Here is a 56,666-nt window from a genome sequence, read left to right as displayed (position 1 = left end):
GTATATTAGCTCATACTGACTACCAATGTTCCCTCTAAGATGCGCGAGAGACCAGGACTGCCATGCAGAAGAAATATCAGCCCGCAAAGAGAAGCAAACTTTCTAGAGTTTTCCCCATTAGTTAACACGATCAACATTTCCCTTTACTGTGGGAATTGTGATCCAATCAATGCAATATTAGCCACTTTCAATGCAACATACCGAAACAAAACCATGCAAGAGATTTGTTGTAGGAAGAACGCATCGGAGTAGAATTGTATTGCATTGACAAGCACAACATAGGCCGTACTCTACACAGACCGGTGGACCATAACCAATCAGAGCTGCAGTAGGCCTATATGCAAATAGACCATTGCCATATATGGATCTGTGCCATTCACTTTGAACTGTTTATACAGCATGAGTGGTGGTGAGTAGATGAGTTTGTTTTGGGATCAAAGCCAGAGCTACATGTAGCGACATGTGTACCTGTGTTCATATCCTTCGCTAGTTAGTCAGTTATTAGCCCAGTTATAGATCATTTGTAGTCAGCAATGGGGGAGTAATTGCTTCCTACAAGAGCACAAAACGTGTGCATTTCTAGACATCTTTGAAAAGCAAGTCAGGTAAATTGTATATTTATCTTAAAGGGGCAGTGTAGCCAATAGGCAGAGGGTAGAATATTTTGCCTGATTCTCTGTAATAATGGTATGTGAATAATGATGCTTTTCATTTTATAAAGTGGATTCTTGCATCAAACACAACATTTTCAATCACCTCCTTGTCTGAAGGACAAGTGGATAAACAGGTTATTGTCAAGCCCTGCATGTACTTTTCAAAAGTCTCATAGAGAATGTAGGCCTACATTGAACACCACACATTGTCTGCTACTGTAGGCTGAACGATAGAACAGCTATTCCATGTTAACATATTATGGCATGAATTGTCTCCATTGTTTTTGATGGTTGGCCAGTCAAGAAGGCCTACATTATTATCAAATAGCCACAGTAGCCTACTTGACCACTGTTAAAGGTGTACCCTAGCGGGTACAGCCTCAGTGTTCACATTAAACGCACTTCGTAAGTTGCACCGAATTTTCACAATGTTCAAGTTTGCACTCAGCAGACCTGAAATTTGCTCAGTGATGAAAAAAAATAGAGGGAACATTGCTGATTACAGTATTATCCTCTTTACCCTGACCAGATGATACTCGGTCAGGAGCTCCTGGACCCAGATGCAGGCATACCGTAGTGAACTGTCCTAAACAGTGGTGGTTGTAAGGGCTCTGATGGTTCACCTAGGGTGGGAGAAGATCTGAGAGGTCCTGTGTGGTTGGAGCTGCCTGCCCGACAGCAGGCCTTCAGCAGGGTGAGTTATGGTCCTGGTGGAGCCTGCGGGCAGGGCCTGGTGTCACCTAGCACCAGAGGAATGAGACAGACAGCTGAGAGCCTCCACCCCGGGTCCAGCCAGCGTCATAAAGAGAAGCCTTGTTGCCTGAGTGCTGGGGACACATGGCGGCCTGGTGAAACAGGTGCTGACAGCTGGGGACAGGGGGATGCCTCATGAGGGGACAGCGGTTAGGGTCATGTGTTATGATCAGACCTGGAGGATCATGGGACTGCTGTGGATTGTCAACCACCACATACTTATTGAGAAAGAGCCTTACTGTGAACTGCTAACCACAACGATTAGACAGACACTGTTCAGAAGGCAGAGATGTACTTGAGAAGGTGTACACTGACCATTTGTGTGAAAGAACTGTGTGTGGTGATATTAGGTGGTGATATTAGAGGGAGTCAGAGTTGTATCTTTGATGGTCTAAATTGTATACATAGTGGTCTTTCAAGAGGGTACATCGGGAAAATGGGGTTGAGTGAGAAATAAATGTAGATTGTTGATACAAACGTTACATTATAAATAAAGCGTATAATGTTGATAATATATGTACATACAATATGTAGGTAAAACATGTAGGAACGTTTCAACACTATATTACTGCAGATTGTATCATCCTTAAAAAATAGAACAAAATGTAACTGAAAAATAGCATCTGATTAATAACAATAATAATAACACCAACAACTCCATTAATAACACTAGAGGTAGCAGCTGATTACAGTCTTCTATTCTCACTGAACATTTCAACATCGTTCTCTCAGGGAGGGTACTGTATTGCATGTGAGATTCAGGAGCTGGATGATCTTGTCTTCATCATATCCAGCCGATTCCTGTCAGTCCTCTGTTCTGACAGCCCAAAGTGTCTCCAATGCAACTGCACCCACAAGTGCTTTTCAAGTGGTTTTCAGTGGCGACAGGGGTGTCACAGCAGACAGGTAACACATGCTCTCACACACACTGTATATTCATACACACAAATCTCTCTCGCTCTCCAAACCAGACCCTCACCTCTCATTCCCCAAAACGTAGAGGTATGTGAGGATGGCAGTGCCAGTATGGCTTCGTGAAGTCAGCTAGTCCATCAGAGTAGAGGGTTTCAGAGAACCAGACAGACAGAGAGGGATGAGAGGATGGCAGTGCCAGTATGGCTTCGTAAAGTCACCTAGTCCATCAGAGTAGAGGGTTTCAGAGAACCAGACAGACAGAGAGGGATGAGAGGATGGCAGTGCCAGTATGGCTTCGTGAAGTCAGCTAGTCCATCAGAGTAAAGGGTTTCAGAGAACCAGACAGACAGAGAGGGATGAGAGGATGGCAGTGCCAGTATGGCTTCGTAAAGTCACCTAGTCCATCAGAGTAGAGGGTTTCAGAGAACCAGACAGACAGAGAGGGATGAGAGGAGTCCTCTGAAGGATTACAGCCAAGTCTCTTATCTCCTTCTGTTCCTCTCAGGCTCCCCTGTTACATCCCTCTGCCCTGTCCTGCTCCTGGTTCCTGGCACACCTGAAGACCAAGACACTGTCCCGCTGCCTCACAGGGACTCTTCATGCCTCGACAACCCCATAATAACCCTCTCACCCTGCACCTCTCCCTGTCTGTCCAACTCCTCTTGATGTCCTGTCCTCTTAGCCCACAGGGCCATGCAAGACCCAACTCCCCCAAACAGTGACACAGTTCTGGCTGTGCTGTTGCTGTGCTGTGTGGGAGGGGCCTGTCTGTCTGTAGAGTCTACTGGCCTGGCAGTGGAGCCAGGTTGAGGTGGGGCTGTGAGAAGGTGCTCTGGGGCCGGGGGCAGCAGGGCAGGGAGCTGGCTGCCTCAGGACTGGTAGAAGTGGTGGTAGTGGTGGTGGTGTTCATGGTGGTGATGATGCTCGTGCCTTTGAACCATCTGGGCCAGCCCTCCTTCATAGAGCAGCACACTGGGTAGGACCCTCACCTGCTCCTTCTCCACCACAGGCCCCACTGGAGCCCCCTGGGCTTGGTACTGCTGCTGGCCCTCCTTGGCCCTCTGCTTGTGCCTGCGGTAGGGGGCTGAGGACTGGTGGGGGGGGGCCTGGCTGGGTAGGGCCGGGGGAGGTGGGGCCCCTCTGCTCCTCATCACCCTGCCCGTGGTGGTCTGTGTGGGGTGCGTCCGGCTGTGGGTCTTGGGGGAGCGCAGGGCGTGTTTACCTGAGTCTTTACTCGGTCGTGGGGGACAAAGGGTGTCAGGGCCTGGGGCGGCACAGCTCTCCATGGCCACCTGTGAGCGACGGTGGTGGGAGTAGGTGTGGCCGTTCTCTGGTTCATGAGAGCGAGACCTGGTCTGGTTCGATGGTCGGGTCTGTGGCTCTGCTTTCACAGGCTCTGTGGTGGGGGCTGGAGAGGGGAGAAATACAGGTCAGGATAAATAACCCATGATGGGTCAATTGATACATCACTAACTTCATTGAAAGACTGAGAACTCATAAACGTTAATATTACTAGTTCCAATACTATTTTAATGCCTTTTTCCATTTTTTCTGCTTTATTTTTTTCACGGGACAAAGAGTCTTTTTCTGCTTTGAACTAGAGGGTGTCACACTACAAAAATCCTCCCGTCAACACAGACATTTAAACAAAAGCAGACCCATATTAAACAGAATTTAATTCACTTCATGATGAGACCTGGCCCCTGAAGACATATCGTATTGTGCCCTGGTGGGTCCAGATGTTTTACTGGCCAGACCTGCCTGCCTGTATCCCTCCAAGCAGGTGCTGGGGTAATGAAGGCCTCTCTTTATCTGGACACAGCTTCAAAGTACCCGGGTGCTGTGATCGGTCAGTGCCTCTAGTCTCCAATCTCTCCATCATCACCCCCGGCCCTAGCCCCCCCATCCCTCTGGCTTTCTACCCCCCCCGGACCAGCCCACCTGGGCCAGCTCACCTGCTCCAAAGCGGGATGTGTAATTCTCGATGCCGGCCAGGTCTAGGTAGTGGTTCCTGCGCTCCAGGTTCTCATCCACACAGTGGCGCTGGCAGCCCCGACTCTGACCCTGCTGGGTCAGAACCTGGTGCTGGATAGTGTGGTGGTCACTGTGATGGCGCCTGGAGGGGAGAGAGATGGGACTTTACAACAGCTTGAAGCAGTAGTTTAGCTCTCTAAGATGCATTGCAAAACATACATTCTGTTGGTGTCAAAATAAATGTTATTAGTGTCAAAAATGCACAGATATACATTATTGTCTTGTAAAACATTGATGCAGGCTATACAACATATGTTACCTGAGGAGGGATCGAGACTTCTTCTCCACACTTTTAAGGTCTTCAATGCACTTGTCAGTCTTGGTTCTGGGGTGGGGCATGTCTGTGAGAGAGTGAGCAGGACATTATCAAAAAGAGCAGCCACACACACACACGCATGCATGCATGTCTATTTCTCTCAGAAGAAAGAAACCTTTGTTCACAGTCTTTTACTTTGAAGATCTATAAAAGAGAGAAAACAACAATGTATCATTTATTTACTCCAGGCCTCATATAAGACAAAGAATATATACAGTACCAGTCAAAAGTTAGGACACATCTACTCATTAAAGGGTTTTTCTTTATTTGTACTATTTTCTACATTGTAGAATAATAGTGAAGACATCAAAACTATGAAATAACACATATGGAATCATGTAGTAACCAAAAAAGTGTTAAACAAATCAAAATATATTTGAGATTCTTCAAAGTAGCAACCCTTTTCCTTGATGACAGCTTTGCACATCCCTGGCATTCTCTCAACCAGCTTCACCTGGAATGCTTTTCCAACAGTCTTGAAGGAGTTCCTGCATATGCTGAGCACTTGTTGGCTGCTTTTCCTTCACTCTGCACTCCAACTCATCCCAAACCATCTCAATTGGGTTAGGTCGGGTGGTTGTGGAGGCCAGGTCATCTGATGCAGCACTCCATCACTCTCCTTGGTCAAATAGCCCTTACACAGCCAGGAGGTGTATTTTGGGTCATGGTCCTGTTGAAAAACAAATGATATCCCCTCTGGTTTGCGCTCAGTGGGACTGGTGTAATGCTGCAGAATGATGTGGTAGCCATGCTGTTTAAGTCTGCCTTGAATTCAAAATAAATCACAGACTGTGTCACCAGCATAGCACCCCTACACCACCTCCTCCATGCTTCACGGTGGGAACCACACACGCAGAGAACATCCGTTCACCTACTCTGCGTCTCACAAACAGACGGCGGTTGGAATCAAATCTCAAATTTGGACAGGTTTCCACCAGTCTAATGTCCATTGCTCGTGTTTCTTGGCCCAAGCAAGTCTCTTCTTCTTATTGGTGTCCTTTAGTAGTGGTTTCTTTGCAGCAATTCAACCATGAAGGCCTGATTCACACAGTCTCCTCTGAACAGTTGATGTTTCAATGTGTCTGTTACTTGAACTCTGTGAAGCAATTTCTGAGGCTGGTAACTCTAATGAACTTATCCTCTGCAGCAGAGGTAACTCTGGGTCTTCCTTTCTCGTTGCGGTCCTCATGAGAGCTAGTTTCATCATAGCGCTTGATGTTTTTTTGCGACTGCACTTAAAGCAACTTTCAAAGTTCTTCAAATTTTCCCGGATTGACTGCCCTTCATTTCTTAAAGTAATGATGGACTGTCGTTTCTCTTTGCTTATGTGAGCTGTTCTTTTAACAAATAGGGCTATCTTCTGCATACTACCCCAAACTTGTCACAACACAACTGATTGGCTCAAACACATTAAGGAAAGAAACTCCACAAATTAACTTTTAACAAGGCACACCTGTTAACTGAAAAGCATTCCAGGTGACTACCTCATGATGCTGGTTGAGAGAATGTGCAAAGCTGTCATCAAGGCAAAGGGTGGCTACTTTGAAGAATCTCAAATATAAAATATATTTTGATTTGTTTAACACTTTTTTGGTTACTACATGATTCCATATGTGTTATTTCATAGTTTTGATTTCTTCACTATTAAATAGTAAAAATAAAGAAAAACCCTGGAATGAGTAGTTGTGTCCAAACTTTTGACTGGTACTGTATATATAACCCAGAGTTTATTAATGAAGTGAGATATGTTGTGGTTTGAAATTATCATGAAGACAGCTGAAATTAGCATGAAGACAGCCAGCTAATGTTTCGTTTTCAAAGCCTGCTTCTTTTGAATCGCTTGACGTTATAGACACAACAACAGGAAGTAAACAAACAGGGCGTCATATTTCGTAGCAATTAAATAAATAAAAATCTCAATACTTGTTTACCAAGTCGTCAGTTAGAAAAGTTACATTGAATGTAGCTATATTTTACCGACAGCTCTGAGAAGTTGGGGGTGAGGGAGAAGAAGAAACACTTTGGAGAAAAATAAAATGGTTGTGGATATCAAAAGGAGTTGGTGCATCTCTTAAGGTTTCTTTCAGAGTATTTGAAGGCACTGGGGGGTTCTCAGCTCTGTCACTACTCCCATCATTAAAAATTAACCCCATTGTGCCGGAGAGATGGAGCAATGGAAGAAATGGAGACAGAGGCAGAGAGAGAGAGAGGAGTCTGACATGCCTGAAGCAGGTGCCTTTCCGCATGACAACAAACAAGACTCTGGATGTGCTGACAGCAGAACAGTCAAGTAGGGGAGCCCAAAGAGCACCGTTCTCTCTCCTCCCTCTCTCCCCCTTCTGGTCCCCTGTCTCCCCATCCTCCCTCCCTCCCAGCCCTGTGATCCTCTCCCAGCCCTGTGGTTACCTGCGGGGCCCTGAGTGCAGCTCCGCCAGCGCTGGCTGGAGTCGGGGGCCACGGAGAGCTTGACCCGCAGTGTCTTGCTGCTGCTGGGGGAATGGTTGACCGACGTGTCCACCACCTCATAGATGGTGTGGAGCAGGCTGGTGATGTCCTGAGGGGGGAGGGAGAGAGAAAGCGCGAGATGGTCTGAGTTAGTGCACAGCCAACAACTCAGTTACTGTAGTCTGTCTAGCATGTTACAGGCAAACAGGAGAGATGAAGAGAAGAACATGCTGAGTTGTCAGTTGTTTTATTTCAGTGTTCTCCATGTAAAGTGATCAGGCAGGGAGTACAAAGAGGGAGTACAAAGATGGGATAAATGCATGACAAGATATGTCTGGGAGATGGGAGGAGAAGTGCTAAAAGATTAACTAATGCACAACCCACTCTATAGCAGCTCTGCTCTTAATAGATAGAGCCTTCATTACCCTTTCTCTCTGTAGGCTTCTTATGGTGGTTAGTGTAACTTTGGAAGTAGTTCAATTAAGAGCTTTTAAAAGTATTCTTCCTCTCAATATCTCTCTCTTTCTCACTCTTTGAATGAGTCGAGTAGCTGAGGGCCATAGCACAGACCTTTGCCTCAGAGCTAAGAGTCAGACATAGACAGAATAAGAAAGAGAGAACATAAGAGGGAAAATCCTGTAGGATGGGATTCCTGTAGAAAGGCCGAATAACAGCCACACAAAGTCAGTGAGCACAGAGCAGACATCTGAAATCTGTACTCGCTTAAGTCTTTAAAAGCCTGTTCAGGAAGAGAGCAACATGAACATCCACAGATGGATCAATAGCATAGTATGTTTAATTATACATATTTCAAGTCTTGTTAGCATTTTCCCTCTGAAGGTAATTACTGCATTTCTACTAATGTTCCCTGGACCGCCACTGCCAAGAAAAGGGGCTTACAAAACCACTCAGAAATTGGGACCTTTTGGGCCTGTTAGCCTAGCTTCTGCTCTCACTCCTCTAAAACGTCCAAATGCCTGCATTCCTATTGCCTTGCCTCTCTCTGAATGCAACATAAAGGCCTATTATGAGCTCTTTGGGGACTGGTACCAGATACCGTTTCAAACACTAAGACGCAAAAAAGCCTCCTGTCATTTTTAGTTTCCATTTTTTCATACGTCTGAAGAAATAAAGAAAGGGAGCTGGAGAAGAAAGCTATTTCCTTCTTCTTCTTCTTTTTGTGTGAGCTGCCGCCTGATGTGCCGCTGGAGATCCAACCATCCCACCACACAGAGGACAGCTTCAGTCTCTTCACACCGTTTCAACTCAGCTCTCCAAAAATACAGGCCTCTCTGACTGCACTGCTCAGATCTTTACAAGGCAGCAGCCCGCCACTAGGTATCTATCGCTGGAAAGGAAAAAGTCTCTTTGGTTCCTAGTGGCTGTATTATTGAAATGGATGAATGTAACTTCATCTGATTGTGTCTCACTTAGTCTATGTATGTGTATGTGTGTATTAGATTGAAAGAGGAAAAGATCATGAGCGGGTAAAGAAAAGGAAAGTGCCCTGTTATGCGTTAGAGTATGTTTGAATATAAAATATGTTTGAACCCTTACCTCTCTGGTGACCTTGCCATTGTTGTCAAAATCATACAGCGTGAACGTCCACTCCTGTCTGTTGTCTTCCTCTACAGAGACGGCACACTCAAGCTCCTGAAACGAATCGCATTGCAATATAAGTATCAATACATTCTTGACTGTGTGCAAGATGTGCCTTCATTCCATCCCTGAAAGAGTATTATATTGTCGCTCTAGTTTTTCCCAGAAGCACTAATAAATGGTCCATGTTGGTGGTTCACAGTTCAACTTCACACTCACTTCAAACTGAAGCTGTTTCTGTGTGCCTGTGGGCGCCTGGCTCGCTCTCCCCTGCATCTTCTCCTCCACACAGCAACTGTCCACCGTCTTCTCCGGGGGCAGAGCCACTGTAAGAACACACACGCAACCAAATGATCAAATACAAGTTTACTGGTCGCGTACACAGTTTAGCAGATGTTGTAGCAGGTGCAGCGAAATGCTAATGTTACTAGCTCCTAACAATGCAGTAAAATGTCAAATAAAATGTAAGGAAAGAAAATACAAAAAAAGACAAGAAATCAACAACGGCGGGACGGATCTGATTAACAACCCAAATAGCACTGTAGCAGTAATCAAATGCAAACTATATGTATGTACACCGGGAGAATGTACACAAGATCAACTAAGAATGATATGTATAGCAGTAGATATATTACAGTAAGCTACGTCAAGAATCCAGTGTATAAATAAGCATAAGGCACAGACACAAAATACTTCGGGGCTTGGATGCAAATCATTGCCATGGGAAAGTGCTAGCATAGCCCCAGGAATGGGAGAGGAGGTGGATGAATAGAACATGGAACTGAACAGACATAACATGCCCTACATGCCAAGAACAGGACATGATGCTACTGTATAATGTGGCTTAAGATACTACATTCTAAAGTGGGAACATCATCTGATCTGAACATCAAAGAACCCCATGGGAGCCCTGCCTCGGTCTCTGTGCCCACTGTAGCTGAGCTCATAATGCTGGATGTTTCACTGAGTATTATAGCTTCCAGACATATAGCTCAGACACACAGCGCCCATAGGGAGGCCTCACCTCGTCTGTCACACACACATCCTATTCCACCGCTACGCACATCCTCATCAACAGTAGGCCCCAACTACAGTATCAAACCCTTATAGTGTGTCAGCCCACAAACATCTCCTACTGTAACATGTCACAGTCCTTTCATATCCTCTCATCACATCCTAATCCAACTAAAACCTCTGAGATGTTTCAGACCTGGGTACTACAAATGAAAGAGAGACTGATAGGCCACGGGCAGAGGCCATGAATACACAGTCGCTCCATGGGTCCAAGTAGTGCACTATTTACAGAATAGGGTGGCATTTCATTGGGACGCAGTTGGTGGCCATTTGGTTTTGCTCCTGCCCGACCAATCAGGAGATGGCTGGGTTACTGCGCATGCACACACACACACACACACACACACACACACACACACACACACACACACCTCCCCCCCAACCCCATGTTGCACTTTGAAGTTCCATTCTCAAACCTTTTGGCCGAGGATCAGACCAGCCGGCTGTAAAACAGAATCACTAATTAATTAAGCCAAGTCAAATCTGAAACAGCGTTTGTTGTGGTCGCCAAAGGAGCAGACAGACACAACAGCCTCGTTCTCTTTCCTCCGTATCCAAGCAGATCAAAGAGAGAGGAACATGTCTGTCCCGTCTCCCGTCCCCTCGGCTGCAGGCACAATGAAAGGCAGCGTCCTGGGGAGCAAAAACTTTTTGAAGGTGGAAAATTGAACCCTGTCTTTTGATCATCACAGATGCTCAAAGGTACCATTGTACCATGCGAGGGGGCAAATCTGTTGGGTAACAAGCCCAATGTGGAGATGGTGATGCTCATCTCCAGGCTAATGAAAAGACCCAGAGGAATACTGTAGGCTATGTCCCAGAGGGCACCCTATTCCCTATGTAGACATAATCTGCTATCTCCCTCTCAGACTGACCCCCTCATCACTGAAATACAGTCGGCCTGCTCTTTATGAGTGGAACTAAATGCTGCCAGAGGATTGGCTGGTGATCTGATGGGAGTGGAGGAGGGACTGGGCTGGGACTCTCACAATGCCATCATGCCTGATCCAACAGCCCTGCCATTACACACACAAGACCGCTGTCACACACTCTCAGACCATCCACACAGAAGTGAAAGCTGAGAGTCAAGCAAGTGTGACCAGACACAGAGATACAGGTTTATACAGCTGTTTGGGATTTCTAAGCCTCAGTTAATGGCCTTGTGAAAACTACATTTGAAAAGGCACAGAGGATGTAATTGCAAGATCCAAAGAGTCAAAACACACTACCATCTTGGATCCCTTTTGCTTCATCCCTCTTTGCAATTTTGCCAGCAAGTTCTTTTTTAATCCTCACAAACTTTCTTTGAAAATGCTTACTGAAGACCTGAGGAAAGACAAGCTTTCATATGTGCTTTGGCCTAACGATCATCTGTAACCTCTCTCTAGCTCTCTATGTCTGTCCACTTTCATTCCTGGGATATAAAGAATCAAAAAGCCGGAATGCTCCATAACGGCTTTCATTCAAGTTTAAATGTGATTTAAGAAATCTGTTAGTGAACCCCCAGGTCTAAAGAAGAACTACTTTGATAATAAGATGTCTCTCATAAGTTCTGACTGAAATGTACCTCAAATAGTACTTACAGAGTCTGTAAGAGAACCATGGTGTGTCTACTCCTCTTAGAATGAGGGGAAGAGAAAGGGACCAAGATGGCTCCTAAGCTGACACGGAGGGATTTTGACATGAACAAGGTCTGGTGTGTGGTCATCTAACATGATCATAATTACATGTTCTATAATAGGTTGTATTTATAGTGCTTTTCACCAGGTCTTTAGGCACTTTTATGAGGAGAGGACAGTGATGAGGACCAAAGCATACCTGGCCCACCCCTTAAAATAAACAAGCCTGAGCTAGCTCAACTCAACGACAAAACTAGCCAGCCGAGACACCCTGACCCACATATCTGGGCTGGTCCCATCCCAGTCTCCCCTGCTGCCAGTTAGGTAGCACAACAGAGCTCTGGGCTGGTCCCATCCCAGTCTCCCCTGCTGCCAGTTAGGTAGCACAACAGAGCTCTGGGCTGGTCCCATCCCAGTCTCCCCTGCTGCCAGTTAGGTAGCACAACAGAGCTCTGGGCTGGTCCCATCCCAGTCTCCCCTGCTGCCAGTTAGGTAGCACAGAGGTCTGGTGCTCTTTTCAGATGAAGGGGGAGGCCTTCCACCCTGATTCCTTAATCCAAGATCACACCACACAGGGGAAAACAGAATAGATGGAGGTGGGTTGCAAAGCACAGAGGGGGAGGGGAGGGCCGGGTGAGAGAAAGGGAGGAGGAAAGGAGAAGGTAGGTAAAGGGGGAGGGGTTCCATACATCCACCTCATCAGCACATTTCAGGAGCTTAGTGGGGGGGGGGTCATACCTTCTAAACGGTAATGTTCATCACCGATCCCCTCTGCACACGCCTTGTCCAACACATCCTGGAGAAAGAGAAACAGAGACACATTTATTGTAGTGTATTTGTCACGGACCATGCACAACAAATATATATTCCACCAGATTTAGCTACAGTTTATTTCCATGTTTGTTGTCATACATACAGTAAAGAGGAAGAGTATAGTCAGCATATAAACAAACTATTCTAGATGGACACTGGAGATCTACATTAGAGCCGCCAATACATACTGACATGGCTAAATCCAAATGACAGTATTCAGCTCTATATATTTGTTTGACAACTGTGAGTTGAAGCTGAGCAGAACCAGAAAGTTAGAGAAGACAGTACTGTAATTGAAGAATCTAAACAGAGTGAGCATACGACTGACTGCCACTGACACACGTACTGTGTGTCAGTGGCAGTCAGTCGTACGCTCACTCTGGAGTTGGTCAAAGAACGGCCTCAATCACTGGTCACAATTACACTCCTCCTGTGGGGAATTGTGGGTTGTCTGAGGTTATTTCCGTGACGGGGTCTATCGACATTGGGGGTAGCGATACGCTGGTGAGATTGTTTTTTCAGTCCACCCGACCCGAGCCCCTCTCCTCTCCTGGCAGCCGTGTCTGAGTGCATACCAATGGGACTGCGTGATATGTGAGCACAGTTCTTCACCATGGAAAATGCCAACTCAGGTGTCTCCGTGGTATTAAAGTCATCTGGCCCAATAACCATTACACACACACACCCTTGATCCGAGAGTTCTCTTTCACACACACCCCTGATTTACACATACACCCTCTTTTACACACAGATCAGAAAAAGCTCTCTCTCTCGCTCTGGCATAGACATACACAATACTGAAAACACTCTCACACCTTAAACCTACAGAGATATAAACCCAGAGACATACTAACTACATTATAAACACAGTGCACTCTATCCCTTGTGTGAAGTACCTACTCCAGCAATCAAATGAAAAACCACTAAAACAACACCTGAGCTGCTTGATCTAGTCTATGTGGAGCTACTAGCTCTCTCTCTCCTCTGTGTTAAAGAGGGGGATTTATGAGAGTGAGAAGGTGTGGGAGGGATTTGGGTTTAATCCAGTAGAGAGGTAGAGTTCAGCTGGTGTGATCCTAGCCCAGTCAGCCTAGTAGAGCAGCTCTGCAGTGTACCCAGTGGGGTGGCCCCTCAGGAGGAGTGTACACCACATCACTGACTGACTGACTAACTATAGTGCACTAAATATGGAGTAGGGTGCCATTTGGGACACTGCTTGAGTGAGGCTGTCTGAATCATTAAAACCTCCTCAGGATGTAGCCAGGTTCCTCTCTCTCCCTCTGAGCTGAAACCTTACCAGCCTGCTATTTAAACTAGGCCTGACCCAGGCGAATTTGGTCAGGCCCAAAAGAAGCCAGCCCAAGAGATAAAAATCAGACACTGACTGTGTGGAAAGATTGAGAGTGGAGATCGAGAGAAGAGGGGAGTGGGTGGTGGGGAGGTGGGACGGTGGGGAGAGAGTTATATGAAGCGGTGTTGTGTTGCTGCTTAGGCGCTCAGCCCCTGCCTACTTTGCGAGGCAGCCAGCAGAGCAGTCTGCAGCAGACAGGGTAAGTAACAGGAGAGGCTCTCCATGTGTACGCTGCTTTAAAAGATATCCCTGTCCAACAAGAACACACTCAGAGACCTGAATGTCTCAACACTGCTGAAATCCTGCTGCCAACACACATCTGTAAAGCATTTCTGAATGCCTTGTATTTACAGATCCTCAGCGGGGGGCTCTGAATGTAGTACAGATTAAGCTGTAGTGTGTGTGTGTGTGTGTGTGTGTGTGTGTGTGTGTGTGTGTGTGTGTGTGTGTGTGTGTGTGTGTGTGTGTGTGTGTGTGTGTGTGTGTGTGTGTGTGTGAGAGAGAGAGAGAGAGAGAGTGAGAGAGTGAGAGAGTGAGAGAGTGAGAGAGTGAGAGAGTGAGAGACGGAGCTGCAGTCAGATGGTTGTCCCTGAGTGGCGTCAGGACTATCTCTGCAGGTCAGGCAGAGTTCTTCAGGTCAGAGGAGGAGGGCTCTGGAGCGCCAGCTGACAACTTAATTGTCAGTAGTACTGCAGCCAGCATTGGCGCCACAGAGCTCCAGGTCTACAGTACTCTTCACAATTAAGGTCCAGGCCTGTACAGTAACTCCAGCCCAGCCCCCAGCCTCCTTCCATAAACCCCCAGAAAAATCCCCCCTCAATCAACATTCCTCCAGCCTCTTACACTCAGTATTGAGTCGAGAACATTTTCTGTTTTTGATGAATGACACAAAATGGAGGGATTAGCCAAGAACATGAGAACAGGAGAAAGAGGAATGTGCTAATTGGTTGTTGTCTGTGATGATGGATGGCAACAGTATTATTAGTATGCTGGGGTTACTCCGGGATCTGCTCTTGGCATCTCTGCTTAATGTTGAAAATGTTCTTATACATTCAGTAAAAAAAAACGTATTGTTTCTCTCTCTCACTCCCTTTGCCCCTCTATCACCACCTCACCCCCTTTCTCGCCCCCTTCTCGTTTCTCTCACTTCCTCTCCCCTGCCCCTCTCCCCTCTCGTTCCTCTCTCACCCCCTTCTCGTTTCTCACTCACTCCCCATCACTCACTCCCCCTCTCCATCACTCACTCCCCCTCTCCTCTCACTCACTCCCCCTCTCTCCCCCTCACTCCCTCTCTCCTCCCCTCTCACTCACTCACTCCTCCCCTCTCACTCACTCACTCCTCCCCTCTCACTCACTCCTCCCCTCTCCTCACCCCCCCTCCTCACTCACTCACTCCCCCTCTCCTCACTCACTCACCCACTCCTCTCCTCACTCACCCACTCCCTCCCTCTCCTCACTCACTCACCCACTCCCTCTCCTCACTCACTCCCTCTCCTCACTCACTCCCTCTCCTCTCCCTCTCCTCTCCCTCTTCTCACTCCCTCTCCTCTCACTCTGCTCACTCCCATTTTTCCTCCCTCACTCTCTCTCCCCCTCTCTTCACTCACTCACTCCCCCTCTCTTCACTCACTCACTACCCCTCTCCACTCACTCACTCAATCCCCCTCTCCACTCACTCACTCACTCAATCCCCCTCTCCACTCACTCACTCACCTCAATCCCCCTCTCCACTCACTCACTCACCTCAATCCCCCTCTCCACTCACTCACTCAATCCCCCTCTCCACTCACTCACTCACTCAATCCCCCTCTCCACTCACTCACTCACTCACTCAATCCCCCTCTCCACTCACTCACTCACTCAATCCCCCTCTCCACTCACTCACTCACTCAATCCCCCTCTCCACTCACTCACTCACTCAATCCCCCTCTCCACTCACTCACTCAATCCCCCTCTCCACTCACTCACTCAATCCCCCTCTCCACTCACTCACTCACTCAATCCCCCTCTCCACTCACTCACTCACTCAATCCCCCTCTCCACTCACTCACTCACTCAATCCCCCTCTCCACTCACTCACTCACTCAATCCCCCTCTCCACTCACTCACTCACTCACTCAATCCCCCTCTCCACTCACTCACTCACTCAATCCCCCTCTCCACTCACTCACTCACTCAATCCCCCTCTCCACTCACTCACTCACTCAATCCCCCTCTCCACTCACTCACTCACTCAATCCCCCTCTCCACTCACTCACTCACTCAATCCCCCTCTCCACTCACTCACTCACTCATCCCCCTCTCCTCTCACTCACTCAATCCCCCTCTCCACTCACTCACTCACTCAATCCCCCTCTCCACTCACTCAATCCCCCTCTCCACTCACTCACTCACTCAATCCCCCTCTCCACTCACTCAATCCCCCTCTCCACTCACTCACTCACTCAATCCCCCTCTCCACTCACTCACTCACTCAATCCCCCTCTCCACTCACTCACTCACTCAATCCCCCTCTCCACTCACTCACTCACTCAATCCCCCTCTCCACTCACTCACTCAATCCCCCTCTCCACTCACTCACTCACTCAATCCCCCTCTCCACTCACTCACTCACTCAATCCCCCTCTCCACTCACTCACTCACTCAATCCCCCTCTCCACTCACTCACTCACTCAATCCCCCTCTCCACTCACTCACTCACTCAATCCCCCTCTCCACTCACTCACTCACTCAATCCCCCTCTCCACTCACTCACTCACTCAATCCCCCTCTCCACTCACTCACTCACTCAATCCCCCTCTCCACTCACTCACTCACTCAATCCCCCTCTCCACTCACTCACTCACTCAATCCCCCTCTCCTCTCACTCACTCAATCCCCCGCTCCTCTCACTCACTCAATCCCCCTCTCCTCTCACTCACTCAATCCCCCTCTCCTCTCACTCACTCAATCCCCCTCTCCTCTCACTCACTCAATCCCCCTCTCCTCTCACTCACTCAATCCCCCTCTCCTCTCACTCACTCAATCCCCCTCTCCTGTCACTCACTCAATCCCCCTCCCCTCTCCTCTCACTCCCCCTCTCCTCTCCTCCATCACTCCCTCTCTCCTCCATCACTCCCTCTCTTCTCCATCACTCCCTCTCTTCTCCATCACTCCCTCTCTCCTCCATCACTCCCTCTCTTCTCCATCACTCCCTCTCTCTCCATCATTCCCTCTCTTCTCCATCACTGCCTCTCTCCTCCATCACTGCCTCTCTCCTCCATCACTGCCTCTCTCCTCCATCACTGCCTCTCTCCTCCATCACTGCCTCATCACCACTCCCTCCCTCCTCCATCACTCCCTCTCATTTCTCTCATCCCCTCATCAAAAGACCTGGCCGCTAAATGGCAGGAGGAATATGATAAGAGAAACAACAGAACTAGGCAGAAAAAATCATTTGAAGTATATTTTTTCTCTTCTACTTTCTAGAATGTGCTGTTCAGAGAACTGGGCAATTCGACACACACTCAAAGTTTGAACTCAGACCAGAACTACCCTAAATTCCCCATCTTAAAATTCCTCTGGTCCTAGCAGTGAAGTGACAATGTATCTCGTTCTTTCTTTCAGGGCCATGTCCCAAAGGAACAATAAGGCCACTCTCTTTGTCCAGCAGCTCCAGGGCCTGTTGTGGCCCCGTCAGCAGGCATTAATGGAGCTACAATAACACTTTCAGTGAGGCTCAGGTCCTCACCAGGCAGGCAGAGGGCTGGATCAGCTTTATTCAGCGCTATGAGAATGAAGTTTAATCCCCTGAACCTCACGTCTGACTCTGGTGGTGACACTCTGAGCACTCCATTGTCTTCAGCGCCTCCCTGCCACCTCAGCATCTTCATTTAGATCAATGGAGGACCTGGCCCAGGCCCGCACCCCTCAGGCCCTCACCCTTCTCTACTGTGGGACTGACTGCTCTTTTCTTCCTGGGGACCTCACAGGGACCCCACAGCTCCCAGGTTTGAGGATTTGGGAATACTGACTAGTGACCTATGTCCTCTTTTAGGGGGTTCTAAAAAAGGTTTAGGACTTGTTTTAGTTCATTGATGGATTCTTGGCTGGCTCAATAGATGAAAGATTTCACACAGGATGCTTACTGATTTTTTAAAATTCACACTTCAAAGTTGTTTCATCCTCTGCTTCAGGGCCAATGTGGGATTCAATACACAAGTGACGATATCAAAGAATAATTTATACTATTCTTAAAATGTTCTTCAGTGATAGCATCTTTTGTTCAGCCAACCTTTATTCTTTATCTTCAATGACCGTGTTTTCCACTGGCTATAAGCATGGTAATCAGCTGACCTTAAAAGAGCCATCCATCTTGACCTGTCGTGTCAGGCCAATGAGCCAATCACAGGCCTGTCTGGTGACCTTTGTCTTATGTGGGGTCAAGGGTCACAATAGGAGTGCAGCTTAAGGCAAACAGAGTCAGGGACAAGGCCAAGAGCTGCACCACTTTGATCATCTCAAGTAGACCTCAATGAACACTGCATCTTCCTGTATCTTTCATACCTTCAGTAACCGTCTTCCATACTATATATGCTAATCAAATGTGCTTCCCTGGTCTAACTCTATACACAAAAAAAAGTGACGGCCCAGCTGCTCATTTAAGCAATAGTCGAGGAGAATGAATTGCTCAGATGATGAACATTGCGTGATACTGTACGTGTAAAGGTCTTTTGGCTTTTTTCCCCTGTGTGTTCACGACTGGTGTTATGGAGTGTTTATGAAGGTTTTACGAAGACTACAGTGAAGTGTCACTTTCCCAGCGCTGCAGAACGTATTTGGGCGCTACGCCAGAGCTTCAGAGTATCATGAAAGGCTGTAAGCACATGAACAAGCCTCTTTCCTCCAACGATTGGGACCACCAAAAACAATTTTCCAGACATGATGTTTAATGTTCTGTGGAAACCAAAGTTTAAAGCATTTTGCTTTCAACAGGAGCCAGACCCTTCAGAGCGTCTTCTCTTCTGGGCTTGGAGGATGGAGGATTGTATGGCCCCAGTGTGTTTTAAAGTTGTTAAAGCCCCTTCACAGAAAGTGATTTATTCCTAGAGCAGGAACACAGTGTGACTATGCTGCATTACAGCATCCCAGCTAGCTACATCAGTAATGGACAGGCTGCCCGCTCCGTCTACTAGGGTCGTTTGATTTGACCTTTGAATCAAAATGGCGGACCCACGTCAATGAGACACATAAATATGAATTTGAATAAGGGTAAATAAAGGAAAACCCAGATTTGCGTATTTACAAATAATCATATTTTTAAGAACTAACATTGAGAGTTGAGAGTTTGAGAGTTTAAGTGAGCCAAGAGGGCCAAGGAACCACTGACTGCAGGGGTGAAGAGCAAATCATAGACTGACTGAAGTTTGGCAAGTTAGGGCATGAGGTTGACATGGGGAACCGCAAGCCTTACCCAGGCACTGTGTTCACAGACAGACTGGGCCGTGTGTGTGTACGTGCGCGTGTGCATAAGTGCGTGTGTAATTACATGTGTGTGACTGTGTGGTTGTGAGCGCATTCAGTGTATGAGTGCGTGTGTAACTACCATGTGTGTGTTTACGTGTGTAAGTGTGGGGTTGTGGAAAGTCCTATAAGGCCCTGGTCTCTACGCGCGGCCGACAGCTACCCCTGATCGTGCGCCAGCCAGCCGGGGCGCAGGGCTCGGTGGAGGCAAACAGGAGGCCTCAGGAGCAGCGTTGGGTTGGAGCAGTGTTACTAGCACTCCTTCAAAACCCAGGAAAAATCTCATTATGAGAGTGAAGCGTTGGGTTGGGTGCATCCCGCTGCTCTTTGCTCTCCTCTCCCAGGCAGTGCTGGAACTGGAGAACACCTTCAGGTCTTACACTGGAGCAAGACAGGCCCACGATGCCGAGCAGGGAGGGAAACAACACATGGATGGCCATTTAGGGAATGTGAGGAAGACAGAGCGAGGAAGACAAGAGAGAGGGGAGAACAAGGGAATGGTTGGTGGCCATATTTGTCTGGTTGTCTGTCTGTTAGGCCTGCTGGGTCCTTTTGACAGAGAGACAGAGGATCACAGCCCACAGGCCTCACCCAAAGCCAGAGGAAATGTAACCTTTATTTAACTAGGCAAGTCAGTTAAGAACAAATTCTTATTTACAATGATGGCCTACACCGGCCAAACACGGACGACGCTGGGCAAATTGTGCACCGCCCTATGGGACTCCCAATCACGGCCGGTTGTGATACAGCCTGGATTCAAACCAGGATGTCTGTAGTGACACCTCTAACACTGGGATGCTGTGCCTTAGACCGCTGCGCCACTAGGGAGCCCAGGTTTTAAAAAAGGAAAAGGGTTTTATATGTAGAAATTGTCCAGGTGATACAACAACTAAGTCAAGACAGGGTTATGAATAACCTCGAAAACCACACCACAGCTAATATCTGAAATGTATACTGTATATAAATTCAATTCATAATGAAAGAAATCAACTAAAACTGCTAGTTTTTAAAGCCAAGACATTTCCAAATGGCTTGGTGACAATACTATATAGGTTGCAGCACACAAATGGCTGACGTTGAAATCTTAGAACTAAAACAACAAAAAGTATATTGGTTTTAGGGCTGCAAATGAGCTTAAGGTGTAGTGTTACTGGAGCAGGACCTCGAGAGGAAATGCCCATCCCCTCTCCGCCCCCAACAGAGTAAGCTGAGACACTCCGGAGGCTGGTTCAAAGGTTTGGGTCTGGTGCTGTGACTATATCCTTGAGAAGGGGGATCCGGATCAAAGAGCTAGAAGTGCAGTGACCCTTTTAATTGTGTGGTACTGTTTGGAAAAATAGAAAGCATCAGACAACAGACAGCATCTTAGAACTAGGTTGAAAACTGAGTCAAATGGGGTGGAACTACATGGACTTGTCCAATAATAAATGCAAATTTGTGTTTTCTGTTGCCATAATGAACATGACCCAAGACTCAGCTTCAGTTCTTCATATGAACCGCTCCTCCTCCTCACTCGTCTCTACCTGACATTTAACAGCCACATTCAGACAAGGCGGCACGTACTGACAAAACGACGGCTTGAGATCGTTCCAAGATAGAAAGTGTTGTTGTGAGGTAGTGAACGGAGCACTGCCTCTAAGCATGGCTTCAAAAAGGATCGGTTTGCACACATGAAATTAAGATCTCAGATAATCATATACCGTAGCGAACCTGGCAGGAGACAAAGACACATCTACCAGGGAGGAGAAAGCTGACAGCCAATTATTGTGCAACACATCTGTTAGATCAACAGCCATCTCTGGGTGCCTGTGCGCTGAGTAAACATAATGTAGGTGTCTGCATGTAGAACTCTGAGCCAGAACCAGAGAGACCTGTTCTGTTGTTCAACTGTGAAGAGCCTATTCTCTCGGGCCAAAACATCTGATGCTACTTTGAGGTATTTCTTGGGTTCCCTCCAAAATCATAGATACTTGGACAGACTCCAACATCATAGATGTTTATTATGCATAACAGCATAAAAGCAGAGGAGAGGCCGTTTGAAATGCCAAGAAGAGACATATCTGTTTTCTTTTACAATGCTATTTGATGCACATTTGATAATCAACTGAACGTTTTTCGCTGAGATCAAAGCATGTCAAGGCAATCCGAGGTTTGATCTTGAGGTTCTTTTCAACTTGTGAGCCAAGTCCAGCCTGATCAGATAAAACCCTCTTCAAGGAAACAAAGAATGTTTCCTTGAACTCTAACTGGACCATAACAACTCACTGACCGAACTCCAGGTCGCCAGTTTGAAACACCATGCCAGATGGTCGGAGGATGACGGTGGCTAATTGGACGCTTCTGAAGGAGCAGAGTGGACCAGACACCTTCATTGCAGTCGGCGAGGTTACGGTGCAGACTCTGCGGCCCCAAGCATGACACTGCTCACTCACAGCACACCCACTTGTCTTCCCTTCCTGCCTGTGACCCCGGAAGGAAATTATTGCCACAGGCTGGGGATTCGTCAGCAGTCAGTCAGTCAGCCAGTCAGGTTGGAGGAAGCTGCCTTATGATGTGTATGGTATGCAGTGAGCAGCACCAGGGCTCTGTGATGGCTACGCTGGGCTGGTTAGGAGAGGTGGAGAGGCCTGGAAGGATGCATGCCAGTGGGCTTAGCATCATATCTCTAGTTAACTGGACAGGTCACACACAGACAGCTCTCAACACTGGGAAGGGGGAAAAAGTCCTGTGATTGGAAGAGTTGTGGTGTCCAACCTCATGGATTAATGCTGGTATGTTTAGTGACATTTGGTGTGTCTGTGCAGACCATAACATTGCTGAATGTGATGCCTTTGGATCCCAGATTTAACTCATGGGCCTGGAGAGAGAACATTGTGTGTGCATGAGCGTGCCTGCTTGCATGTGTGCCCGTCTGCGTGAATCCAGCTCTGTTGACAGCGCCCCCAGAAGACTCCTCCCCCAATGACTGGCTCTGGCTTTTATAGTCTGATTGGTGGCCAGGCCGTGTACAGTTATTTTCACCAAGTCAGATTAACATTGCAAACATTGCTGGTCACATTACCTCATCCACATCAAAGGCTTCCCCTTAAAAGGCTCAGTAGAATATTAGAGATTTACAGCCCTCATTTCTGTACTTCAGAAACATGCTGATCTCCCTCCTTCCCTCTTTGTGGTTCATGTGTGAAGTTAGCCAACGCTTTAATGACCCATTTACAAAACCTTTACACCTGCAAAGATAATCTTTTACAGCTCTGCTAGCTTGCTAACCCCTTCAGCAACACACACCACTGTAACCTGCCTGTTTCTCAAGGCATAAAGCAAGGTATTTATTAGGGCTTTGAAAAATATGTAACCACAGCAATTAGCTTTTATCAGGCTGTTTATCAAACGAGTGTCTCACAGAGAGGAGAAAATAGCTGCTTGATCAAGGGTCTTTAAAGCTCATGTTATTCTGTGGTTGGTTCCCCCCAGCCCAGCAGCAGAGAAGGGGTTCATGGAGATACAGTAGATAGACCATATGAACTCCAGGTGGACTGCTCTCAATTCAATTAAATTTAAGGGGCTTTATTGGAATGGGAAACGTGTTAACAGTGCCAAAGCAAGTGAGGTAGATAATATACAAAAGTGAAATAAATAATAAAAATGAACAGTAAATACTACACTCACAGAAGATTCAAAATAATAAAGACATTACAAATGTCATATTATGTATATATACAGTGTTGTAACAATGTACAAATGGTTAAAGTACAAAAGGGAAAATAAATAAGCATAAATATGGGTTCTATTTACAATGGTGTTTGTTCTTCACTGGTTGACCTTTTCTTGTGGCAACAGGTCATAAATATTGCTGCTGTGATGGCACACTGTGGTGTTTCACCCAGTAGATATGGGAGTTTATCAAAATCGGGTTTGTTTTTCGAATTCTTTGTGGGTCTGTGTAATCTGAGGGAAATGTGTGTCTCTAATATGGTCATAAATTGGGCAGGAGGTTAGGAAGTGCAACTCAGTTTCCACCTCATTTTGTGGGCAGTGTGCACATAGCCTGTCTTCTCTTGAGAGCCAGGTCTGCCTACGGCGGCCTTTCTCAATAGCAAGGTTATGCTCACTGAGTCTGTACATAGTCAAAGCTTTCCTTAAGTTTGGGTCAGTCACAGTGGTCAGATATTCTGCCACGGTGTACTCTCTGTTTAGGGCCAAATAGCATTCTAGTTTGCTCTGTTTTTTTGTTCATTCTTTCCAATGTGTCAAGTAATTATTATTTTGTTTTCTCATGATTTGGTTGGGTCTAATTGTGTTGCTGTCCTGTGGCTCTGTGGGGTGTGCTTGTGAACAGAGTCCCAGGACCAGCTTGCTTAGGGGACTCTTCTCCAGGTTCATCTCTCTGTAGGTGATGGCTTTGTTATGGAAGGTTTGGGAAACGCTACCTTTTCGGTGGTTGTAGAATTGAACGGCTCTTTTCTGGATTTTGATAATTAGTGGGTCTCGGCCTAATTCTGCTCTGCATGCATTATTTGGTGTTCTACGTTGTACACAGAGGATATTTCTGCAGAATTCTGCATGCAGAGTCTCAATTTGGTGTTTGTCCCATTTTGTGAATTCTTGGTTGGTGAGCGGACCCCAGACCTCACAACCATAAAGGGCAAGGGGTTCTATAACTGATTCAAGTATTTTTAGCCAGATCCTAATTGGTATGTCGAATTTTATGTTCCTTTATGTTCCATGAAGGCATGGAATGCCCTTTTTGCCTCGTCTCTCAGATTGTTCACAGCTTTGTGGAAGTTACCTGTGGCGCTGATGTTTAGGCCGAGGTATAGTTTGTGTGCTCTAGGGCAACAGTGTCTAGATGGAATTTGTATTTGTGGTCCTGGCAACTGGACCTTTTTTGGAACACCATTATGTTGGTCTTACTGAGATTTACTGACAGGACCAGGTCTGGCAGAATCTGTGCAGAAGATCTAGGTGCTGCTGTAGGCCCTCCTTGGTTGGTGACAGAAGCACCAGATCATCAGCAAACAGACATTTGACTTCAGATTCTAGTAGGGTGTGGCTGGGTGCTGCAGACTGTTCTAGTGCCCTCGCCAATTCATTGATACACATGTTGAAAAGGGTGGGGCTTAAGCTGCATCCCTGTCTCACCCCACAGCCCTGTGGGAAGAAATTTATTTTTTGCCTATTTTAACCGCACACTTGTTTTTTGTGTACATGGATTTTATAATGTTGTATGTTTTCCCCCCAACACCACTTTCCATCAATTATAGCAGACCTTCATGCCAAAGTGAGTCGAAGGCTTTTTGAAATCAACAAAGCATGAGAAGACTTTGTCTTTGTTTGTTTGTTTGTCAACTAGGCTGTGCAAGGTGAACACGTGGTCTGTTGTATGATAATTTGGTAAAAAGCCAATTTGACATTTGCTCAGTACATTGTTTTCACTGAGGAAATGTACAAGTCTGCTGTTAATGCAGAGGTTTTTCCCATGCTGTGCAGCATACCCAACGGTAGTTTTTGGGTTCAAATTTTTCTCCACTTTTGTGGATTGGGGTGATCAGTCCTTGGTTCCAAATATTGGGGAAGATGCCAGAGCTAAGGATGATGATAAAGAGTTTTTAGTATAGCCAATAGTCAGTCGCAGTCACACTTCCCCCCCCAAAGGGCTTTATTGGCATTTACATTGCCAAAACAAATGAAATAGATGAACAGTAAACATTACACAAAAGTCTCAAAAGGAATAAAGACAATTCAAATGTCATATTATGGCTATGTACAGTGTTGTAACGATGTGAAAATAGTTCAAGAACAAAAGGGAGAAAAAAATAAACATAAATATGGGTTGCATTTACAATGGTGTTTGTTCTTCACTCTCTCCAACACATTCTCCGCCAGCCAGCCCAGCCACTATGATGAACCCTCTCTGGGAGAAAGCCTCCATTCCCAGGGGGAGCCAGGATTGGAAAGGAATGGAGACCGCTTGTCACTTGGCCTTGATTTACAGGTGGCCCAGTCTGCCAAGAGTAGCAAATCACTATGTTATAGCCATTGTCTTTGAATACAGAGTGAAGTGAAGCACATTTCTAAAGAATGGAAGAGATGAGGGGAGAGGATAGGAGCCGTATAGGCAGCAGAGACAGTGTCACACCTCATCTCTGTCTGAGGGCCTGGGGGGTTAAAACTGCAATCACATAGCTCTCACCTCCACACAGGAAATTATGGAGCTCTTTGGAACCATCTAGCTATAGTGCCAAGCAGCAGCAGAGAGCGAGAGCTGTATGCGTTGCAGAGGGCTTGACACAGTGTGTCTAGGAAGTCTGAGTAATTAGTTGAAGTATCATGAGTTGGTTTAGGAGACGGTGCTGTAGGGGTATGTGTGGGTTCAGACACCGGTTCAGAATGTGGGAGGGAGGGGGTCTATAGCCCTCAGGGGAAGTAGAAAGTGACAGCCACTTCAGCCTCTTACCACAGACAGAGCACTGGGGAGATATCCAGCTAAACACACCTCTGTTCTCTATCTTGTCAGGAAATGACATCTGGGCCTACATCTGCTCTGACTGCCCTTCTTTCAATGTCCCAAGCCATTATCTAAAGGGACCATTCACAGCCACTTCCAGATAGTTGTGTCTTGTTTTTAAACGTAGGACAAAGGTGGAATAAGGTTTAGGTGAACAGTTTCTAAGGCTGACATGGGAAGGAACCCAGAGACCTGAAAGACAGTCACCACACCTTAGACCACACAGACTTTATTGGAGCCTATATGAGGACTTTTTCAGCCCAGTCCAGACAAACACCCTCCCAAGTCCACGTCATATGTAACTCTCTCATGTTGAACTTTAAACTTCACACAAACATTATTTTTAATTACAGACAACTTCTCAACTTAGCAAATAAACACAGGGGCAGAAATAACCACTTCCAACTCCAGAGAGCACTCTGGTGCCAGTGGCAGGTTTAAGGGTTTCTAGTCAAAGCTCTAACCAGAACTAGTGGTCAGGGTTAGCTGTCAGTTGGTCATGATAATGAACTTTGGTGGAGCATGTTGTTCACGCTCGTGCTTGACTGAATCCCCTGCAAGCACACACACACAAACAATCGCCTGTACAGCACGTGTGTGCACTACCGCACACGCAGGAAAAGTTACCAGTGACAAACCAATCAGGAAACAGGAACTCAAACAGGAAGGAACAAAACAAATACCCCACTCACAGAATCCAGAAGCTCTCACTTTTGTTGGATTCAAAGATCTTGGGAAATGTATAGCATTAGCAGTGGATTCATAATCTCAAGTGAAAGTATCACACCGACGGCATACAGGCGGATTGGCTTTGAAGCATCAAATATGAATCGGCACAGTCAGTTTGTTCCACTTCCACCCCCTTCAGGCAACCCCTGTATTTCACTCACAGATTTCAAAATCTGTGAGGTTCCACTGATACTGCAGCAGAAAGTTAAAGCATAACCGTTTCAGATAGATAGCTCACTCAGAAGGAGGAGGTGAACGACACACTGAATTTGAAACAGTATTTCCATCTGCCCCAGGTGTACCTCAGAGAGGGATGCAACTTTAGCTAAGCCCACCACAGCCCAATGTCTGGGCAGACTTCAGCTAGAAGAACACTGAAGCTTCTGGAGTGGAAATGACCCAGAAATGTTACACAGTGTTTAGTAATTACAGTTGTGCTATTAGAGTTGAAATGGGGTAGCAGAGGCAAGACAGTGAGGCATGTGTCAACCTCTGCCTGGTGGGGAGGCCTACAGCTCAGGCCCCTGGTTGTTCCTACACACTCACCCTGTCCCCTGAGCACTGTCATTAGCCCTCAGGAGATTCCCCCAGCTGCCCGCATCATCCACACAGTCACATGCAGACACACCACATGCATACACAAACCAACAAAAACAACTCTGGACAATATAATCAGAGTCCACAGATGAAGAACCAACCAGCCACCTACCCCCACAAACCAGTAGTCACAGTTAAATGCTTGACAGCCTGTGGCCACTTTACATTCAGTTCCATTCAGAGTTCACACAGACCAAGCACTCTACCGGTTGAGGTTCCTCTGCCTGTGTTTAGCATGAGTAATGGTGTTAAGGTTAACAGCCAGGCTAAATGGGCCTTCAGGGACTCCTCCCTGGTCATCCTGACCCAGTGACAGGCTGTGACGTGGGGTAAAGTCCTCTCCTCTCTAGGCCTCACTCAGGCACCTGTGGAGCATAAACACACCGGAGAGCAGGGCCTTCCTTTACAGCTGGGCCCCCCGCTCCTGTCCTGTGTTTGGGCTTCACTCAACCGAAAACATCCCCTAACAGACAATCCATGCCCAGGTAGGCAACCTCTCTCCAGGTGCCATGGGTCCCAGGCGCCATGGGAAGGGCCTACGTCCCACGCTGGATGTCAGGAGGAGGCCACAATGGTCCCAGAGCTGTTTAATGTTTATCTATGCCCCACTTCCTCTGTTCCCTCTCCGTCTGTGACTCAGGTGACCACAGGATTCTAGTGGTCATCCTGTGTCTGAAGCAGAGAGTAACTACTCCAAGAGCTGTAGACTGGAGACCATCATTGGTGTCATCCTACTAATGAAAACATACAAATGTGGAAGTAGACTAAATTGGTATTTGGCTGTTACTAATCCTAAATCAACAAGTAAATAAATATGTTGAGAGAGTGTGCATGTGTGTGTGCCTGACTGTGTGTGATTGCAGTTTCACACAGATTTTTATTTATTTAATTTATATACCTTTATTTAACTAGGCAAGTCAGTTAAGAACAAATTCTTATTTTCAATGACGGCCTAGGAACAGTGGGTTAACTGCCTTGTTCAGGGGCAGAACGACAGATTTTTACCTTGTCAGCTCGGGGATTCGATCTTGCAACTGGTCCAACGCTCTAACCACTAGGCTACCTGCCGCCCCAGATGATGATCTTGTCCTATTATAAGAGCCATATACATGCAGCGACTTTGACTACTCAGTCAAATTATTCAGTGCTTACTACCATGGGCCGGAGCACAACCCACAGGGGGATCACATAAACAAACAAGAGATAATTATTCAGGGTTTAAACGCTTAAACGCCCACTTCAGCAGAGCCTTTTAAGTGTGTGATTAAAACGGGCACTGAGCTTCACATGGAATGCTCAGCGGAACCCAACGCCACCACAGGAGTTTCTTTCCCACTCAATCTCTCCCTCCCCCTCTCATACTCAGTCTATACATGGTCCTGCCTCACACGCTCCATCTTTACCAATTCTTCCTGTCCCATATAACATCCATTACTACCAACACTCTCTGTGAACATCCCTTTTCAATCAGCCAGTGTAAAATAAAAAAAACGGGGATATAGTTTACCGATATAGGATCTGAATTTGATCACTCTTTTGCAAAGCAGGAAGTGCAAACTTGTAGTGTATGAGTTTTTAAAATGCTTCTAAAGTTTGTCATTTCCAATTTGAAATTTCAGACTTGATTTGATGAGACTTGATGAAAAATGTATCAACTCCTAAACAAAAATCCATTAATTATAATCCACATTTAATTTTGCTGCAGGATAATTTTCCTGCTGTAGGAAACTGGCTCAAATTAAGATCCTACATCTGTACTTGCTTTTTAGATCTGTTGTTCTGTGTCTGATGCATCCACACATCAAAAGGATAAAGAGAAGCAAGCACCTCATCGTGATGATGTCGGCGTGATTAGCTCTATATTTAGATGGATAATCTGCTAATTAGGCCTTTCACTGATACTTAATATGCACACGCTCATCAATTCGATAAGCCATCTCAAAACTGGAAGCTATAAACTCTGTCACAAAACAAAGGCAAAGGGAGAGTCAGAGAAAATATCAATCCGTGGTCCGTAGTGTTAAAATTACACAAAAAAAGTAGCTCTTCTAGTATACAAACAAATCCTACTGAAAGCCAAGCATCATAAGAGAAGAGAGAGGAGAAGAGAAACAAATCCAATTGATCCTGGGATATCTGTAGCTCCACAGTGAGCAGATATTTGGGGAAACAAAGCCCAAATCTCAGTTGCTAATCCCTGGGGATTCAGAGCACATTCCAGGGACTGCTTTGATCTCCTGAGTGCATCCGGACAGCCCATCCCAGACACACGGCATCCTCATACACACGTCTCATGCCGTCCCCCTGCACACCCCCATACCCAATCACTATTTTTACACATTCACACATAAAAATAATCAAAACATCACACAGACATGGAACCCAACAATAAACCGAGACAAAATCAACAATGGAACAATATTGTGAAGATACTCAACCTAAAATGAATGGAGGAGAACCGTGTGAGATGTGTGTTGTGATACTCCTGTGCTACAACAGAAAGTTGTAAACAGAGCCAACAGATCTAATGTATGTGTATCAATACTTTTACCTCATTGAGTATATCATTATCATCTCCTTTCACCGAAACCATTTCCGGCAGTCCCATTCACAACAACCAATGAGGTTTATCCGCTTCACATTGTCACATAGGGTGAAATTTCTCCAGCTATGCAGTCTATGTGACACACGACCCGGGAAGTGACATTAATGCCACCTGCATCTCCTCTCCCTCCCAGTCCCCCAGATACGTAAACGACAACCCAAGACTTCCTCTCCTCTCTTCTATTCTCATTGTAATAACAGAGCCAGGTGCATGTCCCCCTACTCCCCAGCCCTCTCCCCAAAGGCAAACGCTTTCTTTACTTAGACCACAACTCCAAACTTCTCCCAGCCTCTTCAAAGACCAACAACAGGCCTGTCCTCCCAGGGGGTGTGGAGGGGTACGGCCTGGTGGGAGAGGGGCATATGACACACTGTCACGCACAGCACATAGGGGCACAGCTGGTGGGAACAGCACAGGCATGGGGAGAGGACAGAAAGCGAGAGAGGACAGAAAGCGAGAGAGAGGAGTAAGCATTTGAAAGGTGCATTCAGCACTGAGACAAGGACCCTGTGCTTTTGTGAAGACAATAAAAAAACACTACAGGAGAAGTAAGAAAAGAAGCAAGGCCACAGAACTGCCATGTCTATTATCAGACTCAGAGGCTGAGGGTAGCACATTTAAAAGCTTTACTTCAAAGATCAGAGCGCTGGCACCCAGTGAGAAACACGGGGATGTGGGCAGAAATTCTACTCTGTGATTCATTTCGGAATTCTATTAGTTGTCAGATGTACCTTAAGATATTTGGTCCCAGTTTTGTATGAGTTTGGAACCTAAACCTTAGATGGAAGGTTTTTAAAAATGTGCTTTGGAATTGTCAGCCCAGAGCAGGGGTTTGGCGACTCCAGCAGTAGCATCACTGGGGGCCTCCTTTTACTACACAGAGGGTTAGGCCTCACAGAGGGGGCCTCTATATATCCACATCCCTGGCCCACTTCAAATGCAGTCTAATTTCATCAGCAACAACCAGGCAAGGCCACAGGGTAAACACAAGAAAAAGATGGAGCCTGAGGGAAAATGGGAGAGTTGGAGAGGAGAGAGCTGAGATGGGGGAGGGGGCTTAGGGAGGAGGAAAGTTACTTGGCAAGGGTGTGGGGGAAAATGCCTTAACAAATCATCAAATTAAATCTTTTCAAATTTGCTTTCAGCACATTGCAAATTCCTCAGACAGACCACTGGCTTAGGGTACAACTCACAACACTGCCTGAAGAGGACCGGAGAAGACAGGGGAGGGCAGTAGACCTTCAACACCTGGGCTTAGAGACTTGTTAAGACCCAACAAACCAGACAGGCATTGGAACTGCCAAATCATAAACTGTTGACTTCTCTACTTCTTATTAATAATCTAGATTACAAAACTTTGAGATATAAAAACAGCATAGTAAAAAACAAAAAATGTGCTTAAATTAAAGCTGGAATCCTTAGTGGTGAAACTGACACATCTGTTTGGGATAACACAACAAAGTTACTGCAAAGAAAAAACAGTTTTTTTCCCCTCAGACATTATTGCACGCGCTAGGAAACTATACAGTATTTTGTTTTTTTACGTGTTATTTCTTACATTGGTACCCCAGGTAATCTTAGGTTTCATTACATACAGTCGGGAGGAACTACTGAATATAAGAGCAACGTCAACTCACTATCATTACGACCAGGAATATGACTCTCCCGAAGCGGATCCTGTGTTTTGCCTTCCACCCAGTACAATGGATCGGATCCCAGCCGGCGACCCTAAACAACGACGCCGTAAAAGGGGCAAACGAAGCGGTCTTCTGGTCAGGCTCCGGAGAAGGGCACACCGCGCTCCACTCCCTAGCATACTACTCGCCAATTTCCAGTCTCTTGACAACAAGGTTGATGAAATCCGAGCAAGGGTAGCATTCCAGAGAGACTGTAACGTTCTTTGCTTCACGGAAACATGGCTCACTCGAGAGACGCTAACGGAGTCGGTGCAGCCAGCTGGTTTCTTCACGCATCGCGCCAAGAGAAACAAACATCTTTCTGGTAAGAAGAGGGGCGGGGGGGGTATGCCTTATGATTAACGAGACGTGGTGTGATCACAACAACATACAGGAAGTCAAGTCATTCTGTTCACCTGACTTAGAATTCCTCACAATCAAATGTCGACCGCATTATCTACCAAGGGAATTCTCTTCGATTATAATCACAGCCGTATATATTCCCCCCCAAGCAGACACATCGATGGCCCTGAACGAACTTTATCTGACTCTATGTAAACTGGAAACCACACACCCTGAGGCTGCATTCATTGTAGCTGTGGATTTTAACAAGGCTAATCTGAAAACAAAACTCCCTAAATTCTATCAGCATATCGATTGTGCTACCAGGGCTGGTAAAACCCTGGATCATTGTTATTCTAACTTCCGCGACGCAAATAAGGCCCTCCGCCGCACTCCTTTCGGAAAAGCTGACCATGACTCCTTTTTGTTGCTTCCAGCCTACAAACAGAAACAAGAAGCTCCCGCGCTCAGGTCTGTTCAACGCTGGTCCGACCAATCTGATTCCACGCTTCAAGACTGCTTCGATCACGTGGATTGGGATATGTTCCGCATTGCGTCCAACAACAACATTGACGAATACGCTGATTCGGTGAGCGATTTCATTAGAAAGTGCATCGGCGACATAATACCCACAGCAACGATTAAAACATTCCCAAACCAGAAACTGTGGATTGATGGCAGCATTCGCGCGAAACTGAAAGCGCGAACCACTGCTTTTTAACCAGGGCAAGGTGACCGGAAACATGACCGAATACAAACAGTGTAGCTATTCCCTCCGCAAGGCAATCAAACAAGCTAAGTGTCAGTATAGAGACAAGTAGAGTCACAATTCAACAGCTCAGACACAAGAGGTATGTGGCAGGGTCTACAGTCAATCACAGATTACAAAAAGAAAACTAGCCCTGTCGCAGACCAGGATGTCTTGCTCCCAGACAGACTAAATAACTTTTTTGCTCGCTTTGAGGACAATACAGTGCCACTGACACGGCCCGCTACCAAAACCTGCGGGCTCTCCTTTACTGCAGCCGAGGTGAGTAAAACATTTAAACGTGTTAACCCTCGCAAGGCTGCAGGCCCAGACGGCATTCCCAGCCGCGTCCTCAGAGCATGCGCAGACCAGCTGGCTGGTGTGTTTACGGACATATTCAATCAATCCTTATCCCAGTCTGCTGTTCCCACATGCTTCAAGAGGGCCACAATTGTTCCTGTTCCCAAGAAAGCTAAGGTAACTGAGCTAAACGACTACTGCCCCGTAGCACTCACTTCTGTCATCATGAAGTGCTTTGAGAGACTAGTCAAGGACCATATCACCTCCACCCTACCTGACACCCTAGACCCACTCCAATTTGCTTGCCGACCCAATAGGTCCACAGACGACGCAATCGCAACCACACTGCCCTAACCCATCTGGACAAGAGGAATACCTATGTGAGAATGCTGTTCATCGACTACAGCTCAGCATTTAACACCATAGTATCCTCCAAACTCGTCATCAAGCTCGAGACCCTGGGTCTCGACCCCGCCCTGTGCAACTGGGTACTGGACTTCCTGACGGGCCGCCCCCAGGTGGTGAGGGTAGGTAACAACATCTCCACGCCGCTGATCCTCAACACTGGGGCCCCACAAGGGTGCGTTCTGAGCCCTCTCCTGTACTCCCTGTTCACCCACGACTGCGTGGCCATGCACGCCTCCAACTCAATCATCAAGTTTGTGGACGACACTACAGTGGTAGGCTTGATTACCAACAACGACGAGACGGCCTACAGGGAGGAGGGTGAGGGCCCTCGGAGTGTGGTGTCAGGAAAATAACCTCACACTCAACGTCAACAAAACAAAGGAGATGATTGTGGACTTCAGGAAACAGCAGAGGGAGCACCCCCCCTATCCACATTGACGGGACAGTAGTGGAGAGGGTAGTAAGTTAAGTTCCTCGGCGTACACATCACGGACAAACTGAATTGGTCCACCCACACAGACAGCGTTGTGAAGAAGGCGCAGCAGCGCCTCTTCAACCTCAGGAGGCTGAAGAAATTCGGCTTATCACCAAAAGCACTCACAAACTTCTACAGATGCACAATCGAGAGCATCCTGTCGGGCTGTATCACCGCCTGGTACGGCAACTGCTCCGCCCACAACCGTAAGGCTCTCCAGAGGGTAGTGAGGTCTGCACAACGCATCACCGGGGGCAAACTACCTGCCCTCCAGGACACCTACACCACCCGATGTCACAGGAAGGCCATAAAGATCATCAAGGACAACAACCACCCGAGCCACTGCCTGTTCACGCCGCTATCATCCAGAAGGCGAGGTCAGTACAAGTGCATCAAAGCAGGGGCCGAGAGACTGAAAAACAGCTTCTATCTCAAGGCCATCAGACTGTTAAACAGCCACCACTAACATTTAGTGGCTGCTGCCAACATACTGACTCAACTCCAGCTCACTTTAATAATGGGAATTTATGGAAATTGATGTAAAAATGTATCACTAGCCACTGTAAACAATGCCACTTAATATAATGTTTACATACCCTACATTACTCATCTCATATGTATATGTATATACTGTACTCTATATCATCTACTGCATCTTGCCATCTTTATGTAATACATGTACCACTAGCCACTTTAAACTATGCCACTTTATGTTTATATACCCTACATTACTCATCTCATATGTATATACTGTACTCGATACCATCTACTGCATCTTGCCTATGCCGTTCTGTACCATCACTCATTCATATATCTTTATGTACATATTCTTTATCCCTTTACACTTGTGTAGTAGTTGTGGAATTGTTAGGTTAGATTACTCGTTGGTTATTACTGCATTGTCGGAACTAGAAGCACAAGCATTTCGCTACACTCGCATTAACATCTGCTAACCATGTGTATGTGACAAATAAAATTTGATTTGATTTGATTAGGTACTATTCCCCCCCCCCAAACTGCTCATTTCATTTGGATGCTGCTCACCTCCATTTGTCAACAAAACAAAAACAATAACAAAGGAGCTGGGGAAAACAATGGCGCTGTCTCCCCTAATGTGGATTCTATCTTTAAAGGGCCATAGTCTGGAGAGAAAATGTACTCAGCTCACCTGTTGTGGACCTCACATGACAATACCAGCTGTCCTTACTGCTCAGTCTCACATAAAATAACTCTGTTAACTTACATTTTGATTTAAAATACATAAGAACAAGTGAGTTTAAAATAATCTATATGCACTAAATCTATATGCAAGAAAACTTTTCTTGACTCTGGAGTCTCTCCTCTCCCTACCACATAACACAACTCAATGCATATATACCTCAACCAATGATAACCTTGCTAACGTAATCAGCTCTACAAAACAAACATGTTCCATAAAAGGGCATTTCATTTTAATGGAGGTAGGCTATGGCAGTAATCCCCTCTCTCCTTTCAAGAATATGATAGTTTGGTTTGGGAGGTTTCAGATCAAAAGGATTCCAGTCTTAGACTCCCCGCTGCTGCCACCATCTGACCCACATTCTCCTGGACCCCAGTTCAGCCGGGAGGCAAAAAGAACACGGCCTATAAAGTATATGTATCAAATACAACATGGGCCGCTTTTAAAGGCTAAGAGGAATGTTTGCATTGCATTCTCACCTGGCAAAGGTTTTAGCCCTTTTTCATTGGACAATACTATGGGGTTAGGGTATTTACTACGACTTATGGAAAGCAGTAACTTCCACAAACAATCCTGTCAAGTTCTGTAATGCTAACGCTTCATGATAATGTTAAGTTATAGATCATTTATAAGACATTTGCTAGTTAATATCTCACAATTTAGAAAAATTGACTAATTTCAAGCATTATCATACTTAAGTGTTTTAAAATCTTTAAAAAACAGAATAAATCTAAAATGCCAAATGGTCCCTAAAATAAACACATGAAATGCCATGTCAAAGCAAGCAAACAAAATATTAAAAACATTACAATGAAATATTCAAGTTCTAAAGACCACTTTGTTGAAGGGAAAAAACTAAGGGAAAAGCATCCCAAAAAATATTGATGTCAGGAACACTTTTCGTCCTATTCTATTAATTTTCCCGCAGCCCTGTGAAAGCCATTAGGCACATAGAATTAAATAATTTGTAAAACAGAAAGCCCTGCGAGCCCAAATTGTTCAAAACCATCCTACTTTTTCAGTGGGGTTCCTTTTCCATCCTGGCCAAATATCACTTCACACCATCTGGCAAATTAAAAAAATGCTCTACAAAACAATCCCACCCTTTCACATGTATCCCACAATGCCCTCTGGTGAGTCTGCTGAACTGAAGAGGGCCCATGGATACCCTAACCGTGCTCAGAGGGCTGCTACACTACACGGAACAGAACACCGAACCCCTTCCTACCCCGATGATGATGTCAGAAGGAGGGTCTGATTACAATATGAAGATGTTTATTAGAGGCCTGACAGCATGTCAGGCTTAGTGGCTTTGACACCATGTGCATGCAACAAGCAGACCTGAGGCTGACCCCATCACGGCACTCAGTGCTACACTTGATCACTCACATGTCAATACAAACTGGGCATAAGTCATAAAAATCTCAGCCCGCTGCTTTTCCCGTCAACCTCCCTGGGCTAACAGAGCCTCACACCTTCACAGCCCGCTGCTTTTCCCGTCAACCTCCCTGGGCTAACAGAGCCTCACACCTTCACAGCCCGCTGCTTTTACCGTCAACCTCCCTGGGCTAACAGAGCCTCACACCTTCACAGCCCGCTGACCAATGTGCTGCTATTAAAAACACCTCACGGCAGGGATAGAGAAAACAACTGTGTACTTTAGACAGGTTGGACTTTGATCAAGATATTTTGCCAGCGTGCACGAGGCCGATTGTCACTCCCTGAAGGAGTCCTTGACTTGGCTCCTCACCAGCATATCCCTGTGTCTTCCTCATACCAGAGACATTTAAATGAAATGAACCAGACTGGTCAAGTACGCGCTGCCATTGGTCACTTCCTTATGATAATGACATGATAAATCAGAAGAAGCAAAGCAAAACGAGGCATATGCTATTACATAAAAGATTCCGTTTAGATACATTGCTTTGTGTGCATTGCCAAAGTTTCAAAGTGCTGGGGTGATAAATGCTTGGGATAATCCAACCAGAGAAACAACGGCAAACACCTCTTGTTCAGTTAACACAAGGCTTTTCATGCACACAAGCATGAGCAGCTCACTAGAAATGCAATGTCCATGAAATAGTGTGACAGTGAATGCATGATTCTCATTGAACGCAACTGCAGCATGAAATGTAGCATGTAAACATCCGAATGGTGGTATGTCTGGTCACAACATGATGGCCACATTGCTGGACAGAGCGTATTAGCTTCCCTCTGTTCCAGTGGGCTGAGTGATCTCAGTAGCTGAGAAGTGGAAAAGTCCTGGTGGATTTTTTGATGAGCTCTCAATCCTCAAAAATGCTGCCTTTGAGAAGTGAGCATCCCTAACCAAAGAGGCTTACACCCGGCTCCTCTGAAGCTTTTCCAAAGTAGTGCACTATATAGGGAATCAGGTGCCATTTGGGATGCAACCACTGTGTGTTTACCGGGATGACAAATCTGAAACAGACATGACCTCCACCACCTCTACCCCAGCCTTACAATGCAGCCCTGTCACCAGTCTGTCAGACTGCAATGCTTTCAACTCAGCCGTGATCTATTACCTAGAGTATAAACTTTAGCAGCATCTGTTCTTGGTGGTGTGACACATTTGTTCCCATGCACCAAAAGTGTCTGATGATTAGACAGTTACCAAAGCAAGCATTGTGTAGCAAGTCAGGGCTCCTTTTGTAAAAAGTTGTATTAACATATGCCGTTTTGTACAGTATGTTGAAACAAACATGGCTGAAAGACTGAAAAGTGCTGTGGGAAAGATATTTGTTAATAGAGAGGTTCAAACACAAGCCTACAACGTTTTCCCTCTTAAATATTTGGTCTGTCATGTATATGGGGCCAAGTGTGTACTGTCAACAGCCATGTCATGGTGTTAACATGTCACACTTTCATTCTCCAGAATCACAAAACATCCTTAACTGTTTACAATGGGAATGAAATTAACACACTGATAAGAATGTCACAGGTAAAGAAGAGGATGAAGTTCGTGCACACTGAATTTTAAATAGCAGCTTTTATCTTGCCACACCTGCATGAGACTTCTAATGTGCCACTGTATTCAATCATTTCCATGTGTCTGGATGAGAGTCAAGAATGTCTATCTATGTTGTCTAGCCAACAAAGCAAATAATGATTATCTAAACAAACAAAAAAAGACATATGCAGACTATCCGTGTGATGTCAGCTTTATATTATCAATCATTTACCATGTTTTAATTGAGATTATTAGTCTGGCCTATAACTTTCCCTCAACTAGCCTATAACTAAACACACTGCTACTTTCTTTTTACAACATTTCTGGTTTTCTTTTCAACTTCTGCATAATGCACAGAATACATATAAATAACCAAAATTGCTTGAGAATGTTATTGAATAAGTCTACGTCAGAAGCTGACTTTTTGCTTTAGAAGTAAGTGTTTGAAGAAGAATTAAGCGGGCAACATCTGAAGATTTGTAGCCTATTTATCAGGTATTCTCATTCCATTGGTGTACTGCAATAAGGTTACTGAGAATCTACTTTTGTATATATATATTTTTAAACTACTTAATTCGAAACAACCGATAAATTCAGTTAAACTTTAGACTACAATTTATCCCAGTAAAAATTAATTGTAGCCTTGGCTAAACCTCGAATGGGAAGCTAAGAAAGTTAGGACCGTACAGGCTTCATTGTATGAACATCAAACAGATTAACAATCTTGTTTTTGAAATCATAATAATTTATTGAAACATTTATTTAACTTACCTGAGTAGACAAGCCGCACTTATTCGTGTGGTGACAGTCCTGTTGCTCAAGCCGCGAGCCCGTGCAATAGTATTTCTGTTTCACGAGCCAATCGTCAATTCCTTTCCTTGCCAAACAGGCATTAACTACAAAACTGTCGCCTGAAATCAACATAAAATGTGCATTATTACAATGTAAACAACATGTTACGGTTAGGTTACAATGTAACATCTTTCTTCAGCATTGTGTTTTTTTTCTAACTTTTCTTGAATGACTGCAGACTTCGTCTGATGTTGTCAACGAGTCGGTCATTATTGGTGCATGGATAAATGGGATGATAGACTGGAAATACTTTTAACAATGTATATTTTCAACAAATATAATAAAATAGACAACAAATATATAGCCTGTCTTAAGTGTAGGCCTGTGGGCTACTCACCCTCCGGACTTTCCCTCGGTTTACAAATCGCAGCTTTTCGGGACAATTGTCGAGAGAAACAGAGAACATAAAGATAGGCATTACTCGAAAGTATTACCGCAAGTGAGCATTCAATTCAACGATTAGGGGTGACATGTTTCGGTAAAACATCATATCTTACCATGTTTCGAGTGAAGTTTACCCATTTCTCAGCATTGAGTTGGGATTGAAAACCATCAAATGTATTTATAATCCAGAAATCAGCGATATCCAGACGATATAAGAAGCGTCCGTAAAGAAAGCAGCAGGCTGCACTCAGTACATCCTACGGCAACAGCGCCACACTAGTCTTTGATCCGAAGAAAGCTCCCCCCTTCGTCTCCCTTCCAAGCGTAAAGGAGGCGGTTACCAAAACCCGCACTTCAACCGCTGAATGAACATGATTGACACTTCGCTCAAGATTAGACGACTTGCAGGCAGGCCCTCTTCTGTTTTATTGGACGAAGGCGGCACATGAGAGCCAGCCGAGATTCTTTCGGAGTTTCCAAATATAAAAAGAGCAGCAATGCAGCAGCCCCCCGTCACCACTACCACCATTCCCAGCCAGCCAAGTAGGCGCAGTGGTCGAAGAGCAGCGCAATAGCGCTTAAAAGGATATTTCGCAGGACGATAAAAAAATAATGAATAAAAACATGTCTTTGATTAATAGACATGCAAACATAATATTTTATGAATCATACAAACGTTGGGTTAATTGCTTCCTATAATAACTTGTTTATTTTTTTTTTCATAGTTCACACTGTGGGAGAGAGTCCTGAATAAACAAAAAATTATATTTATAGAATACAATTTCTAATATTTATGGCACTTATAGAACACTTTATGATCCCAGTTTTAAAACTAAAATAAACAGAAGACAAACTAATTTGAGGCATACATTTGATAAACCATAAATGCCCTTCAGACGTTTTACAACGTACTGTATGAGCCTGTTGACAGCACAGTTTAGAGACACATCACATTTTTGTATGTATACAATACTAGCTACATTTCAAATCTCATGAAGCCCCATACAACTTTGAGATTTGTTCAAGGTCTTACAAAAAAGGCAATTATTGCTTTAACAAAAAAAGTGCACAATTTCACAGGATGGCTCCCACGTGGCCCAAGTGTAATGGCCCCTAAATTATCCCGGGCCTCTATAACGGTCAAGGCTATGTTTAAGTTTTACAGGCCTGATCAGCCTCCTGCAGCAGTTTAGATCTACCAAGCCAGGCAGCCACCTGCACCCCCAACCCACATGCCTGGACAGTGTGCGAATTACAAGGGGGCTCAGACCCCCGAATGAGACATGAGCTCCCCTAAATGCAACAAAAGTCAAACTTTGGGGGTCTCTAATTTAACCATTCTCCTATTTGTTTAAAATGCTATTTTGTACTGATACAGTGGTAAATATGAAATTAAAAGCTTATTCCAAATGAAACCAACACCCCACACCTCTGTTATGGTTTAAACAAGTGACAGTTGTTTCAGGTTCTTTCAAATCACATTCATCTTTCTACTCCCCCTGTCTGTCTGTCTCAAGCTTTCACAAGCAAACTTGCAACAGTATCAACTGGGTCCAGCAAACTTACAACATTGTTTCAACTGGGCCCTGACAGTTTCCATGCAGATGAGCTCGGGACAGACACAGCTGTATTTGAGTCCCGTATATCAGCCCCTTTTCACGAGTCCAACTTTTTTTTAAACAAAAATATCCACTTGTCAGCAAGACACATCAATTAATTTAGGCTACAAGAGTGTAGATCTGATGACAATCACTGAAGGTCATCATGCTACACGTTATGGTGTTTTGGAACATATGTCGCTTTCCATTCACCCAATGGCTGGTGCACAGTGCACTGTTTGAAAGCTGGAATTATTTTGGAGTGCACAGGTAGCCTACTTTTTGAAGTAATTTGTTTGACAATCAGATAAAAACCTCACGACTGTTTTTTGTTCATGCCATATTAAAAGATAATACATGTTTACTGTTAAAATACATGTCTTTACTATTAGGCCCATTACATTTTTAGTGCACTGCACAAATAGGAAGTCCCATGAAAAAGAAAGAGACCCCCAAATGTCACAGTATAATTCGCACTCTGTGCCTGGGTGTGCAGCTTCACGGCCTGCTCTCTGCTAGTCCTTCCCTGGGGCTCAAGACTCCAGGCCTGGCTTGCACTCTGCTGGTCCTACCCTGAATTTTTACATTTATTTACCTTTTATTTAACTAGGCAAGTCAGTTAAGAACAAATTCTTATTTACAATGACAGCCTACCAGGGAACAGTGGGTTAACTGCCTTGTTCAGAGGCAGAATGACAGATTTTTTTTTAACTTGGGGATTTGATCCAGCCACCTTTCGGTTACTGGCCCAACGCTCTAACCACCAGGCTACCTCCCGCCGCAATGGCTCCAGGCCATGCTCCATTAGCAGCGTCTGCCTCTGACAGGCCCTGGGCCCTGCAGCAGCGGATAAAATCACTGGCACCGGGGCCTCCACCGAAATCATAACTGCTGGCAGTAGCCGCAAAACCACTCAGGTCGACTGCCTGCCTGCCTGCCTCTCAGACATGGTTCAGCAAGACCAAAGAGTGTAGTTTCTGAATCAGCCAGACCGGAGTCTGTAGATCTGTCTGGATAAGAGTTGGTAGAGTGAGTTATGACACTGTGGAGTACATGTTAGAGGAAGGGGGCCTTCTGTCTCTCCTTCACTGGAAACTTGTGGTCTCTCTCTCTCTCTCTCTCTCTCTCTCTCTCTCTCTCTCTCTCTCTCTCTCTCTCTCTCTCTCTCTCTCTCTCTCTCTCTCTCTGTCTCTCTCTCTCTCTTTGTCTCTCACCCTCCCCCTCTATCTGTATTCAGATGCAGTCGAGCCTGAAAACATTCGTGGGAGCAGGTCCATGTGGGAGGTCTGGTCTCAGAGTGTGTGGTGTGGTGTCGGTATGGTACTCTGAGCACTATACCAGCTACCTGCACAGGAAGTCTGCTAAAGTAGTGCACTGAGAGAAACTTTACTGTGGTTTCATTTAAGTTAAAGCAAGTGGGATGTTTTTTGAAGGGGAGATCATGCTCAATAATCTAATCTCCTCCCACTTTTCTGGGGGATTTTCGCTTCTTGGAGGATTCAAATGTACATACAGTGGAAGCAGCAAGCTTGTCCCTGACACCAGCCACCACAGACCCCATCCAAGTGCATTTCCACTAAACAGCGGTTTTCCGCATCCTGAGTCTATCATCACGTTGTACCAGAGGAATCAGGCCTCTCTCTTTGAACTCCTCTGCCAAAGACACGCAGATGAGCTTGTTATTATAGCCGCTCGGCTCGCTTGCGTTCGCTGGGAACCAAGGCCTGCCCCTCTGACACACTTCCTGTTCTTTGAAGAGGCCAACGGAGAGATGGCTTGGTGTCCCGATTTCCGAGCCTGGCGCTTTGATGCCTGGGAGAGGAGGTGGAGTGGGTTTCAAGCCAGAATTCCATTGCACGGATGGATCTGAATCAAACTCCAACCACCCACACCCATTTATTCTGCTGTTGTGCACTGGGCTACTTTCAGCTCCATTACCCATCATCCCGCTATGGAATGGACCAAAAATATATTTCAAAGGGGTCATCTTCTTATTCATGTGTCTCTAATAACATACTTGATATGTAATGTACAGAGCAGTGCAGTAATCTCTGTCTGGCTTGGACTTCAGAGAGTAAACAAGATAACAACAGTCACATAGAGGTGAAAGGAAGGTGCTCTTTGAGGTATAAGTACACAGCGGAAGAAGAGTGTAGACTGAGGTCTTAAGATGGACACCTGCCTGGCTGTCAACCTATTTACCGACCACCTTGGTGGCCAAGCCCAGTTGATTCCACCCAGTCCTCTCCCTGGCAACAGAAATAATAGGGGATATTCAGCTCCCTGGATTCAGGGGGAAATAATGCCTTGTCTGTGTTTATGTCCTTGTAACAATGTTAGGGAGGCTGCCTGGGGTGCACACTGGATGCCGCTTCAGTGAGGAGGGGGTGTGGAGGGAGCACATAGAGAGAGGGCCTAGCTTCTAGCTGAGCAGCTGCTGGGCGCTTAGAGGACAAACATGTGACTGTTGCCATTTTGTAGCAGGACAAAAGGAGGGGGGATGTTGTAAAGGGCAGAAGACAATCGTGATTGAAGTACAGTGTTGGTTTCTGGAGTGGTGGTGACTCAGCTGATTGTGGTGAGCTCAGCGTGTGATGTGTCAGGCGAGGGGTCTTTGGGAAGGGAGCTCTGGCCTGTCGTGTGTATGCCATTCCATATGCAGAACGCCGCCTATAGTCATCCAGTGCTGAATTAATCTACCAAAAAAATTATGGACTCAGTGTACTGTAACCAGGCCCCCAGTGTCCGGTCTGGAGCGTGAAGTCATGAGCTCTGCTGGTAGCAACCTAGCGGTGCCAAAAGCCCTGGTCTGCCCTAGAAAGCCTACTGTATGTAAATTACGATTGCCAGATCGGGCAAAAAAAAAAAAATGACGCCCGTATGGGGCTTTAAAATGTGTTTATTATGATTAAGTTCGGTCCTCACTGTGAATTATTAAGTTTGCTACAAATCAAGATATTTAATTAAATAGTTTCTGGCACAAACCAATCACAGACCGGCAGGCTACGAGGAGGCTCTGTCACGTTCGTCGTAGTGAGAAGACCAAGGTGCAGCGTGATATGAATACATACTTTTTTAATTAACGAAATAAACACTAAACAAACTAACAAAATAACAAAACGAACGTGAAGCTATATATTAACAAGTGCTGACATGCAACTACATATAGACAATAACCCACAAAACCAAAAATGGAAAATGGCAACCTAAATAGGATCCCCAATCAGAGACAAAGATAAACAGCTGTCTCTGATTGGGAACCAATTCAGGCCACCATAGACCTACATTACCTAGACAATACCAAAACCCCATAGATATACAAAAAACCCTAGACAAGACAAAAACACACATACCACCCTCGTCACACCCTGACCTAACCAAAATAATAAAGAAAACAAAGATAACTAAGGTCAGGGCGTGACAGGCTCACACTCTCTTGCATGCTCTTTGCAGACCTAAGGGTGTGTGTGGTGTGCTACAGTATCCAGATGAGAGCGCGGAGTTAACGAGCCTGTCAAGTGGAGATGGAGGGGCTGATCAATGGCTATAGGGCTGACAGAGGATGGACATGGAGGATTGGCTCAGACTATGTTTAAAATATCAATGTAATATGCAATTATAATTTAGTACATTTTGAATTCCAAACTACATCATATGTCTAAGGTTATTTTTTATGATGACAAAATGATGCAGTTGCACAAATGATAGTCTACAATCATATAAAAATACAGAATTGAGCTAAAATAAATGTATAATTTATATATAGTCTCATGGGGTAATCCAATATAGCCTAACTGAGTTGTGATGCGATGGTAGCCCATTACCTTTTTATTTTCCGGTGGAAGGATCATGGTCATATGATAGACTAGAAAGGGTACTCACACGCACTTAACTTTACTGCAATTTGAGTTTACAAAGACAGTCACCATGCCAACATGTTCTGTATTTAATTGTACTGATCGCCACTCGAAAGAGTCTAATCTTAATTTTTTCCGGTAAATCAGTCGTCATTTTGATTATCATAGTTAATATTTGCTGTCCATTTTATTCTCCAATGTTGACCTGGCTAGGTTCTAGGTAATGCTGAGCTTTCAAATGAACCTTCTAAGGTTTAACAGTAGGCTAGCATTAGGTTATTGCATGATTATGCAGGTTATGGGCATACCTGATCGATTTAGCTAATTTAATTTGGTCGTCTTCATTTCATGACAAGCAGTAATAAGATGATGGGTTTAATGTCCGTGGTTGACACTCTCAGGCAGGATTGAAACGACTACATCAACTATGATCCTTTGCTAGTTACGGTCACTTTCACCATGATCCTTATCGATTTTTTGGGTGCCATTCAGCAACATGGCGGACTTCAAATTAAAATACTTCCGCTTCATGTGCCATCCAGTAGCAGTGCATGGGTAAAATCCCTGGGGAAGCCAAGCCAGAAACAAAGTCATATTACAACATATGTGTTGTGATAATTGTGTTTGCTCTATAACCTGTTAGTTCATATGCCTTGTGACCGTGATATATGCCTAAGGCTGAGACATTAATAAGACACAGTGGCAGAATAACATCAACCACACCTTAGTTTTATCACTAAACCGGAGAGCAACCTCTGTCCAGTGAAGTCCACAAAGCATATTGCATGTAACAAACAGTTAGATGACCTACAGCATGGTCATGCAAGTTAATGTTTCCGACATTTTCGGACTAATAAACAACTATTGATTTACAGCCATTGAGAGTTACTGCAAACAGGAGCTGCCTCCACTATTCCAGCACCATTTCAACTTCAACATTTCAGCATCATAAAATCACCTATGCTTAGTCTAATACAGCGACAACTAAAAGATACCAAAAACAATTTAGTCCAATCAACTTAAGCTAAATATGATGTGGCTGTCCATGGTTCTGATTTGTGTGTATGTTTGCATTCCTGCCTACTTGTAGAGAATCCTTCATGTTGATGAAATGGACTCTGTCATACAGTACACACTTTTATTTTTTGTTGTCCTAGGCTACCTGGCTAAAATGCTTGCTCGCTAGCTTAACTTAATTTCATAGCTGTGAGCAACATTAGCAAGTTAACATCAGCCTTCTACATCTAGCTGTCAGACCCTGATCTGTTATACCTGTCTTTGTGCTTGTCTCCAGGTGTCGCCCATCTTCCCCACTTATCCCCTGGGTATTTATACCTGTGTTTTCTGTCTGTCTGTGCCAGTTCGTCTTGTTTGCCAAGTCAACCAGCGGTTTTCTCTCAGCTCCTGGTTTTCCCCAGTCTCTCTTTTTCTCGTCCTCCTGGTTTTGACCCTTGCCTGTCCTGACTCTAAGCCCGGCTGCCTGACCACTCTGCCTGCCCCTGACCTTGAGCCTGCCTGCCGCCCTGTACCGTTTTGGACTCTGACCTGGCTATGAACGCTTGCCTTTTGTCTATCCCTTGGATTATAATAAATACCAGAGCTCAAACCATCTGCCTCCTGTGTCTGCATTTGGGTCTCGCCTTGTGTCGTGATACTAGCTACATATTGAACTTCCATCCTCTCAGTCAAGGGGCACAATGTATTTTATGGTTGGATCAGAATCGCCGTTATAATCATTGGCCAGTACGGAGAATTAAGTAAAACCACAAGTCCAAACCCCTATCTCCATCCATGGCTAATTTAGGAAAGCGCCAATTGTAGGACAACAACACAACGATATGCAACAATTGAAGTCGTTTCTGTCGATGACGTATTTCTCTGTGTTAGGAGTGAAGCCAATTGCAAACTGGCTTCCCTTGACACTTTTTCTTTGGTGCATTCACAGTTGAGCTTGCTCAGTTTAGCTCAACGCTGATTGGTTATTATTTTATACTTTTTTTTATTAAGGGAGACCAAAAGCTTACTGGCTTACCTTGCATTCAATGCTACAGGTGGCAACAATATCATACTCTTTATGACCAGACCGCTTCAGATAGATTGCCTACAGAGACAGAGGGCCACTGTTTCGCGCTCTCTGATGCTTTCTCTGGTGAGATACAAGGAAAATTATGTAAACACAAAGAGATGAAATATACATTATTTTATATGTTTATTTGAATTTTTCTTGGTCATTTTTTTGAGGGAGCCTGGCTTCCTTTGGCATCTATGAATACACACCACTGGCGCCATCGGACATTTTCTATAGGGATATGTGGATGACATCAGCACTACTATCTTGTGGTTTTAATGTCTGAGTGTAACACTGCTATGTAGCATTTAGGCCTATCATTATTATGGAAAATAGCAGTAGACATGTACCAAATCAAGACAATGATATTTTGCATAATTCTAAGTTTTTCCAAAACAATTCACCCACCAAAGAAATCCCATTGTGTACGGAAATACCCCATTGTCACACAAAGCTACACTGACATTTTCACATGTATTAGAAGATCACTACAGACCATATATCCTCCTGCATATTACCACTTCCATTATCTCATATCATCTGCTTTATGTTTCTGGCTAGGCCAGATATCAACACTTATAACAAGATACCACATTGTGTTAGATTAAAGTGACTGTGGATCATATAATGCATCTTCAAGTATTATATACAAATTCCCACTATGGATGACCAAACATAGTAATACACATACCTAATTAAATGTGTATTCCATATGTTTAAGTTGATCTAAACTGATAAAGCTATCATCTTTTCAAGTAATTTGTGTTTTTAGACATGTACTGGAAATATGTTTGATTGAACTCTTCAAGGAGAGTGTTGGGGTGTCTGAAGTGACCAGCTGCAGACTATATTTCCAACTCTGACACTTTTATGCCAGCAGCATACCACCCTGCATACCACTGCTGGCTTGCTTCTGAAGCTAAGCAGGGTTGGTCCTGGTCAGTCCCTGGATGGGAGACCAGGTGCTGCTGGAAGTGGTGTTGGAGGGCCAGTAGGAGGCACTCTTTCCTCTGGTCTAAACAAAGATCCCAATGCCCCAGGGCAGTGATTGGGGACACTGCTCTGTGTAGGGTGCCGTCTTTCGGATGGGACGTTAAACGGGTGTCCTGACTCTCTGAGGTCATTAAAGATCCCATGGCACTTATCGTAAGAGTAGGGGTGTTAACCCCGGTGTCCTGGCTAAATTCCCAATCTGGCCCTCAACCATCACGGTCACCTAATAATCCCCAGTTTACAATTGGCTCATTCATCCCCCTCCTCTCCCCTGTAACTATTCCCCAGGTCGTTGCTGCAAATGAGAACGTGTTCTCAGTCAACTTACCTGGTAAAATAACGGTAAATAAATTATGCTTAAATGCAGTTTTTGCGATATCAATAAAAACTTAATGAAAGTAGAAGGCAAAATTAAAACTGAAGGTGCTGCTGAACTGGAATATATGCATACCTTACAAATAAAGAATCATCCTGCTTATTACTTTTAAGAGACGTATCTAAATTAGCTGCTGATCTAGTACTTTATGTTATTGGCTTGTAGTGTAAAAGAGGGGAAACTCTGGTGTCCCACTTAAATATTCCTTTTTATCTAGTAAAGGCGGCATGTAAAAACACTCTTAATAGGGCCTTAAGCCCTCAAAAAAAAAATCTGCTAAATGTGTCTACAGTATACAAGACAGTAATGTAGTAAATGATGTGTAGTGTGTAATAACAAAGTTAACGTACGCTGTCTGCCACAGACTTTCAGTCACAGTTCCAGATGGTTCTATTAATTTTTCCTCTCTGACACAAAACCTTGTCCCAAATTTAGCTGTACTATAACCAATACCTCTTCTTTTTCACAATTTTCTGCACCCGGCACTGACTCTGGTTCCTTTTTGAAGCAGTGGGGGTGTAGCCCCATCCAGAACGAGGACACAATTAGTGTATTCAGCCGAAAACAGTGGGGATCCCCCTTTGATGTGGGGATCAAATGAAGGAGCTGTGTGTTTTTGTCCAAAATGACAGGCTTGCCAGGTTTACTAATGGGTACCTAATAGAAAGAGAGGTTTATGATGCTCATTAATTACACGGCCTGTCATGTGCTGGAAGGGGAGAAAAGCGGATAGGAAGAGAAAGGGAGTGGAGCGCAACGGAGGAAGGGGAAGGGGATGAAGGCAGAGAGAGAGTGGACAAACACCATTGTAAATACAACCCATATTTATGCTTATTTATTTTAACTTGTGTGCTTTAACCATTTGTACATTGTTACAACACTGTATATATATAATATGACATTTGTAATGTCTTTATTGTTTTGAAACTTCTGTATGTGTAATGTTTACTGTTAATTTGTATTGTTTGTTTCACTTTTGTGTATTGTCTACCTCACTTGCTTTGGCAATGTTAACACATGTTTCCCATGCCAATAAAGCCCCTTGAATTGAATTGAATTGAATTGAGTGGGGAGGAGGTGAGGAAAGAGGCTGGGTGTACTAGTCTGTGAAAGAGAAAATTGGGAATGGGAGATGAGTGTAGAAAGAGTGAGGGGAAAATTGGGGACAGAGGGAGAGAAACAGGCGGGATGGTCTGTAATGGTCTTGGGGTGAAAGAGTGCTGGGGCAAAACCTGAGGGAGAGAGAGAGAGAGAATCAGAAAGTAAGAGAGAGAGGAACAGAGAGAGAGTAGAAGAATGAATGGAGAAATAAAGGGAGAGAAGTAAAAAGGGAGGAGAAAAAATAATCCTTTCCTGAGATAGGAGAAGCCACCAAGACAGGAGCTTCAAAGAGCAAAGAGTCACTCTCGTGGGAGCGCGCCGTAAACCTTTCCACATCTTCAGAGGGAAATTCAGTCCCTGATCCAAACACGCCCTGGCTCTCAGCACCCACGACTCTGCAGGCGTCCGAGACTCGGCACCTCCTGGGGTGGCTCGCACACTTCCAAAGAAACGCTTCCCTTTGAACTGCTTGGCCCCACGTTGAGCAGTGATGGCGATCTGCACATAAGGTACAAATGTGAATGGTTAATGAGAAGCACTAAAAAACATCAGAGCAGCGCTCTAACCCAACCTACTAGTCAGGGGGAGAAAAATACAGAAATCTCTCTCATATCACATCGAACCAGCATCAGCTCATCTCACACAAACCCTGTCTCTATAGACATTGATTTGTCATCTCAAACTGTGGCATTAACAATACCCCTTGTCCTACTAACGGAAACCTATTCTATCCTACATGTCTGTGAGGTGTGAGTTGTGATGTAGTCACTAGTGAGTATCACAGTTGATTCCACCATGGGTAAATGAGGTGTTGCCAGATTCTATTGACACTTTACTGCACAATCAGAGCCAAAATCCCACCAATTGAATCCACAAAAAGTAGCCCAATTTTACAGTGCATTATACAGCCTGATCACTAGAAATAGACTTCGATTTCAGACGTTTGAAATAGTCCTGAGTACGTCGATATATGCCTTCCTCAGCAAAAGAAAAAGATTGCTCACCATTGGGAACGAACTCGTGATGCTTGGAGATGAAGCGCACTGCTATGACCACCGCGCCACTTTGGAGATGAAGCGCACTGCTATGACCACCGCGCCACTTTGGAGATGAAGCACACTGCTATGACCACCGCGCCACCTTGGAGATGAAGCACACTGCTATGACCACCGCGCCACCTTGGAGATGAAGCACACTGCTATGACCACCGCGCCACTTTGGAGATGAAGCGCACTGCTATGACCACCGCGCCACCTTGGAGATGAAGCGCACTGCTATGACCACCGCGCCACTTTGGAGATGAAGCGCACTGCTATGACCACCGCGCCACTTTGGAGATGAAGCGCACTGCTATGACCACCGCGCCACCTTGGAGATGAAGCGCACTGCTATGACCACCGCGCCACCTTGGAGATGAAGCACACTGCTATGACCACCGCGCCACCTTGGAGATGAAGCACACTGCTATGACCACCGCGCCACCTTGGAGATGAAGCGCACTGCTATGACCACCGCGCCACCTTGGAGATGAAGCGCACTGCTATGACCACCGCGCCACCTTGGAGATGAAGCGCACTGCTATGACCACCGCGCCACCTTGGAGATGAAGCGCACTGCTATGACCACCGCGCCACCTTGGAGATGAAGCGCACTGCTATGACCACCGCGCCACCTTGGAGATGAAGCGCACTGCTATGACCACCGCGCCATTTTGGAGATGAAGCACACTGCTATGACCACCGCGCCACCTTGGAGATGAAGCGCACTGCTATGACCACTGCACCACCGCAGTTCAGAATGCTCTAGCAAGTCGTGAGAATACTTGATGGTAAAAGCGTGTCATTTATTATTATTTTATTTTAAGCCTTCCCCAAACCATAGCCCTAACCTTAACCACTCAGAATTAATACCTAAACGGTTAACCTTTGAGTTGTTTTTGTTTTAACCCTGTAACCATGTGGAATTAACCCTGTAACCACGCAGAATTAATGCGTAAAATATAGACGTTCATCCATAATAAGGATTCATATTTTCCCAAAAATCTACCAAGTTTCAATACCGTGAGTAATGAATAATTATTCCGAGAGTCCCTGGGAAATACCACAAAAATAGGAAGTGCCCATTTAAAGTGTTTACAACCAAGATATGGTCACTATACCTGGGTTCTCCCCAAATGAGAGGGGCGCTTCTCGGCTTGGTTGCGCCACTATGTAAAGATTTCAGAGCAAATTAAACTGATATTTAGTAATGATAGAGTAGGCTATCTTTGATCGCCAATTACATTGTTGTGAATTGCAAAACAGGCTGTTCATAAGTTCTGAGCAATTATGTTCTTCAACTAATTCAGAGCATTTCATCTCGGCACAGAGCGCACCCCGAGTATATCACTGTAGAATCATACAAACTTTGTAACGGCAGTCAAATAAAAGTCAAATGACCAAAGTTGCTAAACTTGCCTGACAACTTCCATCCACAAATAACGTAATATCTCTTATATTTGGCAAAATCGGGTTGATGATTATACAGATAGCATATCAGCTCATGAATAACAGGGAGATGAAGAGTGGAAATAGTTTTTCTTTAAGCAATGGCTTTTTTTCTGGCCACTTCCGTAAAGCCCAGTTCTGTGGAGTGTACAGCTTAAAGTGGTCCTATGGACAGATACTCCAATCTCCGCTGTGGCGCTTTGCAGCTCCTTCAGGATTATCTTTGGTCTCTTTGTTGCCTCTCTGGTTAATGCCCTCCTTGCCTGGTCTGTGAGTTTTGGTGGTCAGCCTCTCTTGGCAGGTTTGTTGTGGTGCCATATTCTTTCTATTTTTTAATAATGGATTTAATGGTGCTCCTTGGGATGTTCAAAGTTAAGGATATTTTTTATAACCCAACCCTGATCTGTACTTCTCCACAACTTTGTCTCCGACCTGTTTGGAGAGCTCCTTGGTCTTCATGGTGCCGCTTGCTTGGTGGTGCCCTTGCTTAGTGGTGTTGCAGACTCTGGGAGGGGCCTTTCAGAACAGGTTTATTTATACTGAGATCATGTGACAGATCATGTGATACTTACATTGCACACAGGTGGGCTTTATTTAACTAATTATGTGACTTCTGAAGGTAGTTGGTTGCACCGGATCTTATTTAGGGGCTTCATAGCAAATGGGGTGAATACATATGCACTGTCACGCCCTGACCATAGAGAGCTGTCTATTCTCTATGTTGGTTAGGTCGGGGTGTGATTACGGGTGGGTCATCTAGGTGAATTATATTTCTATGTTGGCCCAGTATGGTTCCCAATCAGAGGCAGCTGTTTATCGTTGTCTCTGATTGGGGATCATATTTAGGTAGCCATTATCCCATTGTGCTTTGTGGGATCTTGTCTATGTATAGTTGCCTGTGAGCATTATTTATAGCTTCACGTTTTGTTTGTTCGTGTTGTTCTTTGAAGTTTTCTATTCCATAATAAAGGATGGAACCTACTACGCTGCATCTTGGTCTGCTCATTTCAACGAACGGGACATGCACGCACCACTTTTCCGTTTTTTTTTTTTTAGAATTATTTGAAATAAGTAATTTTTTTCATATCACTTCACCAATTTGGACTATTTTGTTTATGTCCATTACATGAAATCGAAATAAAAATACATTTAAATTACAGGTTGTAATGCAACAAAATAGGAAAAACACCATGTGGGATGAATACTTTTGCAAGACACTGTACTCACTCCACCATCCTCCACACTGGTTGGTTTATTTAGCTAAACTCTGAGTCTCCTACACATAGAGGCCTGGATGGCCATGGAATTCATTATCCCAGGCCCGGAAACGAGCCGCCTGTGTTTTCAATAGTTTCACCACGCTTTGAAAGTGCACTCTCTCTCTCTTTCTCTCTCTTTCTCCTCAGGTTCAATCGCTAGAGGACCACGTTCGAATTGCGGCCACAGTGTTATATCATCTTCAAGGCATTCGCCGTGAGCTGCTTTGCGGCCGTGGCTGTAGCCCACACAGAAAAACAAAGGGCGGCTAATACCCAAATATTTACTGGGGCTTATCCACAGCAAAGAGGGCTGTTTGGAATAACATGGCCCAGGGTTTGACAGGGTTTGGTGGGGTGGGCCCACGGGCTCTGGTTGCAGAGAGAATCCTCTCCACGGGCCCTGAGCTTACAACCTTTCACACACAGACACACGGGAAGCCAGGAGAATGTTTTTTTCCCCTTACACAACGATGGTAGGGAGAATAAGGAAAGAGGGACCATTGGAGGGAGATGTAACGCTGATAGAACTATGTAGAGGGGGGAGAAGGATGGAGAGCGAGAGAGAGGCAAACCTGTCTCTCAAGAGAAAACAGGTTATGTGCACACTGCCCACAAAATTAGGTGGAAACTGAGCTGCACTTCCCAACCTCCTGCCAAATGTTTGACCATATTAGAGACATATTTCCCTCAGATTACACAGACCCACAAAGAATTAGAAAACAAATCCAATTTTGATAAACTCCCATATCTACTGGGTGAAATACCACAGTATTCAATCACAGCAGCAAGATTTGTAACCTGTTGCCACAAGAAAAGGGCAACCAGTGAAGATCAAACACCATTGTAAATACAACCCATATTTATGTTTATTAATTTTCCGTTTTGTACTTTAACTATTTGCACATCGTTATAACACTGTATATATAAATAATATGACATTTGAAATGTCTTTATTCTTTTGAAACTTTTGTGAGTGTAATGTTTACTATACATTTTTTACTGTTTATTTCACTTTTGTTTATTATCTATTTCACTTGCTTTGGCAATGTAAACATGTTTCCCATTCCAATAAAGCCCTTAAATCGAATTGAACTGAGAGAGAGCGAGAGAGCGAGAGAGAGAGAGAGAGAGAGAGAGAGAGAGAGAGAGAGAAAGAGTTCCGGGGTAATTTATCTCTCAGGGAGATACAGCACTAAATCTCCCAGACACCCCTAGGGCCTGAGCCTGTAGCAGAGGTGAAGGGAGGAGCCTGTCTTGACTGGGCTTCGTCGGGGGGAGAAGAGCCAATGGAGATGGGTGGTGGTGCTGGATTCAATGTTGACTCCAGAGTGGTGTACTACGAATTTAGATAGAGGAGTTAGCGAGCTAACTTTGGTCAACTCTGAGTTCAACTCGGGGGAATGGTAACACAAAAGTGCCTCACTTTTTAGCTAAGTACATTTCTATGGCAACACATCCTTCAGAACTCACCTGCTTTGGGGCAGGCTAATTCAGGGCTAACTCCACTTTTCCTGAATGAAGTGTTTGAGCCGTGAGTTGAGGAGAAATCAAATTAGATGCCCTCCCTCTCGCAAAGAGTGCGTCATCATCCCTTCATTCTCCGGACCATATTTGAGGAAGATAACTGATTAAATATTTGAATAATCATATGTTCTTGTGTATTAAAAATAGTAATATTCAAAAACATATCACAAGACGGCACTTTTAATATCCTTTTTCACACTGTAGCCTGCTGATTTTCAGGTTGTAATTATTATAATAATTTGGTGGGTGCTTATATTTGTTCTATTTCAAACAAGTACAAGTGTGTAGTCGGACGTATGTGTGAATTGGAAATGTTCCTTTGCACTCACAACTCCCCCTGAGATACCCTCGGAGAGTGGGGTCATGGCCAAAGTCTGCCATCATCAACGGTGACCCTGGTTCCCAAACTTATTATAGTCCCGTACCCCTAGTCCCGTACCTCCAACTGCGTACCCCCTCTAGCACCAGGGTCAGCGCACTCTCAAATGTTGGTTTTTACCATCATTGTAAGCCTGCCACACACACTATACAATACATTTATTAAACATAAGAATGAGTGTGAGTTTTTGTCACAACCCGGCTCATGGGAAGTGACAAAGAGCTCTTATAGGACCAGGGCACAAATAATAATAATAATCAATAATTTTGCTCTTTATTTAACCAGGGCTCCCGAGTTGCGCAGCAGTCGAAGACACTGCATCGTAGTACAAGAGGCGTCACTGCAGTACCTGGTCCAAATCCAGATTGGGAGTCCCATAGGGTGGCGCACAATTGGCCCAGAGGTGTCCAGGGTAGGCCATCATTGTAAATAAGATTTTGTTCTTAACTGACTTGCCTAGTTAAATAAAGGTTACACACATATAAAACCTTATTTGTTAATTAACAATTGTGAATAACTCCCCACAGGTTAATGAGAAGGGTGTGCTTGAAAGGATGCACATAACTCTGCAATGTGTTGTATTGGAGATAGTCTTAATTAGGGATAGGCGTCCCGCTAGTGGGACAACTTCTGGTGAAACTAGAGGGCGCGCAATTCAAATAAATCATGATAAAAATTATGGATATTAAGCATTTAGGTACATATACAGTAAGTGTCTTATATCGGATCGGCTTAAAGCTTACATTCTTGTTAATCTAACTGCATTGTCTGATTTACAGTAGCTATTACAGCGAAATCATGCCATGCGATTGTTTGAGGACGGCGCCCCACATCAAAATATTTTGAAAAAATACATTCCGGTTGGTTTTTCTTTGGATTTTCTCCTACCATATCTATTGTGTTATATTCTCCTACATTATTTTAACATTTCTACAAAGTGTTTTCTTTCCAATGGTGCCAATTATATGCATATCCTGACTTCAGGGCCTGAGCAACAGGCAGTTTACCTTGGGCACATCATTCAGGCTAAATTGAGAAAAAAGGGGCATAGCCCTAAGAAGTTTAAATCATTTTCCATATACAGTCTGTGCCTGTATTCAGTTTTCATGCTAGAGAGGGCCGAGAATCCACTCTCACATAGGTACCTGGTTGAAAAAGTCATCAGTGTCTTAACAGTGTGATTTGCCAAGGCAGGATACTCTGAGTGCAGCCCAATCCAGAAATCTGGCAGTGGCTTCTGATTAAACTACATTTTCACAGAACCGCTTGTTGAAATTTCGATGAGGCTCTCTTGTTCAGGTATCGGTAAGTGGACTGGAGGCAGGGCATGAATGGGATAACGAATCCAGTTGTTTGTGTCATCCGTTTCGGGAAAGTACTTGCGTAATTACGCACCCAACTTACTCAGGTGCTTCGCTATATCACAAAATCACACAATGATGGAAAGACATGTGTGTTGTCCTTGTTAATGCAGAGAGAGAAGAGCTCCAACTTCTTAATCACAGCCTCAATTTTGTCCCGCACATTGAATATAGTTGTGGAGTCCCTGTAATCCAAGATTCAGATCATTCAGGCCAGAAAAAAATTCACCCAGATAGGCCAGTCGTGTGAGAAACTCCTCATCATGCAAGCGGTCAAACAAGTAAAAATTAAGCTCCTCTCTAAATTAAAAAAAACTTGTCAATACTTTGCCCCTTGATAACCAGCGCACTTCTGTATGTTGTAAAAGCGTTACATGGTTGCTGCCCATGTCATTGCATAGTGCAGAAAATACACAAGAGTTCAGGGGCCTTGCTTTAACAAAGTTAACCAGTTTCACTGTAGTGTCCAAAACGTCTTTCAAGCTGTCAGACATTCCTTTGGCAGCAAGAGCCTCTCGGTGGATGCTGCGGTGTCCCCAAGTGGCGTCGGGTGCAACTGCTTGCACACGCGTTACCACTCCACTATGTCTCCCTGTCATGGCTTTTGCGCCATCAGTACAGATATCAACATGAGCAGCAGCTACGTTTGGCTACATACGGACTGTTAGTGGAATTCCCGCGAGAGAGTAACGGTTAATTTGATTGGATGTTAATTATTTGACTAGGCTACGTGTATTTTACATTGTGTTGTTATTTCGCTGAACACTTAGATGGTTTAATTT

The 56,666-nt window shown here is 45.0% G+C and overlaps 1 protein-coding gene across 1 annotated transcript; it reads right to left on the bottom strand.

The window, feature by feature from the left end:
* Positions 1 to 1,791: 1,791 nt before the first annotated feature.
* LOC139563047 (protein naked cuticle homolog 1-like) lies at positions 1,792 to 39,277 on the bottom strand. The gene is made up of 10 exons (XM_071381304.1): positions 38,996 to 39,277; positions 38,836 to 38,868; positions 38,418 to 38,557; positions 12,147 to 12,204; positions 8,935 to 9,041; positions 8,674 to 8,769; positions 7,078 to 7,225; positions 4,615 to 4,696; positions 4,277 to 4,437; positions 1,792 to 3,729 (listed from the first exon to the last, which is right to left on the bottom strand). Exons 1-10 carry the CDS (start codon positions 39,018 to 39,020, stop codon positions 3,191 to 3,193), a joined length of 1,389 nt encoding a protein of 462 aa, XP_071237405.1. The 5' UTR covers positions 39,021 to 39,277; the 3' UTR covers positions 1,792 to 3,190.
* Positions 39,278 to 56,666: the final 17,389 nt, after the last annotated feature.

This window comes from Salvelinus alpinus, chromosome 33, assembly GCF_045679555.1.
Source record: "Salvelinus alpinus chromosome 33, SLU_Salpinus.1, whole genome shotgun sequence".
Lineage (NCBI taxonomy): Eukaryota > Metazoa > Chordata > Actinopteri > Salmoniformes > Salmonidae > Salvelinus > Salvelinus alpinus.
This window is presented reverse-complemented; position numbering and strand designations above follow the sequence as displayed.

What these genes read in the sequence shown, in the direction of transcription:
- LOC139563047 (XM_071381304.1), bottom strand. Translation starts at nt 39,020, where the DNA reads ATGGGTAAACTTCACTCGAAACATG. An exon ending in CTGCACTCAGGGCCCCGCAG is followed by an intron (nt 4,697 to 7,077) that starts GTAACCACAGGG and finishes ACTCTCTCACAG; the next exon opens with ACATGCCCCACCCCAGAACC. An exon ending in AAGTCTCGATCCCTCCTCAG is followed by an intron (nt 4,438 to 4,614) that starts GTAACATATGTT and finishes TCTCCCCTCCAG; the next exon opens with GCGCCATCACAGTGACCACC.